The 72089-nt window shown below is 37.7% G+C and overlaps 4 protein-coding genes and 1 pseudogene across 4 annotated transcripts in view; 1 reads left to right on the top strand and 4 right to left on the bottom strand.

The window, feature by feature from the left end:
* LOC147477901 (protein IQ-DOMAIN 12-like) overlaps positions 1-2255 on the bottom strand; it is a 2292-nt gene extending 37 nt beyond the window's left edge. The window contains exons 1-5 of the mRNA XM_086583538.1: positions 2048-2255; positions 1670-1966; positions 1248-1433; positions 925-1065; positions 1-847 (exon numbers count right to left, since the gene is read on the bottom strand). The exon at positions 1-847 is cut by the window's left edge and continues 37 nt beyond it. Coding sequence (XP_086439664.1) covers positions 662-847; positions 925-1065; positions 1248-1433; positions 1670-1966; positions 2048-2122 — 885 coding nt within the window. The 5' untranslated portion in view covers positions 2123-2255 and the 3' untranslated portion in view covers positions 1-661. The remainder of the gene's footprint in view (positions 848-924; positions 1066-1247; positions 1434-1669; positions 1967-2047) is intronic.
* Positions 2256-6618: 4363 nt separating this feature from the next.
* LOC147477900 (ATP synthase subunit beta, mitochondrial-like) lies at positions 6619-7651 on the bottom strand. Its single transcript, XM_086586111.1, has 3 exons — positions 7420-7651; positions 7124-7189; positions 6619-6767 (listed from the first exon to the last, which is right to left on the bottom strand). The coding sequence occupies exons 1-3, from the start codon at positions 7649-7651 to the stop codon at positions 6619-6621; spliced, it is 447 nt and encodes a 148-aa protein (XP_086442237.1).
* A 16267-nt stretch (positions 7652-23918) lies between these two features.
* On the top strand, positions 23919-26631 carry LOC147477899 (protein FATTY ACID EXPORT 1, chloroplastic-like). The gene is made up of 6 exons (XM_086583728.1): positions 23919-24245; positions 24834-25077; positions 25648-25815; positions 26023-26069; positions 26160-26200; positions 26299-26631. The coding sequence occupies exons 1-6, from the start codon at positions 24138-24140 to the stop codon at positions 26390-26392; spliced, it is 702 nt and encodes a 233-aa protein (XP_086439854.1). The 5' UTR covers positions 23919-24137; the 3' UTR covers positions 26393-26631.
* Positions 26632-33186: 6555 nt separating this feature from the next.
* On the bottom strand, positions 33187-34532 carry LOC147477898 (uncharacterized). Its single transcript, XM_086584242.1, has 2 exons — positions 33733-34532; positions 33187-33618 (listed from the first exon to the last, which is right to left on the bottom strand). The coding sequence occupies exons 1-2, from the start codon at positions 34024-34026 to the stop codon at positions 33403-33405; spliced, it is 510 nt and encodes a 169-aa protein (XP_086440368.1). The 5' UTR covers positions 34027-34532; the 3' UTR covers positions 33187-33402.
* Positions 34533-53981: 19449 nt separating this feature from the next.
* LOC147477897 (uncharacterized) lies at positions 53982-58398 on the bottom strand (annotated as a pseudogene).
* Positions 58399-72089: the final 13691 nt, after the last annotated feature.

Here is a 72089-nt window from a genome sequence, read left to right as displayed (position 1 = left end):
TCACGCCAAACCAATGCACTCAAACATTGTACAAAGAGTCATCATCAAACTCCACTCCATGCCTTAGTTACAAGAAGCCAAGATCTCCTTAGGATAAAAAAGATGTTAAATACATATGTTGTTATCTATCAGAAACAAAAAAAACTTGTCTTCAAAAGCTATAAGCTAAGGTATTCACACATTCAATGAAGTCACTCTGTCAACCCGACTTTGTAGAAAATCATTTGAGACCACCATGTTGAACCCGATTCAATATTGAGGATTCTGAATTTATGCTTATATCTTTTGCACTTGGGTGTGAGTTTCTAGGAATCAACAAACCTTTCAAGCTTGGAGATCTTTGTTGAAAACTTGGAGACTTGCCACTCTTAACTATGGTACTAGCATCAGTACTAAAAAGAAGAAAAAATGAGTCTATCCTTATATGGAGAACCATGATCAGAGTAAGTGTCTACCAACCCTTGTCTTTGCTTTGGCAAGCTAATCGATCTTAACCTTGCCTTAACAGATTCCGTTGCCGACATATAATTTGGAAGAACAGGAGAACCCAAGGAATCACTATCCTCAATAGAGCTCCTCCTAGGTCTATCAAATGACCTTCTTGGGGTAGATATTGGAGAGCTACGCCCTGCTAAAAGAAGATCATTGTGCTTTAACTCTCCTAGTCTATGTTCCGTTCTCCCTGTACATTTCTCTGCACTGGGCTTGAAGTTACAAACAAGTTAGAATTGATAGAAATTCTGCATTTCCGTTCTTGGGCTTCCCCACTTTCTTCCAACCAGTGATTCAATCTCCCATTTACTCCGTTGGCTTCAGATTCTTTGGATATTTTAGAATTCCAACTATCCTGCAGAACGAAAAGTAGCTAAATCTTTTGAGAACATAATTAATCTGAAGTAAGGATTTTCAGATGAGGTGATTTACCCGATTGCTGAAGGAGTATTCTTTTACGTGTTCTCTTCTGATCAACCCATTATGCCTGCTCAAAAGTAAGGCATCGAAGTCTTCCTTGGGTGGCAACGTATCAACCAAGCCTGTGTGATTCTTTACTTTTGGCTTCCCAAGCTAAAAGTTTGAACAAAACGTTAGACAGAGTCAGGAAGGCATTATATATATATATTTTTCTCAAGTTTCCAGATCAGGGGGGGGGGGCGATGTTAATTACAAAAGAGGTGGTAATTTACTATAAAAGGAAGTGTGTTCACCCCTGACACCACATAACCTACTCGTTTTTATATTCTGCCCACCTCATTGAAGTTCTTGATCAACTGTTTATCCTCCATGCCTTCTCTTGTTCCACGAAGTTGCGATTGAATTTTTACAAGGGTCTGTAATCCATTGAGTGTGCTGATCACTTGGCGCCTCACCGCTTGGCCTCGAACCATAGCTTGAAGTCTCACCAGTCCTTTCAACGCTCGTAATGCTTTCCTTGCCTGTTAGGTTGGTTTTTCAGGATGAGCTCAGGCCATGCTTTTAATACGATGTAGAATACTAGAATAATTCTAATAGTTGCATCCACACTTCATTAGGCAACCAGGAAATTATGATGTTGAGTTTTTCATACTGATTTTTTGTAATTAGCCTTATTGAACATTGTTAGGCAATTAATTGGGGGACTAAAACAGGACAAGTGAATTCTCAAGTTAAAGAACAGGCTCAAGTGTCTCACCAGATATCCCCTAAAGGAGGTTTGAATTTTTATAGCAGCGGATTCTCTGCTTCCTCTCTTATATGTAAGATACACCATCGGGGTGCTAGTGAGACGAACAACCTCAGCGGCAGCCTTAGCAGATGCCAAAGCAGCTTCAGCAGCAGCTGCCGTTGCAATAGCAACAGTTAATGCATGCTTGCTATGCTCTTTTTCTGCTTCAACTAAGCTCCTGTTCTTAACTAGTGATGAACACGCAAGGGCGGGTACACGTTTCCACTTAAACCTTCCAATAATCCACCTCCTCCTCTTCCCATTCTGTGTCCAGATTTAGGCATTATGTATTTGAATTTATTTTGACATAATATAAGAACAGAAGAAAGTGGTATGTACTCTCACCTTTTCAGGAGTAGCCTTTGCCTCTGAAACAAAGAGCTTCTTTAGCAGATTCACCCAACTTCCCATCTTTGCCATTAAACGAACATCATATCAACAAAAACTGAGAAAAGTAAAATAAAACCAAGCGAACAAACAGTTGGCATATGCAGTAACATCAATCAAGAGTCTAGTATTTATTTGAATTAAATCTCATTGACAAAATACTATTAGACAAGTCCCGGCCCATTCCTTAAAGAATGATATCTAACTGAGTGCACTCAATGTTTACATAGATTCTAAAGTATAAAAAGTGTACACCAACAAAGAAAGAGAAGCTCAAGTTTGCGTATAACTCAGATTTTAACACTTTATGATCTGGAAAAACATCCACAGTGTGCTGGAGCTATGATTGATGGATACCAATCATATTACACTTCTATCTTTCTGCTAAGTTTCTTTCTCTTGTTCTCTCCTTTATTCAACATCATCCTAAATGATCAAAATGTGGGCCTGAGAGCAAGAAGTATAATAGAAAATGAAGGACCCCATTGCTTTTCAAGTATACAGCTTTCCAAAAGTCTTTATAACTTTCTGGGACTTGCTCCTATTTCTTCTCCAACTTTCACTTTCTTAACAGTCGCTAAATTTTCACTTAAGCATAATGTCTGAAATGACATGACAAATAATTGACAATGTGCTGGCAGCGGTTAATGTTAAGGAGTGATTTTTTGCTCCTAGCGTTGGTTCCTCCAAGCGCTCCAAGGGAATTATCAGCCAACCGTTTCATTTTTTCCACAAAAAAAAAAGTAGTTACACTTGGCACAAAATCCTCACAATTCTAAATTTTACTAATTTGTCCCTCAGTCATAACTAGAAAGGAAATAAAAACAAAACAAAAACAAAACAAAAAATAGAAATCAAAATATGAAAAACACTTTGGATGCATTAATAACAAGCTAACAAGAAGATGATATTATTGTGATTAACACGTTTTTGCGGGAAAAAGATGAAAAAGAAAACACGTTTGTTGGTTTATTCCACATTTTTTTTTTTTTTTATGAAAGACAAATTAGTAAAATTGGAAATTTTGAGAATTTTGTGACAGTTGTAATTTCCCTCTTTTTATGAAAAAGATGAGACGTGTATGGCGCTTGGAGCAACCAATCCTGGGAGCAAAAAATCACTCAATGTTAAGTATATAGTGTAATACTGTAATAGTGAGATGTAGGATTTCAATGCGCCTCCAATGCAGGATTTCTATTAAATACTTGAGATCACACTTCACACCCAATGCAATGCAATGTGCCAATGTGTAAACTTCCACATCGCCATAGGGCCCGCTTAGGATTTTCACATCCTTCTATACATTTCGGAACTCCAGTGTTAAATTTTATGTTGTGTATTCATGATCAGACGGGTAAAATACTTTTTATTTTTATTTTTTTTCTCATCATTCTAGAATCCACTTAACAGTCTCATTCAACGGCTGCATACTACTTAAAATTAAAGATATTTGTACACGATTAATGGCTACTATATATATATATATTAATAAATATTCCTACGCAGAGATAGTATTGAGAATGATCGATCATTTAGACATGAACGAACACGGTGCGTGAAAGTGATTTATTTGCTTGTTTTCGTTCCCTTGGAGCAAATTTAAGACTCGCAACTTTGGTAAGATCGCCCACAGCCATTGCATCAGCTGGCAGGAAAGGCCTGTTCATCAGCCCCACCATGCATGAAACATCTCCTAATTGCCCAAGGTGCACACTACACACCAAGTCACCAACCACTAGACTCTAGACCCATTGCATGGTTGGGTGTGAACTGTGAAAGAGACCTCTTGTCGGTGTCTTCATACAATAAAGGAACAAGATATGAGAAAGTGGGAAAAACATGAACTTCTTTAGGCTAAAGAACTTGTAACAAGGGGAAAACAGCTGGTGAAGGCCCGTAAACAGTCCAAATATATGTGGGAGACTAATAAAAAGGAAGTAGGAAAGTATTTCTTTCTTATTCTTATAAAAAGTCAGAAGTCGATCAGAACACATTATAATTTTATACCACTGATACTGAAGTACGACTGCAAAAACAAAGAAGAAGGAAAGTACAGTTCTAGTTGAATATAATATACCAAACAAATTAATATTAGGTAGAAATGCCACAATATTCATTGAGACGAAACAAATAGTTGCTCATTTGGATCGGGTTTTTGTTAGCACCGATACGACATAAACAATGTTAAAGTATAACTAAAGAGGCACTAATACTAGTTCATGTAAAATTGTCGCAACATGCTTTTAAGTCATTGTGCACGCTGTCAGCATGCCATGTTCAACATGGCTAATTGTTGAAATGTATTAATCTTTCATTCATCACCTTTAATTTATACATTTTACCCGCAAAGGAACACAGATTTTTTTTTCACATGGGAGGGTATCAGAAAATATTAATTAGGATGTCTTGTGTTTTTATTACTTCTTGTAGCAGTGGGAACAAAAAAAAAGAAAGGAGATGATGTTTGGGCCGCTATGGCTTTCAAGGGATACTAGTAGCTAAAATTGGCAGTACATAATTGAGGGCCAAATAACTAATCTAAAACCATTTTAATTTCAATTTTATTTCACTCTTTGGAAGTGTTACTTTTGTTTAAGATTCTTTTAATCTAAATAAAAATATGATTTTTAGTTAAGGATATGTTATATTTTGGCAAGAAATTGGTACCAAGGTCTAATTTTAGGAAAAATGAAGTCTAGAGGACCACGATTTTTTTGTGAGTAATTCACAAGTACAAATTTTGAGAAAAATAACTTCGGGAACCAACTATTTCAAAATTAGTAACCCTCAAGTACAAAATAAGTTGGCCCGCTTTTTTATATTTTTTTAAATGCCGGTTATACCTTTCGTGAAAATAACTCTCAAGGACAAATAGTCTAGATTTAAAATAAATATTTTCCCGATTTTACCCTTTCTGTCATTTTACTATGAACAATGAGTGTTCATACTTTCTGCTGGTATATGAACAATGATTGTTCATATCCAAATAGGTGAATGTACCTTATACAATATATTGATGTATGAACATTGAATGTTTCATACCCAATCAATGTTCATATCTCAAAGACTATGAACATTGAATGTTCATATCCAAAGGACCAAGGATTATGAACATCGAATGTTCATACCCAAAGGACTATGAACATTGAATATTCATACCCAATCAATGTTCATATCCAAGGACTATGAACATCGAATGTTCATACCCAATCAATGTTCATACCCAAAAGGCTATGAATATTGAATGTTCATACCCAATCAATGTTCATACTCAAGGACTATGAACAATCAATGTTCATACCTACCAATTGAAAAAAAAAATTAAAAGTACTCATGAACAATGATTGTTCATGTTTGATGTATGAACACTTTTAATGTATGAACAGTGATTTTTCATACTCCCAAATAGGTATAAACAATCCATGTTCATAACTGGATCAATGTTCATACCTATTGGATCATTATTCATAGCTCCAATAGGTATAAACACTCATTGTTCATAGCTAATGTTTGTAATTGGGGGTATGAACAATGAGTGTTCACACCTATTTATGAACAATGTATGAACAATGATTGTTCATACTAAATACACCAGGTCGTTTCATTTGGGCGAAGCCGTTGATTATTTTGCGTCAGGGGTATACTTGACATTTCATCTACCTGATCCGTTTTTTATTTCATGTCAAGGGTATACTTGACCTTTCATCTACCCGGTCCTTGTGAGTTACGGGAAAAAAAAAGTGTCCTTGAGAGTTACGTTTTCGACAGTTTTGTCCTTAAGAGTCACTCCCTGATATTTTGAGGACTTCATATTTGACACCACCAAATTCACTAAGGGCGACCTAACTAAATTGTAGTTAAAACTTACTAAAGCGACCCAAACCCAAAATTCTTTAAAAAAAAAACAAAATAAAAAAACAAAAACAAACAAATATTTTAATTCTACCCAAACTCTTTACATTCAATCATAATGTGTTATTTTTTTTCAAAAAATAAAAAGACCCGTGAAAACCCAATTAATTTTTCATGTAAACATAATAACACCGTAGATCTTAAAAGTAATTTGGATGTCAATCAGTTGAAGATTTTCTTAATTAAATAACAAATAAAAATCCAAAACATATATTTTGTTATTCACTTTAATTTATTTTAGTCGAATAGAAAGGGAAATAATAAGGAGCACACCACAAAGAAAAAAATGATAAGATCGATAAGCTATATCCATACTATCACCTTGTAAGTATAATCTTATATAATACTAGGGTATGCCCGTGCCTACGACCCGCGATCGTCGACATCCTGTGGTGCTACCTACCGACATTTCGAAGAGTTATTCTTGAGGTAAACCGGCATGTCCCCACTACTATTTATAATAATTGGGCTTAAATATCGTGTGTCGCCACGGTGTGCTGTTGAAATATCTAAGCTTTGTTAGAATATGCTAACTATATGAGTTTGGTTTTGAGTTAGTTCGACATATCATTATATACATACTTTGCAGATAGAATGGAGAGATAAGAAGGATGCATTCAAGAAGCGTGTTGGCCGCATAGTGCGAACAAACGACCCGAGTTATCGTTTTGATCAGCTCCATAATAAGCACAGTCTTTCCGACACCAGCACCACCAAATAACCCAATCTTTCCTCCTCTCTGGTATGGTGCAAGCAGGTCCACAACCTGTACAATGCAGCAATAATACACGTTTAGTTGAGACATAATCTTTCCTCCTCTCAAACTCTTGTAACATTAAGTGAAACAGACACTGCGTGCTACTTTTATTCGTAAATTCAGTACAACTGATAATAAACAATATTTACATAAGCACATGAAGCTCTTCATACCTTAATACCGTTACAAGGATTTCTTGCTCGGTAGCCCTTTCAACAAAAGGTGGGGCCTCACGATGGATGGGCAAGATATGATGGGTTTTCGGTGAAAAAGGAAATAACATGTCAAAACAGTGAACAAACCAAAACATATGTACCAAGACAAAACTATGATGAGCAAATGAGCACTGTCTCAAAAATTCTTACTGATATCTCCTCTGTGGTCAATGGGTTCACCAATGATGTTAATAATACGATCAAGAGTAGCCCTGCCTAATGAAACACCAACAACCCACAGATAAGGAAGGGTAATTACCATCAATAATACCACAACCAAAACAGATAAAAATTATCCGCCACATCTTAACCACTGTCGAATACCATGATATGCAGTGGAAAACTAATCTCAATGTTTGAAACAATCCCAAATGAATTTATACAACATTTTCCTTACATTACCTCTCATTAGCAACAAATAACTAAAGTTAATAAATGGGTCATACTTACAGTGATGGGAGAACCAGTATTAAGAAGCCTTTGACCTCTAACAAGACCTTCAGTACCATCCATAGCAATAGTCCTAAAATGTTGAGCCAGTTCCAAAACTAACAGAATCGAATTATCCAAAACTTCTAAAGCAGTCGAAATAGGTGGCAACCCTTCATTAAATCTAACATCAACCACAACACCAATAACTTGACACACACTCCCAATCGCGCCCTTTTGTAAACTCATCCGTTATTTTCCCACCTTTATTATTATTATTATTATTCATTATTGTCACTGGCTCGGCTACAGCCGCTGTTGCTGAAGCCGAGTATTCAAGGTAACGGTTTAAGTCTTGATTGAAAACTACTAATCCAACTTTAATAAGGTTTGAAATCTTGAAGATAATTGGTCTTCCAGCGATGTACATGTGGGTTTATTTAATTTCATAACATTTCTAGATCAATCATCACATGTGTTTCCAAACGACTTTGATATGGAAGTGGGAAAAAAAACAGCTTGAAAAAAAACAGATTAAATGTCGTACAAACCTCAACAAATCACCGATAACCACGCCCAAACAGCTTTGATATAGAAGTGGGAAAAAATCGAAATAGTGCTAAAGATCACGAGAACATGGCTATTATAGTGGGGTACATGGCTTAAAATGGGAAGATGTTTTAGCATTTCTTTTGAAGCAAAGTAGTGCTAAAGATCACAGAACATCATATAATATACAAATGAACAACTAAAGTAGTGCGTATGATAGGTAAGATCTGGTGTGGTTTTATCTAAATGCTCCAGATCTCAGATCTAAACATCTGCAAGTAAGGTCTTCGTTACTCACCAGGGGTTGTGGTTGCTGTGGAAAGAAAAGCACAATGAGGCGTGGATACTGTTCACCGGCGAAGAGTTCAAACCGAGGCGATAATGCGGTTCTCGACAAGATGAGAAAATGGGTGGGAGTGATGGCGGCGGTCAGGGCAGATGTTGGAAGGAAATGATTATTTCTTTTTTTTACCCTAAATTAGAGAAGAAGAGATATCATAGAACTGCTATTAACTTAGAAATGCAGCACACTACCTAGATGAATTTGAAAGTGCCATGTCACAACTTAGAAAAGACAATGGTAACCACTGGATGGAGGCCCTGTGGGCCCCACACCATTGTGTTTTATTAGATAGATATTAGGTTGTTACAAGTTCAACTTTAACTAGATCACATCTAAACACCTTTAAAGCGGCCTGCCCAAGCTATTAAGCCCATGCTTAGCCGCCACTACATAGAGGCGTGGGTGAGCTAGCCTTCCACCGCTCAATTAGTCGAAAGCATATTTTAACACTGGCCCATTTTAGCCATCGAAGCCTCTCTACCGTAAATGTCAGGGCTTTTCATCCAATCGAAAAGCTTTGCTTCTTCGCCTCGAGCCTCCACACCGGTTTTCTTTCCCTCTTTATCCTTCCAATTTTAATTACCGTGTTTGTTCTTTTCCCTCCATTCTTATCCCTCCATATTCTTACAGACAACCCCACACCCTTTCACTATCAATCCAGGAACAGATAAAGAAAAGATTACGTGATATCTTAAGCGGATCTCCTGCTCTCTCTGGCTATCGAAATTGAAGCTCATGGTTTAGCTCCGTCGAGTTTTCTTGCTCCCTCCCTCTGTCTAGGTCTTCTTTACAGAAGAAGCATAAAAAACAACAAGGTCAGACTTCAAATCTTGATTAATTGTTTTTAAACAAGCATTAACTTTTCTCTATTGCTTACAACATGTATTTTCTAAAATTGGGTTTCGAATTAAAAAAACAGGAATTCAAGTGGTTTGCTCATTTTTGTTTTTCCATACACTTGAACTTCAAATCACTCTATCACGGGTTCGCGATGCATCTTGAGCCACTGGAACTCTATAGAAACCTTCAGTTCTCTCATAAGTATGTTTGATTTCGTTAGACATCACTTTTTCCATGAACTAAAATGGGTCACTAGCGTGCTTTGCCAAGTGAATTAATTTATGAACATCCAGATTGTTGGAGTTCGGAGGACACCAGTTTGGTAGGTTATCCGTATTTGTTGGATTTCACTAGAAACTAGAATCAGGAGGTCAATGCTTGCAGATTAAGCTTGACATGACAATTGTGGACAATAATATTTTTCACACAAGTTTTGAATGCTTAGCAATTAACACAGACATTGTATGCCAACAGTAACCAGTAAATATGGTTTGTGGCAAACATTTGGAATGTCCAAATGCGCCTATGTTGTTATATTTAGCTCCATTTCTGCATCATCCAGAACTGGTTCATTACTTTATTGTCAATTTCATTCTCTGCATTAAGTAGTAGACAGGTATTGCTTTCAAGCGGTTTTGTCTAATTGTATTAGAAACATTACTCTTTTCGCTTAGTCTGCTTTTAAGTACAAGACTCAACATTCGATGAAGCGAAGGTAGCAAAAAGAGTTCCACAAAGAAAACTTCATCGACAACTTAAAGTCTTTTTATACTAGCTATACTATCTAAGTGGAGCGTGTATCAAGGTGTTTAGATGTGTACCTCGGACCGATGTCGATTTGTTTTTATGGTTTTTAGGTGTAAAAAGGAAGGGATGATAGTAGAGGATTTCGTCGACTACTCCAGCTCAAATTTCTTGATACAACTTTCATCAATAATTTAGTATTCTTTTTTGTTGAAATGGGCTTGAGGGAATTGGCATCTTTGAAGGTTATTTAATTTTCCCCACATATCTGGTTATGTTATTTTTTTTACATTGAGTTTTATCATTCTCAGATGTACCTTTGTACTTGTACCCCTCTGACGACAATCATTGGGTACCACTATAAAGAGCCCGGCCACTAATGAGGCGGGCTTGCTAGCCCCCATCGTGGCAGCCCCGCTTGTCTACTAATGTGGCATTCGGGCATGCCCTCTATTAAAGCAATGACTTTGCCCACTAATATGACACCCAAGTTATATATAGCAGGTCGAGGAGATATGTCAAGGGATTTTTTCCATATGAAGCTTTAGGAAAGATTTCATACAAAAGGGAAATATCTCGTCAAATAAGGAAAGGGTATTTTTAGCAATAAGATTCCTATAAATACCCAACAATCATTTCAAACAAAGAACTACGTGCATTTTGAGACTTGATTCAGAGAACAATTTGGATCGTGAGGCGCCATTGGTGGTATAGTCTCTCTCACTCCATATCAACCTCTCCAACAAGATCATTAGTGTGTTTTGCGTGAGTTCTCACCCAAACATAATTGGCGCCGATCCGTGGTCCTTATTGACGGGCCCTCTTCCACGTTCCTTCTTCCAAGCACCATTAATGGCAAAAACTACAAGGTCTCAGGCGAACAAGAATGCAAGAACACAACAACAACAAGACGAAAATCCGGAAATACTAATCAATCAGGAGGTGATAGAACAACCGGCTGCAACAGATCTGCAAGATCAGCCTTTTCAACTCCCAGTGCCACGACAACCCAGATCTAGACGTCCGACATCTCAGGCTCCAGTAACTCACCTTCAAGATCTAGATGTTACAAATGCAAACGAAGTAGATCCGGATAACATGGAGATAGGAGATGAAGACATGCCGTTAGAAGTACTGCGTCAGAGGTTCAGAAGAGAGAAGGAGCATAGCAACTACTTGCAGAAGCAGCTGGACAAAGGGAAGCAAGTACAAAGGGATGACGCCGATGCTGCATCTTCCACACCGGCAAGAGCTCCCAGATCCGGTGAAAATCGGAGTGTATCCAACCGACTACAATTTAATTACGGTACATCCCGTCCATTGGAAACGGTCCCTGAGCATCGTCACCCAAGGTCAAACAGACATTCATCTCATTCAAGAAGACGATCCAGATCTCAAAATACCAACAACACTAGGCGTATAAGTGGTCATAACATGACAAGATCATTGAATGTTGATCATAGCGTATCAGAAAGGTGGACAACATTCACCATAAGGCGAAATCTTTGAGCGCCAAGATCGGGACCTCGAGAGGCAATTGCAACATGACCTTAGACATGGCTTGAATGCGACAAACCCGATCTGAGACGGGTTAATGACGGTCAGCCCGAGAATATGGCCACCAAAGAAATGGGTCCCCGGTTCGACAGCCTAGCCCGTTTTATCGGCATAGGTCACCGCAGCCCAAGGAACCCGACCAAATATAGAAGCAAGCAACAACGGGGGCGACAACACCGTGAGATGCAGCGTAGTGAAGTTACTCCTCAAGTCGTAAGTCTAGAAGCCCACGGGTGCACCATTCACGGAACAACAAATCAAAGACATCATCAAGAAAACAATGACTAATGTGGGTGTCAGCGGAAGCCGCGATGGAAAGACCTTTGCAAAGTAAATGAAGATATCGTCGGAGATTTTCTCTAAAAATACAAAATGCGAGCATCGAAAGGATTCAAACAACCCGGACCTTCCCTACGTTCAACGGCGGGGAGGAGACCCAAACGATCATGTTATGGAGTTTAAAAGCGGGGGTAATTCTATGGGCAAAAGATGACCCCCCATTTGTGCAAACTTTTTCCGTCTACGTTAAAAGGAGAAGCTCTACGTTGGCTTTCTAGCTTGCCACTCAATCTATCGCGTCATTTCAGGAATTAGCAAACCAGTTCCACGATCGGTTTAAGCATAATTGGACACGCGTCTAAGGATGTCAACATCTTGCTCAACACCAAGCAGCAAAAGGATGAAGCATTGGCAAAGTTAAGTAATTCGTTTCCGCCAAGTGCAAGCGAGAGGTCACCGATGTCCCCGGCGTAATGATTATTCATGCATTCAAGGAAGGAGTCCATTTCGATAAAAGCGGAATTTACAACTCCCTTATGCGGGACCCCCACAATCAAAATCCGATTTGTTTGCACGAACACAGCCGGTTCATTGCGTGGAGGAAGATGTTAGATCAAAAGCCTCAAGAGACAAAGACTTCCGGAGTAAAGACTCAAAGCGAAGGTAAAGGCAAAACAGAAGCAAAACATATCGGAAGGACCACAACGAAGTTAGAATACAACAAAGGTTAACCACGGTTAGGAGGAAATGAAGCTCACTCCATTAAATGCCAAGTACAATGTGATATATGAAAAGATCAAGGGCTTAACTTACTTTTTCCACCACTACCCCTTGCACGAAAACACTAAGTCTACACGTGACAAAAATCTTTGGTGTCACTTCCACAATGATTTCGGCCATGAAACAGGAGAGTGCAGATCCCTCAAGGGAAAAATACAGAGGCTAGTCGACAAGGGACAATTAGATGAGTTTGTGCTTTCAAAAACGGTGAAACAAAATGTAGCAATGACTGGCCACAATGTCATACATACTAATTTGGTCATGCCAAAATCAATGATGTTTCACGAACAAGGCAAAAGTGTGAACAACGAGCAAAGTTTGGTTTCTTACGGGAATTTTATCACGTCAATAACATTGATTTTGTTGAAGGAATTCGTTCAGAAACCACAGAGCTTGGTCCCCTATGTTTTAGTGATAGAGATCTAATTGGCGTCCATCATCCTCATTATGATGCTGTCGTCATTTCAGCTTTCGTTGGATTATGGCGAGTTCAGCGCATCATGATAGATACTGGAAGCTCTGTCAGCGTCATTTTTGCAGGTTGCTACAAGAACATGCAGCTGTCAGAAAATTTAATTACTACAGAAAGTACTCCAATCATTGGGTTTGACGGAACCGCAACAACTCCAGTAGGAAGAGTCTCTCTACCAGTCACGCTCATGGACAAGTCTATTGACATTGAATTCCTCCTGATGAATTGCAAGTCCCCGTACAATGCAATCCTAGGAAGAGGCTGGCTCCACAAAGATGGGCGTGATAGTCTCTACCTTTCACCGAGGCGATAAAATTCCCATCTCGACAAAATTTGTAAGGTCTTGCGGTGACCGGATGGCTTCCCCATTTATCCACGAAAGTCTTGGATGAATATCGTCAGTCGGATATGCGGGGAAATACAATTCTCAGTAATTCGCAAGCAGTGTCTAAATCAGAGTTAGCCACGCACAGTATTTATACTGCTAGTTCACAAAATGAAGGACCGCCGACTATCGACCGCCTCTTAGAAGTTCAAATTGGGAATTTAGGCGGACAAACAACTTTCATTTCGGCAGAACTGATGGAAAATGAACAAAAAGAAATGGTAGCACTCCTCAGAAAAAAGAAAAAGATCTTTGCTTGGTCAGTCGAGCAGATGCCAGGGATCAGCCCAGAAGTTGCATGCCACACACTTGACATGGATCCTACCATCAAGCCAGTTCGGCAGAAGCCTAGGCGCATGGCCCCGGATAGAAAACTCAAAGTCAGAGAGGAAATTGATCGGTTACTCTCAACTCAGTTCATACGACCAGTTTCATATCCGCGGTGGTTGTCTAACGTGGTTGCAGTGCCCAAGAAAGATGGTAAAATGAGAGTGTGCATTGATTTCACGAACCTTAACAAAGCTTGCCCGATTCATCCCTACCCTCTTCCACGAATATCGGAATTGGTAGATGCCACGTCTGGCTACCCACGCTTATCATTTATGGATGCGTATTCGGGATACCACCAGATCCCGCTAGCTGTTAAAGACCAAGAAGCAACTGCATTCATCACTGACCAAGGGATTTTTTGTTACCAAGTTATGCCTTTCGGTTTAAAAAACGCAGGGGCTACGTACCAAAGGATGATCAACACCATATTCGGAGATATGTTGGGCAAGACAATGGAAGCTTACATTGATGACATGGTTGTAAAATCCAAGCACAGTGGCAATCACATCTCTGACTTACAATCAGTTTTTGACAGAATTGACGAATTCAACATGCGGCTAAATCCTTTGAAATGTGCTTCCGGACTGATATCAGGAAAATTTCTAGGGTATTTGATGACTCGTCGAGGCATCGAAGCTAACCCAGAACAGATCCGATCCATTCAATCCATGCCCTCTCCAAAAACAAAAAAGGAGATTCAATGACTCCGTAGGCGTTTAAAGACTAAATCGTTTCATCTCTAAATACTCGGACCGGTGTCATCCTTTCTTTTCGGGCGTTAAAAGACTTCGGCAAAGTGGAATGATGATTGTGAAAATGCCTTTCAATCAATTAAGAACTACCTTGTCGCACCACCAATCTTGGCGGCCAATTTCTGATGGGCAAACTGTTGGAGCTTACTTGGCCGCTCTGATCTGGCGATAAAGTGCGAATTCTGTTCATCGATGGAGAAGACGGTCGTCCAATCTTCTTCATTAGTAAAACATTAACGGGGGCGGAAAGCAGATATTCGAGAATTGAAAAAATTGCTCTAGCCTTGGTTCATGCTGCCAGACGCCTCAAGCCATATTTCCAAGGAAGACTGATCAAAGTGTACACGGAATATCCTCTACTAAAAGTTTTTCGAAGTGCCGGGAATCAAGTAGACTCGCGGAATGGGACATCTACTTAAGTGCTTATAGCATCAATTTTGAACCTCGCATTTCAGAAAAGGGTCATGCACTTGCATCCCTAATGGCAGATTTCCCTATCGACGATTTTGTCCCCGAAGTCAACCAAGACAGCAGTATCTATAGTGAAACGGCTATAGTTGGGGGCGAGGAAGCCCTGCCAAAGCCCCTTCATCCGATTCATGGATTGTTTACACGGATGGCTCACACAACAAATTCGCTCTCGGATTAGGATGTGTTTTATCAAGCCGATAAGTCAACCATTGGCTATTTCGGTTCGTTTTGGGTTCAAGGCCTCCAATAATGTAGCGAGAATATGAAGTCGTCATGTACGCAATGCGCCTGACTTTGGACTTAGGAGTTCGAAAATTACAAATTTTTCGACTCCGCGGTTGGTGGCGGGGCAATTCTCGGGCTCTTTTGAAGCCGAGGCGATAAAATGGCAAACATACCTAGACCTAATTCACAGACTTGCTCACCGGTTTGAAACCATCCAGATTATACAAAAGCCCGGAATGATGTTCGACATGCGGGCGGCTTTAGCATATCTATCCGCAGCGAGTAGACATTGATGGACCAAGACAAGTTAACGTTGATTTCCGGGCAAGACCCGAGCATTGACTTGTCCTTAGAACAACTCACGGACATCTACATCAACGGCGTGTTGCTTTTTCAATATGGATAGGGAACATCTACCATCGGACATTAATATTGTCAATGCGAGGAAAAGGAAGTATGATATTCCCTACAAGACAAGCCCGGTGAAGGCGAAGACGCTTCGGAAAGATGGAAACATGACTCTTCAAGAAAATGATGCGGACTCGCTTTCTATACCGAAAGTAACGATCAAGGTGACGACGAAATTACGAAGATCCCGACAACTTCACTTACCCAAATATCGGGGCGGACATCGGCGATTGGCGCCACACCGGTCATTGCATTTCTACGATAATGGCATAGTCCCCTGCAGAGCCCAAGATCGCAGATAACGTCAAAAGAGACTCATGGAAGTTTATACTCGTATCTTCATCCACAGGAACTCTGCAATTGTATAGGAAAGGTAATTCATTGTCTCCTATGCTGAGGTGTCTCACAACACAGGAAGGAACAGCCGTGCTACAAGAAATTCATGCAGGGGATATCGCGGAAATCATTCGAATTTGGTGAAGTTTGGCTCATAAGGCAATGACGCAAGGATATTGGTGGCCTCATATGCAATTGGATGCGAAAAACATTTCCCAGACATGTATTCCTTGTCAGAAACACTATCATTTGGGTACTCTTCCAGCCACTGAGCTACACCCAATTTTCTCACCATGGCCATTTGCAAAATGGGGTTTAGACATCATTGGGCCCCTACCTAGAGCTCCAGGGAATGTTCGCTTTCTCCTCATAGCTACAGATTACTTTACCAAGTGGGCAGAAGTACAACCTTTGGTGCACATACAAGCTTCGGACGTCAGACGGTTCCTATGGAAGGATATAATTTGCCGATTTGGTATCGTGAGCTAATATCGGACAATGGAAAGCAATTTGATGCAGAAGAAAGAAATACGGGCTTTGTGCTAGTCTCCATATTCAAAGACAATTTTTACGCACCCTATCACCCCAAAGCAAATGGGGGCCAAAGGCGACAAATAAATCCATCTTAGCAATCCTCAAACGTCGACTTAGCAAGGCTAAAGGCAAGTGGACAAAGGGAGTTACCAGCCGTTCTATGCATTATATAGAACAACTCAAAGCTTCGGCAGGGAATGTCACCATTTAACTTTGGCGTATGGAGTAAGGCGGTATTACCCACGGAAATTTTTTGAGGCGACGACCGCGACCTGCCTTAAATGATGGCCATAATGGACGAATTAGTAGCTCATTCAAAGGCCAATCTAGATGAAGTCTTGTGAGGAAAGTATTGCTCGTCTCCTCCATTACCAAGCCGCAATGAAGAAGCAATATGACAAGAAGCTTCGGCTTTGAAAGTTTTTCATCCAGCGACCGGGTCTTGTGTAGACAATCAAAGATCATCGAGGCGGGGAAGCTAGGCTTAAAACTGGGAAGGACCTCTTATCATTGACCCATCGCCTCTAAAGCATATTTTCTTCGCACAATTTCGGAAACCCTCTCCGAAACCATGGAATGCGCTCCATCTTAGGCGTTTTTATCGTTAAATTGGTTTCCCATTAGTACAAATTGGTAGCTTGAGTGGCAGCTCCTTAGTGTTTGTCCATGAGACGGACTAGCTATGTTGTTTCAAATTTGAAATCATCAATAAAATTTCATTCTTCCATATTTGACTTCCATTCAGCAAGACACGCGGTGTATATAAATTCCTCAAAAGCAATGTACAGACAAAACACTCTAGTTCGGTCCACCACCACCTTAGTTTAGGTGAGGTTGGTATTTAACCTACACAAATTCAAAGTAGGTGGAGTTTTCGTTTTGCAAAACCTTACTCCCGCATCAAAAAGTCGTGGAGTTTGGCGTTTGCAAAACCTTACTCCACGCATCAAAAGTCGTGGAGTTTGAGTTTGCAAAACCTTACTCCGCATCAAAAGTCGTGGAGTTTGCGTTTGCAAAACCTTACTCCCGCGATCAAAAGTCGTGGAGTTTGCGTTTGCAAAACCTTACTCCACGCATCAAAAGTCGTGGAGTTTGCGTTTGCAAAACCTTACTCCGCATCAAAAGTCGTGGTTTTCGCGTTTGCAAAACCTTACTCCACGCATCAAAAGTCGCGTGGAGTTGGCGTTTGCAAAACCTTACTCCGCGCATCAAAAGTTATTGGAGTTTGTGTTTGCAAAACCTTACTCCCGCATCACAAAGTCGTGGAGTTTGCGTGCGCAACACCTTACTCCACGCATCAAGAAGTCGCGGGACTTGCATATGCAATATCTTGACCCACGCACCAGAAAATCGTGGGGTTAGCATTTACAATACCTTACCCCACTCATCACAAATCACATAGAAATCAAGCGGGAATGACTATATAAATGCAAACCCGGTTTATCGTGTCTATCAACAAAATGAAATTTCTGTTTCCCAAATTTTACATTATCACCTAGGTGTTCTTGATTATAAAAGAGGTTGTGCACGATCGACACTTAATTCAAAGCATTCTAAGTTAAGTACCTTAACTAAGTTATTCGCGTGGCATCGCGAGAAATTGTGACCACCTTTGTTTCATTCTTTTATAGTAATATGATGTCTATTCTTCGCCGTAAGGAGCAATTCCATCCGGCAAAGAGGGGGGTGTATGTACCCGTGTACTTGTACCCCTACTGAGCGACAATCATTGGGTACCACTATAAGAGCCGGCCACTAATGAGGCGGGCTTGCTAGCCCGCCATCTTGTGGCAGCCCCGCTTGTCTACTAATGTGGCATTCGGGCATGCCCTCTATTAAAGCAATGACCTTTGCCCACTAATATGACACCCAAGTTATATATAGCAGGTCCGGAGATATGTCAAGGGATTTTTTCCATATGAAGCTTTAGGAAAGATTTCATACAAAGAGGGAAATATCTCGTCAAATAAGGAAAGGGTATTTTTAGCAATAAGATTCCTATAAATACCCAACAATCATTTCAAACAAAGAACTACGTGCATTTTTGAGACTTGATTCCAGAGAACAATTTGGATACGTAGGCAGCCATTGGTGGTACAGTCTCTCTCACTCCATATCAACCTCTCCAACAAGATCATTAGTGTGTTTGCGTGAGTTCTCACCCAAACACATTCTAAATTAGTAAATTTCCTATGAGTACACGTATGTCTTATTGGACATCCTTATGGTTTTATTTGCCCCAATGTATCCTTATTGTTGTGAAAGAATACTGAAGACATCTTTCGGGAAAAATAACTGCATAAGAATTAGGAAAAGAGAAAGAAAAAAAGAAGATTTGGAAATTTTCAAAGAGGAAAGACTGATTGTCTGATTGTAGTGACTATAGGAAAGTGTGCCAAACTAAATGATAACAACTCTTAAACTGTGTGACAAATTTGTTGATTCTTGGAATTGTTAATCAATCTATTTCGTTACCCTAAGAGCCTCAGAAATCTATATAGAATCTGTGACCATATTAGATTATAAATTTATAGTACTTATCTCTGTCCAAGTTGGAACCAAATGAAGACACAAACAAAGCTACACTATTCCCGTTTGAAATCCAATTGACACAAAAAAGAATAAAAAAAATAAGTGAAGTTTATATCATCTTTTTCTATTGGCATTTAAGCCTTGGGGGGTCAAATGTGGAGGCTAGCAAAGGTAGAATCTTGAAGACAGTTGATGATATGGACTGTGGGAATGGGAAGGAAGCTAAAAAGGGCAGTGGACAGAAGGTGCCAAAGGTTTTTAAGTATATAAAGGTGAAGAGGCAATGTTGGATGGAGTGTTTGTGTAGCGAAGTATTGTGAAGATGAAAAGAAGGATGTAGTGCTAGATTTGGGGTATTTTCGGACTGCTGATGAAGGAAGGGGTTTTGGGAGATGATGATTATTTGTGGAGTGGTAGGCGAAAAAGGTCAGTCATGGGTGGGGTGGGGGGTGGGTGGGTGAGTGGGAGGGTGTCATTCTGTTTTTTTGAGAGAGTGCAAACATGGTGGTGGTTCTTGGGATTCTCTCTCTTCTTCTATTTTTTGCATTTTAAGCCTCTTAGTGCATTTCATCTTATTGAGTCTATATGACTATATATGTATTGGTGTATGGGGTTAAGTGTTGTGTGGTTCTGGGGAGCTAATATTTGTTAGTTCTTGAGTTGAGTGTGGATGTAATTTCCTAGATTATATCAGTATAGTATATTTTATGAATAAAAAATAAAAAATAAAATAAAATGACGTTAAGCCTTGTGGAATGCCTCATTTCCTTGATCTCATTCAGACTACATAAAACCTCATCCAAAGGATTCTTGCTGTTGTGCTGAAATTTTGCTGCCATATGTAACATTATTACATTTGTACTTTTCATTTTGTGGAAAACCGATTTGGAAACTTATCTTTTTGAACTTTTGTTTCCCAGGTTGAGGATGTTGTTGTACTTAATTGCTCTTGCCCAACATCGACGTCCAAATATTGTTCGACAATCCTTCTTAGGTTTGTCCTATTGCTTACGTGTTTGGAACCATTTTCTTTCAGTGCCTGTTTGGTTAGAAAACTTTCTTTCTCCGACTAGAGGCTTCTGTACACTTGGGGCGGATCTAGGATTTAACGTAAGGAAGTTCTAGGGTGAAGAAAAGGCTTCTTTTTCCCTACCCCTTTAGGCCTTGTAAGTTTGTAGTATATGGATTTTTCTTTTAATCTTATCTAGGGTGCAGCCTGGGGTAGCCCCCTCATAGTTCTGGCCATTATTTGGTGCATACACACATTTGGAATCTCTGTTATGCCAGTTCCCATCTAATTGACACGTCATTGTGCCTTGGAAAACATTTACATAGCTCTACTTATTTTCATCCCATTTTATCGTGACACCAGTATTTGTTACGTTGTTTGGCACATCTCTACACGTGTAACCACATATTGGCGTGCTGCTTTTGCCTCAGATCCATAGCAATATGCTTGTATATATAGAAAAATGAGGGGTCGAGTGAATAGTGAATGTGTGTGGACGTAGGGGCATTTTGATCATTTCGTTCACTTAACAAAACTTCCCAACAATTCTCGATTTTTCTTCTCTCTCGATCTCCCCATTTTCGCTCTCTTCAAGCTTCAAACTCACCCACCCTTTCTCTCCGCTGCCTCTCCGATTTGATTGTATATTTTAAATCTGTGATCTGTGGCGAAGAAGTATTTCTCCTGAAAACGGTATAAGACCATATCGTAAATAAGAAATCAATCAAGACTCTGGAATTCAGGAGTGGCAATCTGTTGATGGACCGAGAAAATGCTAAGGAGCTAAACCCCAAAGAGGTACCTTGAAGTTAATTATCAAGATCATTAGCTTTCCAACACACCATCCTTCTTCAAAGTTGGTTTTTGACGAAGAAAAGGCAATGGATTAGTGTCTGACTTATATGAATTTAATGAGTTATTTTACACAATGTTCTTAATTATTGTTCAAGACTGTTAATTAAGAGGCCGAGATTGAATATTTTGTTGAACAGGTGAAGCGCAGAAGAAATTACGTTACAAGATGTATAAAAGTGTAGAGCCATGTCAAGGGAAATGCCTGTTACTTTGTTATATTTTGAGTGGAAGCGGGAGATGCTCTGAGAAATGAACGACTCCATATCCTCACAGCAATTGAGAGGTGAATTTCACATCCCCATATCTTTTCGTATATCTTTTTATTCCCAATCCTTATATTCATTTCCTATAATTTTGAAGTGGCATACTAAATTGTACTCATGACGTGATCAATCTGGTTAGAGAATTTGAACCTTATAAATTTTAAAAATTTTATATTGATAAAGAACACAAGCAAACTATAGTATAGTGATCACATGAATATATCAAATAATGATCGCGGTATGCATCGAGATTCACCAAAGTGATTGGAGAATATCCCATGCGAAAGGTCCTAAAAGCTCTTGAGCAATGCAAATGCATATCCAAGTTCAAAGACATTCAAGGGCTGCTAGCTCAACACTAATTTCCCCGGTATGTGCTTTGGCTCTTTAACTAATAGCAAAAAAGTATCTGCGCCGTCATCCTTCACCTTATGCATCTCTAAAATATCTAATAGATTAATCATAGATAACTTTTCGAGTATAAAATAAGCACCAATCACGTCTCTCCTATCAGAATTTGGTGTAGTAGGTCCACGTTCATGCATGAGACTTGCTATGCTATTTTTTAGATATTATATGCAAACTTTTTACCTGTGAATGCATAGTTCTATTAAGAAGCGAGATAATACATTAATCACAATGTAGCTTTCTTATTTGGTTTGTATCGAACAAACATGATGGTGGTATCTTGGTATGAATAGTGTATGTAGTTTGAATTGACGATAATAGGCTCGGATAATTGGCACAAAATCATGGAGATCGAAGTCACGATTACAAAGGTACTGTGTATATATTAAGTTTTCTTCTTTTTTTGCTTGATATCTGCTTTATTAGAGATAAGGTGAAATTTTTTGTTTGTTTTTTCATTTATTCTTACTTGCATTGATTTTCCGTGATAATGTATCTTTAGTAAGGCTTATTGTGTGTGTATCCTCATGCACATGTGGTTGTGTAAGTGCGTCGATTAGGGCATGCCTTACTGATATAACGTATCTATAAGTTTAGGTTTGACCTTAGAAGGAAAAAAAAAAAAAAAATTTATTACGGTCTTGATGTTTTGATATAGGTTGACTCTTTTAAAGTTTGTTATGTGAAATTGGTTTATTATTTGGTTAACACTCACTATTTCATTTGCACTTCTTACTTCTTAACTTACGTTAGTTTGTTTTGTAAAAAAAAAAAAAAAAAAAAAAAAAACTTACGTAGTTTGCTGAGTGTGATAGTACTCATTACATTGTTTGCAGGTATAAAGGTGGATCTGCAGTACCTAGAAAACTGATTTCCCAGGGAAATCTTAAAAAGACTTTCACTGATAATATATATCCCCTTCGCTTTCAACTAATTGATGCTAGAGATGTTGGATAGTATATGTTATCCGGATAAGTAAAAAGGGTATTTCTCCTGCACTTAAGTTTCTTTTTCTACATCGTTCAGACATCGAAGTGAAACTTATGCGAGGCACCAAGTTTTTACTAAATTACTTTACATCTAGCTGAGTGCAACAACTTAAATTTAAACTTTGTAAAGGGTAAAGGGTTGTCCCTGCATTTATTACGTTTAGCAATTGATTCGAAGCTTATTTAAATGTTTCTAGGTAGATTTTAAAAGTTTGTCTTGCAGGCTTATGTAGACGAGCTCTACGACCAGGTCAGAGTGTTTTGTGGGCTGGGAGAGGAAAGTGTATGTTTTGTTGGGTTACATTTTATCTTTCACGTACTACTGCAAACTTTTATTTGGTGTTTTTGACTAATAATGTAAAGAAGGAAAAATTAAAAAAAATGTTGTGTTTTCTTTTGTATTTTCTCTAGGTTCGTATTTGGGATTGTTTTAAATAAAAAGATACATTTAGTTTTGGATGTTGCACACAAGGCCCTTGAGGAAGCTCAATTGCAGATGGACCAGGATGTAAGTTGTCGAAAGGGTCAGTAAAAAATGGTATTTTCCATTTCAATTATATGCATTCATGTATTTCCTATCATTTAATTGATTTGCATTGTGTGATTTAATTGTTAGTATTTGATTCTAACTCCATTTGTAGCTGTTGTGGTGAATAATAATACTCAAAGAGTTGTTTGAGAAACTGGATTTATAAAAAAGGCAGTCCACTGCAGCAGCAAAACGAAGCTCTTGGAGCTAGAAGTGGGTGATATAAGAGTCAAATGCCTGAATATCAAGTGTGTTAAAAAGGAAATTCACTCAGCATCACCAACCAAATGAACTGAAGCAAAATGATATACTCTGGGCATGGAGACCAATTTTGAACTTTTCTTTCAAATATCTTGAGCCCCATCTCATGTGATATAGTCCTAAATATGTATTAAGCTAACTACTAACTGGAGTATATGAGTGCATGGTTTCAAGTTTTATTTAATTTCGTCCCTTAACATGTTGATGATTGTTGACAATTATTCATCACATTGTAACTGTGATTTCCACTTGAAATTTGTGTGCACGAGTTTGGTTGACACACGCATAGCATTATACGAGATATTTGTAAGTTGGTACATATATATTTGTGTAATTATACACAACATTTATGAGATCCCTCATGTTTCATGATTTTTAGCACTATACGAGTAACATGCGAGAATTATTTTGTTGAAATTTAGATTTATGTATGTATATTGTTAACATTTTTCTACCCTTACTGTTTTTTGCAAATTAAATTTTGACAATTTTCATTTTGGATCTACAGTATTTTGCTTATTTATCGGACAAAATCTTGGAAAAACAACTGGTGTAGTACTGAATCAATTTGACGCCCACGTGCACATTTGGTAGTATATATTATAAGGACTCTTTCAATTCGATCAAGTAAAAGTCTCATAAATGTAGCAACTAATACCCTTATAATTTTCTTCTACATCGCAACATGCAATTAAATGGGTAATGACCGACAATTACATCTCGACATTTTATAGTATGTTGACCATTTGGACTTTGACCATGATAGCTAAGTCAAACTACCGAACCTCAATAGACGGTTGATCAAAAGTTGAAAACTACTTCTTCTTCTTCTTCTTTTCTTCACATTTCTCGTTAAACGCACCCCATTTATTTACACCCACAACATGGCAACTACAACACTATCTCAAATTTCATGTTTTTCTTCACTCAATAAAGAGAAAAGAGTCCGTCTTGGAAAATCTTCATTGGTTACTGTACCATGTCGTTTTAAGGTATGGGCTTCTTTTATTTTATAGTTTCAAGCTTTTTATTTAATATATTGAGCTAGTTTGTACTTTATATGAAGATTTATGGCGGGCAATTGGTTTTTTTTTTGGGATTGGTTGAGGAAAGATTCAATTTTGGAAGATTTAAGGTTATAAAGCATTAGTACATAAATGAATATTTTATTATATTGAGCTTAATGATGAAATAAGTAGTGGGTGTGATTGGGAAATTGATTACTATTAAGGATTACGTAGGCTCAAATGTTGGATAGAGCTCTGTGAAGAATGTATTACTTTGTGAATCGGTAGTGATGATGAAACATATTTGAAATCCACGCTCCGTTATCATATGTTGCTTAGTACTTGAATATCTATTTTGAGCTCAAAATGAAGAACTAGGATGGACGACAAAGTTATTTACTATAAACAAAAGAGGAATGTTAAGAGAGAGCGAGAGAGGAAAGAAAGACTTTATGCACTTGTAATTTGAAAATGCAACTCTTGTCTTTTCATTAATCAACATGTTATAAAGATTTTATTTATATTTAGGAACTACTTTTCTTTTATTTTCCTTTTTTCTTTTTCTTTTTTCAGTTTTCAGTTTGTATGCGCCTTGACGGGAGTGACACACAATCTCCCACCTCGGGAGCAGATACCACTTTGAGATATGGAACTGATGCTTCAAAATTACATGTAGAAGGGGCAGCTAAATCATACCCTGTTAATGAAAAACCTGTTGCTGAAAATCTAGGGATGGACGAGAATGGACCTGAACAAGGTGTTGCATCTCACAATAGGACAGCAAAGATCCATGATTTCTGTTTAGGGATCCCCTTTGGTTAGTTCTCTTCTTTGTAATTTTTAAATTCCTAGCAGATGTCAAGTGAATGCCTTTCAGGACAATCAAAATTGGAGAATCGATCATGAAATATGGTGTATTCTTTGAGCAATTTTTCTGTTAGCTTTTTACTTGTAACCTAAATCTTTGTTAAGACATCAAAAGAGGCATATGTTCAAGTAGTCCTGATGTTGGAGTGTTTGTTCATCTCAGTGTCACTATATTATTGTACTGCATATATTCTTGCTTGGTTAAATGAAGCTTACTTTGTTGATGTGGTATTTTTATGATTTCTTATCCAATAGAAAATTGTATCTTATCAAAGAAAAAGGAAGAAAAGAGGGTCAAAACCCCAACATACAGATGCAAATTCTTTAGTAGCAAAAGTTCAAATTAGCCAAGAGAAAAGAGAAGGCCCCTGGATACCTTATACCCTGATTTTCTAATCTAATTGACTTACAGAAATTGTAATTTCTGTGCTTCATCAACTATAACTTATTTGTGCTACTAAAGCATCTATTGTAATAGCTTTGGTGTTTCCTTTAAACATTGGGTTTTGTTCTTTCATAGGTGGGCTTGTTTTGAGTGGAGGACTTGTTGGCTCTATATTGTCCAGAAATCTCACAACTCTTGGCATTGGCATGCTTTTTGGAGGTGGTTTACTGGCACTGAGCATATCCAGCTTAAAGGTTTGGAAGGATGGGAAATCCAGCTTTCCATTCATGTTGGGCCAAGCAGGTACTTAAAAATCTAGTGGACTTTAGTATTTGAATGTTACTGAAGACCTTTTAGTCCATTTTTTGAACTCAATAGTACCATTTAAAATGGCTCATATTAGAATACAGTTAGATGTTTAGAACAACACCTTAATTCCGTTATGTGCTTATCTTTGTTTCTTAATCTATATACAGCAATAGAACTCATCTCTTTTTCTTGACTTTGCAGTACTCTCTGCAGCATTTTTCTGGAAACATCTTCAAAATTACTCTTTGGTAAGTGATCGCTGTTATAAATTATTTTTTACTCGTCAATAAGCGATTTTCTTTGCTTTGAATGTTGCCTGATATCAATCGTGGTTGCAGACAAAGAAAGTCTTTCCGTCAGGGTTTTATGTTGTTATAAGGTACGCCTATATTCTTCTGTAATGTTTTTTGTTCGCCAAAATTGCTTGAGTTAAAACATCTGCTCATTTATATGAACTCACTTTCCAATGAATGGCAGTGCGGCAATGTTATGTTTCTATACCTATGTTGTGGCATCTGGAGGAAACCCACCACCAAAAAAGTTGAAGGTGGCTACTAATCCGTCCTCATAACTCAACATTCAAGCTTATATACTTTGGAAGAAGGAAAAAAGACGAAAGAAAAAAGGAAAAACTGAGAGTTGGACCAACTAGGGTTACTTTCTTTCTGTTCTATACGACTAGTCATGTGAAGAGTTTGTGTCAGTATTTATGCAGTGAGTTTGTTCTTTTTGAGTTTTCTGCTGAGCGAAAAATGAAGTTTTGTCATCATATACTGCGAGAATAAATATTTGCAATAGATTAAGCTAAAATACCGCTTGTTGTACTTTGGTTATTGTGAATCAGCAGCGTCCACATTTAATCAGAGCATTGTCTGCATCTCTGTTCAGTTGAGCAGTATCAAGTTTCACTTTTACGATACAATTATTGTGTTCTTGGCACTTTGAGCTATCGTATTTAACACCACTGTATCTGCATCAGCTCTGTAGTTGTCGATCTCATTGTTGTCAGGAAAATTGGATGTTTCATTTGGTTTGCATGTGGTGTCATGGTTTGGAGTGACAGACACCAGTCTTTATTGGTCTGTTGACGTAAAGGCTTATTTTGGATTTCGATCATGATTGTTTGTGAGGGCGATCTTGAGTTTTAAACATAATGGGAATCATCATACAAAATATTACTTCTATTCAGAATTGTTATTTGTTAACCTTACCAGAAAAATCTGTTCATTTCTAAAGTTTTCAGTTTCTATTGGTATGTTAGTTTTTATGGGCTCAAAATCAACCTCGCCAAACGTTACTTCCATGTTGTTTAGAAAACCCTCTAACTAGATATCTTTTTTAAGCGTTTTAAACCCTGGTCAATCGCTATACTGAACATATCAGCTACTTACCATTTTTTTTATGTTACCTAACAATTTGTACCCAACTTATTGAATGTGAAGAAATACATAAAAAAAAATGAAGCTCGGACTCTGTAAAAAGAGAGGAGAGAAGAATTCGTGTAGGAAACAGGTGGGCGGTTTCGATATTAAAGTTTGTAAGGACAGAGATCTAACTGACTAATGGACATTAGCATTGATAGTCTAAAACAAAGGGAAAGCCTGTCGATGACATTAGCATTATGCTCTAGTACGTATGCAATATTGCTACAGGAAATAAGCACGAGAAGTGTATAAATTATCAACACAAAAACAGCTGTGATTATCCTGTACGGAGTGACAAGCTTTATGCATGTTGTGATGTGTGTGGCTTGTGCACGTGAGAGAGAGAGAAGCATCAAATGTAAATAAAAAAATAAAAATAAAAAGTACACTTTTCTAGCTTTACCTCTTCCCCCATTTATGTACTCCCTCTCCTTCCTCCTCCTCCAAGATCACATCACATCCAAATCAACTGTTATTTTTTTGGTCAATGCAAGTAAAAAGACTTCATTGCTCTTTTAATAGTTTTCAGGCCAATTAGCTTTATCTCCTCAGTTTTTTAATCTAGAGGTTTAGCTTTACCCCCCTAGTTCTTTCATCTAGAGAGGTTACCCCCCCCCAAGACCACAACACATCGACAAATGAAAAGACTCTAATGCCCTTTTCTAGGTATAATTACATAAATACCCTGTGACTTTATCGAAGACAAAATTGGAATTCAAATCATCTAGGACACATGTCATGATCTTGTGAACTCTATCCGATGGCCATACACCATCACTACCATCACTGTAGCATTATTTTCTCCAAGCCATACACCACTACCATATAAAAATACTTCATTGCCTTTTCACGGTTGGTTTTATGCTAGCATACATGTATAGAGCGTGACCTACACTCGTCTCCAGCACAAACAGAGTGCGACCCGCGCCCCGTGTTTCTCAAGCCACCGATTGTTTTATTTTTATTTTTTATAACCTCTATAAAAACAATTGTAATCTATTTAGAATTAAATCAAGTAAATATACAACTGAATTGAATTGAATCCTCTGGTTCTACATGTAGAAAGTTGTATATTGATTTTCATGTATAGAGCGACTGCTTTCGGATAAAAGCTTTGTATAGAAGCGACCGCACCTCGGGCCCCGAGATTTCGATAGCTAGAGCGACCCGTGCTTTCGCCTCCAAGACAAAAACAGAGCCACGACCAGCCCGTGTTTCTCAAGCCACCGATTGTTTTGTTTCTATTTTTTGTAACCTCTATAAAAACAATTGTAATCTCTTTAGAATTCAATCAAGTAAATATACAACTAAATTGAATTGAATTCTCTAGTTCTACATGGTATCAGAGCCAAACCATTGAAATCCGCTGCGTATTACAACCTTGAATCCTTGAATCCTTGAATCTCAAACCCAAATTTTTTCTAAAACCTAAATCTCAAACCCAAATTTTTCATTTTTTTTCCTACAATGGCTGAATCTGACAATAATTTTTCAAACGTCATTCATCACCACTACACCCCACAAGACCACTCTGCGTTCCCAAAAGCACTTTCATTAGATGAGTCCAACTATACCATATGGGCTCCTCCAAATGCGGATCGTATTGGAGCAAGGGGAAAGATTGGTTTTTGGACCGGCAAAGGTTGAACCGGATATGAATTAGCCCGAATATGAAGTTTGGGGCAATGATAATGAAAAGGTGAAAAGTTGGCTTATTGATTCTATGGAGATTTCTCTTATGAATCGATATATTTAGATCTTCCTACTTGCAAAGAGACATTTGGGAGGTGTGGAAGACCTTCTATGATGACTCGATGAAACTCGAATTTTTGAATTGAATATGAAGTGCTTTGAAGCGAAGCAGAATGGGAGACTTATTCTTTCCTATTACAACGAATTGGTGGCCATGTTCCAAGAGATTGATCAAAGGGTGACATCGAATAGCAATGTTACAGCTATAGTTCATGAGACGTCCACAATGTCCAGATTGCGGGTTCATATGTTTTTGCGTGGACTGGATTCGGAGTATGATCAGGTGCGTGGAGAGATTCTTCGCAAGGAGCCTAAATTTTCCTTGGAGCAAAGCTATGCTTACATTCGCAAGGTCAATCGGAGAAAAAGCTATGGGGTACTTTGTATCCACTAAATCCTCTGTCTTGGCCATTCATGGCAAGACCAATACGTACTCCACCCGATTTCTCTGGTCCTTCATGCCACCCTAAAGGTAAATCCAATCCTTATGCAGATAAAAAATGCAGTGTTTGTGGAGAATTGGGTCATAGTAAGGAGAGATGTTATAAAGTGATTGGCTACCCTGATTGGTGGGACTTCGCAAAGAGACCACGAAAGAATATAAGCAAGGATGCCATTACTAATGATGTCCATGGACATCCAGACCATGTTTCGGCTAATGTAACTCAATCAGGTATGAATGATAAGGTTATTTCGAATAGTACATGGATAATTGATTCAGGTGCATCTGACCATATGCCAAATGACCCTAATCTTGTGGAAAGTCTTAGAGTGTCACCTCAAACCGCTATTTCTACTGCAGATGGTACTCTAACTCCGGTTAGCGGAGAAGGTTCTATTATGTTATCTAAAACCCTCACTCTTGAATCTGTCTTAGTTGTTCCATCCCTTGCTTATAACCTATTGTCTGTTTGTCAAATCATTCTAGCACTTGCATGTACTGTGACGTTCTATCCATCCTTTTGTGTTTTTCAAGACTTTCTGACTCGACAAGTCCTTGGTTATGGTGTTAGAAGGGGGAAACTGTACTATCTGGATTTGACAGAAACTGGAGAGAAACAAAAGAATTCTTTGGGGCAAGCTAATCAGGTCAATAGGATCGAGAATGCAAAAGAAGTTGTGTGGTTATGGCATCGTAGGTTAGGTCATCTTTCGTTTAGTTATCTTAAGAGGTTGCAACCTCAGTTATTTTCAGTTGTTAGTGATTCTGAGTTTCATTATGACATTTGTGAACTGGCCAAAAGCCACCATATTTCTTATTCACCAAGTATTAATAGATGTCCTGTTCCTTTTATGAAAATTCACTCTGATGTTTGGGGTCCTGCCAAAGTTTCTTCTTTTCGGAGTTCGTTATTATGTGACCTTTATTGATGATTGCACTCGCATGACTTGGGTGTCATTACCGAAACACATAAGTGATGTATATGGGATGTTTACTGTTTTTTACAAAATGGTGGCGACACAGTATCAAAAATCTATCAGGGTCTTTCAGTCTGATAATGGTGGCGAATTTGTGAATGGCCTCATGTCTGAATTTTTCCAGTCAATTGAAATTTGTCATCAAACCTCCAATTCGTTACTGACAACAAAATGGTTTAGTAGAACGGAAGAATAGGCAGTTGTTGGAAGTTGTTCGTACTTGCTTGTTTGGCATGAATGTACCTCGATCCTATTGGGGTGAAGTAGTGAAATCGGCAGCCTATGTTATAAACCGTACTCTCTCACGGGTAATTGAGTTCCAGAATCCTTACCAGAAACTCCATACACTTTTGTCCATCCCATCTATGCCTAACTTGGAGCCTCGGGTGTTTGAATGTACAGCTTATGTCCATATCCCACAACCAGAACGAAGTAAACTTGATCCTCGTATGAAGAAGTGCATTTTTGTGGGTTATGCAGAGTTTCAGAAATGGTATAGGTGTTATGATCACATTACTGACAAGATGCATATATCTCTTGATGTCTCATTCCATGAATCCGACCCGTATTACTCAGGGGGAGTTTTCCAGTCTTCCATTCAGGGGGAGAGTGACGGTGAAGGGAATCCTGATGTCTTTGGGGAATTAGAACACTTGGAGGAATGATTTGAAGTTCCTGAAGCAGAAATTGATCCTGTAGCAATAGAGACAGAAGCACATGATTCGGATGTATCTGAAACTGTAGCACACGAGCAAGATGTATATGAAACGGTAGTACACGACATTTCCCCTTCTACATCAATAACTGAAGATCTCGATCAGCATGATCCACCTCAGGTACCTCCTATAACCGTTAATGAATCTGTTGGGTTAGAAAGTCTTGAACCTAGACAATCACAAAGAGCTAGTAAGGGAGTTCCTAAGAAACAATATGAACCAGACATCAAAGCCAATGCCAAATATCCTATAGCTAACTCTATGTCTAACCATAGCCTTTCTGAGTCACATGCACTTGTCATAAATCAATTATCTACGTATCTATTCCTAGTAATAATGCGGGATGCTTTGAAAGATCCAAAATGGAAGAAAGCAATGAATGAAGAATTGGAAGCCCTTCAAAAAAGAATGTAACATGTGAGGCGGTTGATATGCCTATTGGAATGAAGATTGTTGGATGCCCTTTGGGTGTTTCTTGTGAATCTTAATGCAGATGGAACTATTAATAGATATAAAGGCGAGATTGGTTGCTAAAGGGATACAAATAGCAGTTATGGAATTGATTATGAGGAGACTTTCGCTTTTGTGGCAAAAAATCAATCTGATTCGAATTTTAATTTAAACTGCGACAAATAAAGATTGGCCCTTGCACCCGGCTTGATGTGAAGAATGCATTCCTAAATGGGAATTTAGAGGAAGAAGTATACATGGATATGCCTCGGTGTGAAGAACCATCCCAAAGATGTTGGGAAGGTGTGTAAACCGAAGAAGGCTTTATATGGGCTCAAAGCAGTCTCCAAGAGCTTGGTTTGGAAGACTTACGGTCAATGAGAGGTTTTGGGTACAAAACAGAGCAATTCGACCATACCTTGTATATCAAACACAAGGATGGTAAGATTCTGACTCTAATTGTGTATGTTGATGGCATGATCGTTACGGGGGATGATCGAAGGAAATAAATGAATTGCAGAAGTATTTGTCAAAAGAATTTGAAATGAAGGATCTAGGACAACTAAAGTATTTTCTGGGTATTGAAGTTACAAGGTCTAAAAAAGGGATTTCACTCTAACAGAGGAAGTATGTCCTAGATTTGCTTGCTGAAACAGGAATGTTGGATTGCAAACCAATGGAGACACCCATTGAGATGAATCATGGATTCGCAATTCATCCTGATCAAGTTCCTACTGATAAAAGAAGGTATCAGCGTCTTGTAGGAAGGTTAATTTATCTCTCTCATACTAGACCTGATATTGCTTATGCAGTGATTGTGGTTAGTCAGTTTATGCATTGTCTTAGCAAAGAACATATGGATGCAGTCTCTCGTATCTTGAAGTATTTGAAGAATGCACTTGACAAAGGTTTACTGTTTGGTAAGTATGATGTATTGGATATTGTCGGATACATAGATGCAGATTGGGCTGGTGATAAAATTGATAGGCGTTCTACATTAGGATATTTCACTTTTGTCGGTGGAAATCTTGTAACTTGGCGTAGTAAGAAGCAGAAAGTTGTTGCCAGATCGAGTGCATAAGCTGTATTTTGAGGTCTGGCACAGGGAGTATGTGAATTGTTATGGATCCGTACTGTCTTGATGGAATTGGGATTCTAGCTTCAAAAGCCTATGAATTTACATTGTGATAATCAAGCTGCCATTCAAATTGCACATAACCCAATTCAGGATGATTGAACAAAGCATGTGGAGGTTGATCGTCATTTTATTAAAGAAAATCTTGACAGGAAGGTTATTCGTTTTTCGTTCGTAACCTTAGACGAGCAATTAGCTGATGTTCTTACCAAAGGTGTATCCCACAAGGTGTTTGACAGCTCAGTTGACAAGTTGGGCATGATTGACATCTATGTACCAACTTGAGGGGGAGTGTAGAAAGCTGTATATTGATTTTCATGTATAGAGCACGGCCTGCGCTCAGATAAAGTTTGTATAGAGCGCGACCAGCGCCTCAGGCCTTCGGGATTTCCAGTAGCTAGAGCGCGACCCGCGCCCCGTGTTTCTCAAGCCACCGATTGTTTTGTTTCTATTTTTTGTAACCTCTATAAAAACAATTGTAATCTCTTTATAATTCAATCAAGTAAATATACAACTAAATTGAATCCTCTAGCGTGTTTCTCAAGTCCGACACGACATGATTTTCTTCCCACATCTTGCTAATTTCAGCAATCAGTTGAGTGGTCACGTGTTGGGATCCAGTGGCAACAGAGCTCTGCTTATCTTCAACACCTTTGTCCTTAATTTCAGCTGCCATAGAATGTATTCAGCATCTACATGGCTGCCGTTGAGGTAAACAGGTTGGCCATTCAATGTCCCATCTGTTCTCTGTTCTAGCCCTGCAACCTGGAGCCTCAGAGACTGTAGCAATGGTCCCATTGTCCGGAAAAATCTCAATGGATGTCCCAGGCGTGAGTTCTAGCTTCAAATCTTTAGTTTCATCTCCATTGGCTGCTCCTTTTAAACATGATATTCCGCTACCCTGCAACAATTCAGCTTGGTTGAGGTTATCATGTCCTCCTTTGAGGGGTGTTTGCGTCTTGTCTTTTGGCAATGCATCTAATGACTGAGAAGGAAGTTGAATCACCTGACTGACCTCATTTGCCTGTTCTCCATGGTGTATGTGAGGAGAGTGTACAATTCTACTCACTGCTTGCCGCAAAGCCTGAGGAATTTGGTTCATGTCAAATGGAGCCCCCTTTGACGACATAGTGGGACTAGACTGAACTGGAGAGGAAGATAATTCTGCAACTTTAGATACCTGGTCTACAGATGCCACTGCCTTCAATGGAAGAGACTCAGGAACCTTCACTACTTGTTCAGTCTTTTGATCATATTGTTGAGGCAGAACCATGCAAATGATGACCTGATAGGTCCACAGGAATTTCATTTCTTTTGATCATCTTAACATTTGATGCCACGTCATTTGCCTCGGAAATAGGAACCACAAACCCTGGCTCAAAAACAACTCCCCTCAGAAAAGTACTGGTATCACCAACCTTAACCGTGATGAGATATCCAGCTTCAAATGATCCATCAAGGACACCAGAAACTGCCTGACTCACCATCGCATAATCTCCATTTGAGGTTGAACTTATATTCTTGGGAGGGTTTTTCTTTGCTGTGTCAGGTTTAGGAGTTACAACATGAGATTTTTCTACACGCCTCAGATTTTCGTCCTTCCGAGGACGCCCCGTTTCCGTTTTACAGGCAGGTTTTGCACCAAAGCAGGATCGGTCACTGGATTCTCTTCGCTCATTCTCAAGAAGGAAAAAATATTTCGAATAACCAATCTTTACAGTCTTTTTCCCTGCAAAGAAAGTTTAGAATGTGACACCCGCAAAACCCCCTATCAAATCATTGAGTGAAAAAAGTGAACTAATGGGAAATAGAAGGTGTGTCCTAGCAAGTGTGTTTTTCATTGTGTTTATTAAGTGTACGCAACAAGGAGGCAATTTATTGTGACAGCCAATGCACACAATTCTCATCGTCCAGGTTTCAGCTTGTGTGCATTCTAATGCATAATCAACGACGTGTGTATCGAGCTGTCACGAAAAATTATTTGTAGGAAACTGTGAAGGTAGTATAGAGGAATCCTTAGTGATCATAAAGTGATTGAGGCAGGCACACATAATTAAATGACCTCCTTGGGGTAGATATTGGAGAGCTACGCCCTGCCAAAAGATCATTGTGCTTTAACTCTCCTAGTCTATGTTCCGTTCTCCCCTGTAAGTTACTAACAAGTTAGAATTGATAGAAATTCTGCATTTCCGTTCTTGGGCTTCCCCACTTTCTTCCGACCAGTGATTCAATCTCCCATTTACTCCGTTGGCTTCACATTCTTTGGATATCTTAGAATTCCAACTATCCTGCAGAACGAAAAGTCACTAAATCTTTGAGAACATAATTAATTAATCTGGAGTAAGGATTTTCAGATGAGGTCATTTACCCGATTGCTGAAGGAGTATTCTTTTACGTGTTCTCTTCTGATCAACCCATTATGCCTGCTCAAAAGTAAGACATCGATGTCTTCCTTGGGTCAGTGGCAACGTATCAACCAAGCCTGTGTGACTCTTAACTTTCGGCTTCCCAAGCTAAAAGTTTGAACAAAAGGTTAGACAGAGTCAGGAAGGCGTTATATTTTTTTGTTTCTCAAGTTTTCAGATCAAGGGGGGAAATGTTAATTAGAAAAGAGGTGGTAATTTACTATAGAAGGAAGTGTGTTCATCCCTGACACCACATAACTATTAGAGTAATAGACTGTATTGAAGAAAGCTTGGAGAGCAAGGAACCAGAATCAGTTATTGACTTCAGTCAATGCCAGCAAGGAAGTTACAATCGAAGCTTCCTTTATACCAAACTTGTAACGAACTGATTAGGTGTGTAATGATGAGTATAAAATCAGATGATTGTAATGAGATAAAAAATTCATGGTCATTGAAGTTTTCTTTCTTTTGCCAATAACCTACCCTTTTTTCTATTCTGCCCAACTCATTGAAGTTCTTGATCAACTGTTTATCCTTCATGCCTTCTCTTGTTCCACGATGTTGCGATTGAATTTTTACAAGGGTCTGTAATCCATTGAGTGTGCACCTCACCGCTTGGCCTCGAACCATAGCTTGAAGTCTCACCAGTCCTTTCAACGCTCGTAATGCTTTCCTTGCCTGTTAGGTTGGTTTTTCAGGATGAGCTCAGACCATGCTTTTAATAGGATGTAGAATACTAGAATAATTCTAATAGTTGTCGAATGTTGGTCAATGTGTTAGCTTAAGTGTGTTAGGCTTGAAGCCTATCGTTATTGTTGTGTCTTTGTGTTCCTCCTTTTAATGATCTACTCTTAGAGTGGCTTTGTACGGTTTAACTATTTACAATATAACAGTGGGGGTCTGCCCTAACCCAAGCTTAATTTTTCAAAAAAAAAAAATCTAATAGTTGCATCCACACTTCATTAGGCAACCAGGAAATTATGATGTTGAGTTTTTCATACTGATTTTTTGTAACTAGCCTTATTGAACATTGTTAGTCAATTAATTGGGGGACTAAAACAGGACAAGTGAATTCTCAAGTTAAAGAACAGGCTCAAGTGTCTCACCAGATATCCCCTAAAGGAGGTTCGAATTTTTATAGCAGCGGATTCTCTGCTTCCTCTCTTACATGTAGGATACACCATCGGGGTGCTAGTGAGACGAACAACCTCAACGGTAGCTTGAGCAGATGCCAAAGCAGCTTCAGCAGCACCTGCCATTGCAATAGCAACAGTTAATGCATGCTTGCTATGTAAGGAATTTATATTTTCTTTCCTTCCCCTAAATATAGTCATTATAGGAAATCTAATATTTTAGGATATATGCTAAATATTGGTTTCTATCTTGCACAAAATTGTGCAATATCCTCTGCCTTGATGTACGGCTGAAATTAAGGAAATCCTAATTGGTAGAATCGGTCATCTCTCCACCTATAAATAAAAGCTTTTGTTCATCACAAAAACTTCACTTCACAAAATTCAACACATTAAGATTTGTAGGCAAGGAGAGAGAAACAAATCTATTTTCTGGCGATTAAAGCATTCAATCAATAACAACATCAGACAGCAGGATCGACAAGCTCTCTGCATCAGGATATCTGGAGATAACATTTAAATTGTTTTTGATTAATCCTTCATGTGATTATTATATAGTTCACGATCTTAGAATTCATGTTAAGAAATATCTAACATGTGGTATCAGAGCTTTGTTTTAGAACACATAATAGTCCATTAGTTAGGATTACTCTGTTTTGCAGCAATTTATCGATCCAACTATTATGGTTTGCATAAATGGTTTATGTTTAATTTATTCCGCAATTTTAATTAATGCACGACTGTTTGATCGTGAGAAATCAATATAATAGTTAAATATATTTGTTATATTTACTGTGTTGGTCTTATTCGCCTTCACGGATTTGCAATGATAACAAATAGCTTTTTCGTTCACATCATGTATTTATTTGGCATGGGATGATGTATTTATTTGGCATGGGCAAGAAGGCTAAGGCATCGTCTGGATATTCCATCTGTCAATCGACTAGCTTAATTATATAATTCTTTTTGATGTAGTCAACTATGTCCCGTTTAGAAGTTCGAACATCACAATTATGCCCTTTATGTTACTAGAATAATTAGAAATGTGCAAACAAAAAACCTACAGTCATGCTTCAAATTTTGTTGAGTCATTCTTTGTGGAGCCGCGAATTATCTTGGAGTTGGTAACTCTTTGATGCCACATTACAAATTTTAAGCGAATGGTATCCATCACAAATGAGTTGCGTACATATATACTACCTAATTGAAACTTGAAAGACAGTCTCTGTTTGTTGTTTGTTCACAGAAATAGAACTTTAGGTGCTTAAAATGGTCAAGCTGTTAAAGTAGATCATCTAAGTTGGCATATAGAATGGTCTAAGTTGACTCATACTCCTCATCATGTTCATTTTTTATTTTATTTTTTTTGGAGTACGGTTAGGTTTCACCACAGTGACCCTAACTATTAAATACTGGTTTTGGCCCTACTAGTACCATCATGATGTTTAAACTATATATTGTTCAAACGCATGAAGCTTTTAATCGCCCACAGGCGGATTATATTCATACGTCCAAACAATAATTAATAAGTGTTTTGTTCGCACGTAGACCAAGGATATCCATAGATCTTAATTAGGAGAAACATCACTTAATTTTTTATCACCTTGAATATGACGACCTTAGATGGTATAATGTGTAGAAATTATGGTGACTACCCACAGGAGCACCTAAATTTTATGTCGTATATATTCATACACGTGTTGTTTTAATTCAAAGCCTTATTGTATCTCTATTTGCAGTTATCATACCTACCAATCTAAATTCGCATGCTACCTCTGTCACTAAGCTCAATGGAACCAACTTCTTAGAATGGAAAGAGCAAGTTGAGTTCACATTGGGGGTACTTGAACTGGATATGGCTCTTCTTAATGATAAGCCACCTCTACTTACTACCGAAAGTACTGCTGAGGAAAAGAATCTCCTTAATACTTGGGAGAGGTCTAACAGACTAAGCATTATGTTTTTGCGAATGACTATTGCTACCAACATCAAAACATCCCTTCCTAAATCTGAGAATGCTAAGGACAACATGCAGTCCATTCAAGATAGGTTTAAGACTGCAGACAAATCCCTTGCTGGGAAACTAATGGCAGATCTTACAACCATGAAGTTTGATGGCACTCGCTCAATGCATGAGCATGTCATTGAGATGACCAACCTTGCAGCAAAACTAAAGAATTTGGGACTATCAGTGGATGAGGCTTTTCTCGTCCAATTTATCCTGAATAGTTTACCTCCTCAATACGGGCCTTTTCAAATTCATTACAACACTATTACGAACAAGTGGACAATGAATGAATTGGCTAACAAACTAGTTCAAGAGGAGGCCAGGCTGAATCAACAAGGTATTAAAGTAGCTCATCTCATTCACAGAGCTGGACACAAACCTGGGAGAAAGCATAATTCAGGCCATAAAAGGGCACCACCCAGATCTAATGAGGCTAATCAAAACCCCAAGAAGACAAAGAAGGAAGATGTATGCAAATTTTGCAAGAAACCTGGACACTTTTAGGCAGACTGCACTAAACGCAAAGAATGGTTCGAAAAGAAAGGTAACCCCATGGGTTTCATAAGTTATTTCGAATCAAATCTTACTTATGCTTCTTCTGATACTTGGTGGATTGACACCGGTGCTAATGTTCATGTTTCCAACTCAATACAGGGATTCATTACGATCCAAACCACAAACCCAAGCGAGAACTTCCTCTTCATGGGAAATAAAGACAAAGCTCCAGTTGAAGCTATTGGAACCTTTCGTCTTGTTTTAGATAGCGGTTATCAGTTAGACTTATGTCAAACTCTTTATGTTCCGTCTATTTCCCGTAATTTGGTTTCAGTAAGTGCACTTGATAAAGTTTATTCGTTTGAAGTAGGAAATGGTATTTTCAGATTATTCAAAAATTCTAGTCGAATTGGTTCTGGAATTTTGATTGAAGGTCTATACAAGTTTCATCTTGATAATCAAATTGTTGAAACCCATCTTACCCTGCATTCTAAGGAAACAAAACGAGAGTCATCTTCAAATGACTCTTATTTCTTGTGGCATAAAAGACTGGGTCACATATCCAGTGAAAGAATCAAACGATTAGTAAAAGATGGTGTCCTTCCGGAGCTAAATTTTACTAATATTAAAGTATGTGTGGATTGTATTAAAGGAAAAACAACAAAACACACAAAGAAAGGAGCCACAAGAAGTACCCAGCTTCTTGAAATAATTCATACAGATATTTGCGGACCTTTTGATGTTCCAACCTTTGGGAGAGAAAAGTATTTCATTACCTTTATTGATGATTACTCACGTTACTGTTATCTATACTTGTTGCATGACAAATCTCAGTCTGTAGATGTTGTACAAGTGTTCATTACTGAAATCGAACGGCAACTAGACAGAAAAGTGAAAATCATAAGGTCTGATAGAGGTGGTGAGTTTTATGGAAGGTATGACGAAACAGGACAACATCCTGGACCTTTTGCAAAACTACTCCAAAAGCTTGGAATTGTTGCCCAATACACAACGCCTGGTTCCCCATGGCAGAATGGTGTACTAAAAGGCAAAATCGTACATATATGGAAATGGTTAGATCCATGATGAGTCATGCTAACTTACCTATATCCTTGTGGATGGATGCTCTACGCACAGCTGTTTATATCTTGAACAGGGTTCCCAGTAAGGTAGTTCCAAAAACACTTTTTGAACTATGGAAAGGATGGAAACCTAGTTTAAGACATCTCCAAGTATGGGGTTGTCCAGCTGAGGCTAGAATCTACAATCCACATGAAAAGAAATTGGACTTTAAAACGATTAGTGGTTATTTTATAGGTTACCCAGAAAAGTCCAAAGGATTTAGGTTCTACTGTCCTAACCATAGTACGAGAATTGTTGAAACCAATAATGCCAAATTCTTTGAGAATGGCAAAATTAGTGGGAGTAATAAAACTCAAGATGTGATCATTCAGGAAATAAGGGTACCTATTATTTTTCCTTCTATTCCGAAAGATATTGGAAACCCTCCCGTTGTTGAACCTTTTCACAATGAGGAAAACCCAATAAATGATCAACAACTCCATAATGATATTATCGCCAACCAACACATGGATGAAGCACCAGAGGAACCAACATTAAGAAGGTCTCAAAGAGAAAAGAGATCCGCTATTTCCAATGATTACATGCTTTACCAAGTTAAATCTGAAGAATGGACAATTAAAGACCCGGTTTCTTATTCACAAGCCATTAAGGATGTTAATTCTAGTAAATGGATTGATGCCATGAAAGATGAACTGAATTCTATGGATGAAAATAAAGTATGGAAAGTTGTTGATCAATTGCCTCCAGGACACAAACCAGTTGGCAGTAAATGGGTCTTCAAGACCAAACGCGACTGTAAAGACAATATTGAACTATATAAAGCTAGACTTGTTGCCAAAGGTTTCAATCAGAAAGAAGGCATTGATTATACTGAGTCATTTTCCCCTGTGTCCAGGAAGGATTCTCTTAGAATCATCATGGCATTAGTAGCTCACTATGACCTCGAGTTACATCAAATGGATGTGAAAACCGCCTTTCTTAATGGAAACTTAGACCAAGAAGTCTACATGAGTCAACCTGAAGGCTTCAAAATTGAAGGTCAGGAAGACATGGTCTGCAAACTTAAGAAATCAATATATGGACTGAAACAAGCTTCGAGGCAGTGGTATCTAAAGTTTCATGAAATCATTATGCAATTTGATTTCAAAGAAAACATAGTTGACCCTTGCATATATCTCAAGATCAGTGGGAGTAAGTTTATATTTTTGGTTCTGTATGTTGATGACATATTACTGGCTAGTAGCGACCTTGGTTTATTACATGCTACAAAGGATTATCTCTTTGAGAACTTTGAAATGAAAGATATGGGTGAGGCTTCTTATGTGATAGGAATAGAAATATTCCGTGATAGGTCACTTGGTATTTTGGGATTGTCTCAGAAAGCATATATTGACAAAGTTCTAGAGCGATTTGGCATGATGACATGTTCCTCTAGCCCTGTTCCACTGCATAAAGGAGACAAGCTTGATCTTGAGCAGTGTCCACAGAACCTTTTGGAACGTAAAGAAATGGAAAAATATCCTTATACTTCTCTTGTAGGGAGTTTGATGTATGCACAGGTCTGTACAAGACCTGACATTAGTCATGTTGTTGGCATGCTGGGTAGATTTCAAAGTAACCCAGGAATTGCTCATTGGAAAGCTGCAAAGAAAGTGCTGCGATACCTCAAGGGAACAAGAAATTATACGCTCACATACAAAAAATCAAATCACCTACAGGTGATTGGTTATTCAGATTCAGATTTTGCTGGATGTCCTAACACTAGACTTTGCACTCTTAGCTATGTGTATTTCTTATGTGGAGGTGCAATATCATGGAAAAGCCAGAAATTTGAGTTGCTTTACACATCCACCATGATGGCTGAATACGTGGCATGTTATGAGGCTACAATTCAGGGAACATGGTTGCACAATTTTGTCTCTCAATTCGACGCTTTGAGTTTCATCTCTAAGCCATTAACACTCTATTGTGACAATGAACCTGCAACCTTCTTCTCCAAGCATGACAGGATATCTAAGGGAGCCAAACACATGGACCTTAAATATCTATCACTGAAGCAAGATGTTAAATTAAAGAAAATTGTCATTGAGTCTATACGTACAGATTACATGGTCGCAGACATATTCACGAAAGGACTACCTCCAAACACATTTCAGGGACATACTGAAAGCATGGGTCTTGAAGATAGTTCTTAGTTAATATTTTCTGCTTTTATTTCTGTACTTGTATTTGACATTTATTGAGCTCTTAAAGCAATTCTACATATGCTATTTCTGTTTTCCACTGTGCACACATTTACGTTTGGATGAATGATAACAGAAATAGTCTTTAAACAAAGACATTATGAGACCATTACGTAAATCTCCTATTACGGTCTAACTATGAAAGTTGTAAATGACATAGTACATGGAAGTAAGCATGTTACAAAATAATGTGTACACGCCATGACTCCCATTGACAACCGAATTAGCCACGACACTTATGATAACCAACTAAAGAAGTGTTTAGCATATAATGCGCGCCTTATGATTCCTAAAATGAAATCACTGATAGATTTTCCTATCGACCAAGTGGGAGACTGTAAGGAATTTATATTTTCTTTCCTTCCCCTAAATATGGTCATTATAGGAAATCCAATATTTTAGGATATATGCTAAATATTGGTTTCTATCTTGTACAAGATTAGCTTTTGTTCATCACAAAAACTTCACTTCACAAAATTCAACACATTAAGATTTGTAGACAAGGAGAGAGAAACATATGTATTTTCTGGCGATTAAAACATTCAATCAATAACAACATCAGACAGCAGGATCGACAAGCTCTCTGCATCAGGATGTCTGGAGATAACATTTAAATTGTTTTTGATTAATCCTACATATGATTATTATGTAGTTCACGATCTTAGAATTCATGTTAAGAAATATCTAACCTGCTATGTTCTTTTTCTGCTTCAACTAAACTCCTGTCCTTAACTAGTGATGAACAAGCAAGGGCGGGTACACGTTTCCACTTAAGCCTTCCAATAATCCGCCTCCTCCTCTTTCCATTCTGTGTCCAGATTTAGGCATTATGTATTTGAATTTATTTTGACATAATATAAGAACAGAAGAAAGTGGTATGTACTCTCACCTTTTCAGGAGTAGCCTTTGCCTCTGAAACAAAGAGCTTCTTTAGCAGATTCACCCAACTTCCCATCTTTGCCATTAAACGAACATCATATCAACAAAAACTGAGAAAAGTAAAATAAAACCAAGCGAACAAACAGTTGGCATATGCAGTAACATCAATCAAGAGTCTAGTATTTATTTGAATTAAATCTCATTGACAAAATACTATTAGACAAGTCCCGGCAATTGTCTTTATATATGATATATTGAGCTAGTTTGTACTTTATATGAAGATTTATGGTGGGCAATTGGTATTTTTCGGATTGGTTTAGAAATGATTTTTTAATTACATTGAGCTTAATTTGATATTATGTGGAAATTTATGATGAAATATGCAGTGGGTTTGATTGGGAAATGGAATGTAGTGATTGGGTTGGCGGGTTTTCACATAGGTTCTAGCATGAATGAGATTGATTACTATTTTTTTCATTAATACTGTTACGGATTACATAGGTTCAAATGTTCAATAGAGCTCTATGTCATTGTGAGATTAGGCACTTGATCCAATTATGCCCCGAAGCACTATTCTTAAGGCTCCTTTGCACAAGTGCAATTGAATCCTAGCGTTCTAATTTCAATAAATGCATTTTGTTCCATCATTCATGGTGTGTTTACATAATTGTTGTGGGGTGCATGGTCAAGAGATAGAGTGTAGCTATTGGAACCGACTACATGTAGAAGGGGCAGCTAAATCATACCCTGTTAATGAAGAACCAGTTACTGAAAATCTGGGGATTGACGAGAGTGGACCTAAACAAGAAGGTGTTGCATCTCACAAAAGGACAGCAAAGATCCATGATTTCTGTTTAGGGATCCCCTTTGGTTAGTTCTCTTCTTTGTAATTTAATGTTTAAATTCCTAGCAGATGTCAAGTGAATGCTTTTTAGGACAATCAAAATTGGGAAATCGATAATGAAATATGCTGTATTCTTTGAGCAATTTTTCTGTTACCTTTTTTTATCATTACCTAAATCTTTGTTAAGACATCAAAAGAGGCATATGTTCAAGATAATTTTGATGTTGGAGAGCTTGTTCATCTCAGTGTCACTATATTATTGCACCGCATATATTCTTGCTCGGTTAAATGAAGCTTAATTTGTTGATGTAGTATGTTCCATTTCTTATCCAATATAAAATTGTATGTTATCAAAGAAAAAGGAAGAAAAGAGGGTCAAAACCCCAATATACGGATCCAAATTCTTTAGTAGCAAAAGTTCAAAATATCCAAGAGAAAAGAGAAGGCCCCTGGATATCTTATACTCTGATTTTATAATCTAATTGATTTCATCAACTATAAGTGTGTTTGTTATGATGGAAACATTATAGAATGAAAAGTAAAATAAGAGTGGTTCACCTTTTCCATAGCTTTTAAGGCGTTTGTTTATCTATGGAAAGAAAATGGGTTTTTCTATATGGAAACAAAATCATGGAAATGGAAAAGGTTTTGTATTCTTAGCTAATCCCTGAAAATTTTGTAGAAAGGAAAGGAAATAGATAGCTAGGGACTTACTACTATCACACCCAACAATATAATTATTCATTTCCATAGCTTTTGCAAACAAACATGATTATTCTTTTTCCCAGTTTTTATTTTCCTTTCTCCAGTTTACCAAACACATACCATTTTAAATTATTTCCTTTCCATTCCATTCTATAGTGGACCACCCATATTATTTCCTTTCCTTTCCATGAGTTAAAATTTAACAAACACACTCTATATTTGATTTGTGCCGCTAAAGCATCTATTGTAATAGCCTTGGTGTTTCCTTTAAAGGTTAGGTTTTATATTCTCATAGGTGGGGTTGTTTTGAGTGGAGGACTGCTGTCTCTATATTGTCCTGAAATCTCACAACTCTTGGCATTGGCATGCTTTTTGGAGGTGGTTTACTGTCACTGAGCATATCTAGCTTAAAGGTTTGGAAGGATGGGAAATCCAGCTTCCCATTCATGTTGGGCCAAGCACGTACTTAAAAATCTAGTGGACTTTAGTATTTGAATGTTACTGAGACCTTTTAGTCCATTTTTTGAACTCAATAGTACCATTTAAAATGGCACATATTAGAATACAGTTAGATGTTTAGAGCAACTCCTTAATTCCTTTATGTGCTTATCTTTGTTTCTTATTCTATATACAACAATAGAACTCATCTCTTTTTCTTAACTTTGCAGTGCTCTCTATAGCATTTATCTGGAAACATCTTCAAAATTACTCTTTGGTAAGTGATCGAATAAGTGATCACTGTTATAAATTATTTTTTACTCATCAATAAGCGATTTTCTTTGTTTTGAATGTTGCCTGATATCTGTTAGGAATATACAACTTAATTGTACTTACTCTTTACTAATTACCAAACTATACAAACATTTTGTCTTGTAAGTGTCTTGTACTTCTTAATTAAATCCGAGTCTAGTGTAGATACACTATGTCTTTAAGACAGATTTTCCCCCTCACGGTTGATGGGAAACTACCTCCCAAGATAGAATGGATTTCCTTCTATAGAAAGCTAGCACTTCAATTCTATAGAATCAGCGAACACAACATAGTATTTGACTAAGACCAGAGGGAGAAGAGAAAGATCAGAACTCTGTGTGATCTGGTGTGTCTTTCTCTCCAAATTCATCCACTATTTATAGGTGAGTAGTGCCTCTTCGAAACAACAAACTGACTCTTGGGAAAAAGTAAGCAACTCTTTGAAAAGTCACATGTTTCGAAAAGACACATCATTTCGGCATAAAGCACTGTTTCGAACCAGTGCCTATTTCGAAAGGTCACACCTTTTTGGCATGATACACTGTTTTGAACCAGTGCACATTTCGAAAGGTTGCACTTTTTCGACATAATGCACTATTTCGAACAAGTGCATCATTTTGAAAAGATTTTTCTCACTTTACGTACTGTTTTAAGAAAAACTCATTTCATCTCAAGTGGAAACAAACTACTCATTCATATTTTAATGGATTTGTGCAAATTTATTTTTCTAACAATATCGATCGTGGTTGCAGACAAAGAAAGTCTTTCCGTCGGGGTTTTATGATGTTATAAAGTACGCATATATTCTTTTGTAATATATGTTTTCTATTCACCAAGATTGCTCATGAGTTACAACATCTGCTCATTTATATGAACTCACTTCCAATGAATGACAATGATGTAATGTTATGTTTCTATTCGTATGTTGTAGCATCTGGAAGAAACCCACCACCGAAAAATTCAAAGCTGGCTGCTAACCCGTCCTCGTAACTCCACACTCAAACTTATGTTGTACTTCGGCAGAAGGAAAAAAAAATGTGAAAAAAGGACCAAGTGAGAGCTCTAGGTCCTGACTTTATTTTGTGCGGACTGGTCCTGACTAGAGCATTTCTGTATATATATATATATAGTCCGGCTTCTAAAAGGACCTTAAATAAGTACCAAATCTAAAACAACCCACAACTTCACCTGCAAAATTATTTAAAACCTAATTTTTTGTGGATATGATCTACAAAAATTCAACTCGTTTGATATCCTCTAACTTAGATAAAAATTGTTGTCCACTTTTAAAAAAATATCTAACGGTCCAGAAATGTCTAGTTTTTGCAATCATCTTTTACCAATGTTAAAAATTGTCAAACAAGTTGATTTTTGTAGATATATTCTTTCTAGTTAGTAGATCATATCCACAAAAAATTAGGTTTTAAATCATTTTGTAGGTGAAGTTGTGGGTTGTTTTATATTTGGTACTTAAGTTTGGTACTTATTTAAGGTTCTTTTAGGAGCCGAGCTATATATATACCGGGTCGGCTACGTCGACATACTATTCTAACATACTATCTTGACATACTCAGGCAACCGTTCTAACATGAGATATGCTTCTTAGAAACCAAAAAAACAAAAAACAAAACTGACATTTTCTTTTCATGAAAAATTAAGCCCTTTTTCTTCTTCATCTACACCTTTCTGGTCATCACTATACTCGAAAAAATAGAAGGAAAAAACTTTTTTTTTTTTTTTTTTTTTTTCCAGTTCTATGGCATAGCTAGTAATTCGCCGTTTAATTCACGAATTATTCACGTATTGTAAGGATTCCCGTATAAAACGAACAAGACGGCGAATATTTGAAAGAATTATAATGTCCGAATTATTGAAATTAAAAAACACGGGACTTTTATTGTAAAAGTTGGAAATTGGAAATGGAAACTCTCGTACTTTAATACTTGGAAAAACTCAATCGACTAAAAAAGTAAAGATTAAGAACCCCTAAATGCTTAGACTAAATAATAAGAAAAGCATGTGTGTAACGCCCGTATTTAATATACGTATTTATTTATTTATTTATTTATTTATTTATTTATTTATTTAATATTTGATTGGATTGGATTTGGGATGTGTGGGCCTGGTTTCTGGGTCCGAGTCTGTATTGGGTTTGGGTTTCAAACCCAAGTATATAATCACATTGTTCTAGAGAATAGGGTTCTTAGAGAATAAAAAAAATAATAAAAATGGAGGCGGCTCGTTTGCTAGAGCGTGGGAGCGCGACGGTTCGGACAATGAGGGATTCGTCGGGTTTTAATTAAGGTGAGTAGATTAGTTTTATATTTCACGGTCTAATTCTACTATCCAATGTTTTCTGTGTATTCTTTGGTCGTTATTATTATTGTTAATGTCGTTGTTAAACTAGTTACTTACATATTGTTTGTTGGTCTTTGGATGTCGTGTCCTTGTGATTTGGGTTACTTTTAGTTGTCAAAGAAAAAACTTGCTACACGCCTACACGGCTATCTGCGAACAAACCGTCCATTGTTCCAAACCCTTGAAGTTACTATCTCTTACTCCTTAGCCATTCTAGTGTTACGCCATTTATCCGCTTTCGATCATGTGTTAGATACCATGTGAATATGGAGGAGAATCTAGTAATCCAACGGATGTGTCACCGGTCGGACCTTTGTGTGGCTGTGTTACTTGCTGAAAACTAACTATGTAATGTGGTGTGAGCTCGAGATTTAAGGTTTTCACTTACAAATTGATTTAGGAATCAATGCGTACTCAAGTCAGGCTTTGGTAAAACTGAATTGGTGGCTGGTGGCCGGACTTGAGCAACTGGAGGTAGCTGTGGAGGGTCGATACAATTTAAATTGGAAGTTGTCTTGGTTGGTTGAGAATTGATTGTAAGGGATGGGACTGAGTGTTGTGAAGTGGGGGAGCTCTTGTAGAAGCCATTAATGGCCGCCAGAGATTTACAGATCTAGGTTGATGAAGAGTTTGATTTAATGCTTATAGGTTTTTGACTTTTATTAAAGTTGTAGGGGTTTTCTTAAGGAGAAAAATCGATTGGGTTAAAAAGGAGGAGTGTGGAGGACCGGCGGTGGTCGGTGGTGGAGGAAATTTCTTGGTGAGCTGATGAAGAAGGAAGAGGACGACCTGTTCCTCTTAGTTGGGCCTTGGGCTTTGGTTGGTTTTTTTGGGCCGGCTATTTTGGTTTTGGTTTGGGCCGGTTTAGATTAAGTTGGTTGGGCCAAAAACTAACTAGTTTTCCTTGGGCCTAAACCTTTTGTTTGGTTGGGCCGGATTCTAGTTTAGTTTTCTTGGGCCAGTTTCTATGATTTTGTTTTTGGGCCGAATCCAATTGAGTTTTGGGCCAGTTTAGTTTAAAGTTTTTGGGCCAATTTCTATTTCTTGTTGGGGCCTGCTTTAATTGTGTTTCGGTTGGGCTGGATTCTTTTCTTTTAATTGTGGTTGGGCCTTTTCCAATTAGTTTGTTTTTTATGGGGCCAGTTGTAATTTTTGTATTCATGAGCCGGTTTTCTTTTATTTTGTGGGCTGGGTCATTTTGGTTTTAAGTGGATTTGTTCCCTTTAGATATTTCTAGTTGGGTCCGAACCATGACCTTCGCCATGAGCCCATGCACCTTTGACCTTAGCAATGAACCATGGCTTTGACCATGAACCTGTTGAACATGGAAATGACAGTTTGACTGTGACAATGATTTGTTGACTTTGACTTTGACCATTGACCGTTGACTGTGGAATGTTATTTTTCCAGTTTTTCACATATTTAAGAATATGGACAAATGTAGTAATAAAATATTGTCGGAAATTGTATAATTTTGTTTGTCTTTATCTAATTAAGATTTGACGTGAGTAGTGTGTAAAACCTATAATATATAGGCACGTAACAAGAGGGGAATTCTGATAACAAGACTTAGATATATATGTTTTTATGAGTATTCAATTATATACGGACTTAGATTCATGGACTTTAGATTTTTGGAGATTTGATTGTGGACTGTGGACTGTGGACTGTTTAATTGTGCTACGTTTTCTGTTGTAAATTGTATGGACAAATCAAATGCTAAAATGCTGTGGAAGCTTGTATAAATTTGGTTGTCATTATCTAATTAAGATTTGACGTTGAAATTGTGACATTATATAATATGTTGGGATATATATATTAAATGCAATAGTTGTGGAGAAATAAATGTATAAACCCTCAATTATTTTATCTGTGAGATGCTAGTAGAGTATTTGTGGATATTTCCACGGGGAGTGTGGCGTGTAGTGCAATAATATATTGGCGTGAAAAAATGAAAGTGGTTATGAGATATAATTGAGATATTTCTAAATATTGTGGCTTAATGCAATAAGGTATTTGACCTGCACGTGATATAGTGGAATTATTATGAGTCATAAATGTATGTCACCTGAATAAATTACGTAACGAAAATATCCTAGAACCTAGCTACCACAACTCATGTGATTTACCCTGTGTGAGCATATGTGATATGATTGGCTCCTGTATAGGGTGTATATATAAGATGTTGATTGACCCATGTGTTGGGCAATCGTAGCCGAATAGTGGCTTAATTATTCCGTTCGCAAAATTAGAACGAGATGCGCGATATTTTATGCCGAATAATGGCAGTACTTACATAATGACTTTCGTGTGAGGGTTACCTGATGTGCGACTTCCCGCTCAAGGTTACGCACGGAGTGGTTCATTATGTAAGGGGAGGCATGTGGATATACATGTTCGGCGTTGGGAAGCGATTGTGGTAGCCAGGGAAACTAGGTAAGACATAGATACGACGTGATTTTAGGGACACACAAAGAAAGCCTTAATTAATATAATTATGGTAATATGTTGTTTAATAATATATCTTTAGATAGATGATTGTATATGGTTTTGCAGACGGGTGGGTCAAACTAATTACTTGTGCAGAGACGACCCACTCTGTAATTAAGCATGAAATGAGGTAAGTATAGAATATGCTTGGCTGGTTATTAGCTTGGTTAGAACCTAAGGCGCCTCGTAGATGAACTAAATGCCTTTTTATTATGCGTATGGTTTGTTGTGTGGTTAGTAGGAAGTTAAAGCGCCTCAGTGGAGGAACTACCTGCCTTATTTATTGTAGCTAAGAATGTCGTATTAGTTGTTGGAAGTTAAGGCGCCTCGGTGGAGGAACTAACTGCCTTATGGATTGTGTATATATATGTATAAGTATATGTTTTATTTTAGAGCTACTCACACCAAAGATTTTTATAATCAATGACCCGATTTGCATATTTGCTTTATCGGGTGTGTTCATTAAATGAACATAGTTGATAAGTCTTGACAGGTTTAGTGTTGAAGAAGATAGGTTCTTTGCTTGTGGTTTTGCGTTAGCGTCACATTTCAAGATAGACTTTGTTTTCCTTTGAGGTGATGATATAGATTTTCGGTTGAGATAAGGTTATTTGCATTTTCATTTGTTAATTTTGTAATGAAGAGGACTTTTGTTTAAGTTAAAATTTTTATTGGTTTTAATTATCCACATATTTAAACTGTTTATGGGTTTTTGGAAGTGGAGAGTGCGTCACACCTCGGAGATCGAAGAGTCGGGAACAAATAATGTTTTTTCCGAATTCTGTCGAAATTCGGGGTGTGACAATGTGTCTAGTTCTTGAAGGCTTTAAGCCATAGCTAGAAAATAGATTCCACCATTTTTTAGTTCTTGAAGCCATAGCTTTGAAAATCAAAACTCAAAAGCAATCTTGTTTACCGGGAATGGATGTGTTGGTTGTACGTTTTTAATTTTGTTTCTGTTAGTAATAGTAACTAGAACAAAAAATTTGACATTTGTATTATTTTTTTATGAATAAAATTGTAAAAATAAAAATAAAAGCATTATATCAAAGTTTTAAATATAAAATATATAGCCGAATTTTAAAGGAATGCATTCGTATTATACCCGTTTAAAACACGTATATCGTATTTTTGTCGTTAGAGTTTTATTGGACTGAATATTTAAAAGTATTATTGTTAAACATTTTGAATCTTAGGCGAATAATTTCAGTATCGAACTTTTGTCGTCCACGAATTTACTAGCTATCACTTCTACTAAATAATAAATAATGGAAAAACTAAAATAAATAATACTATTGTTTGCAGCAACTAAATAATGTTATTCTTTGCAACTAGCTAGCTTTTGTGCCTTTGTGTGCTTGCCGCATCCAAAATCCCGTCAACATTTTTAAGGTTGACACAATCATCAAGTTTTGGAATTTAAAACTTGAAGCTTCAATTGTAGCGAACACTTGCACTAAGAGTCCTTCGATTTGGTCGGGACATATAAAAAGGGGAGTCAACTATAAATGTATTTTTTTCATTCAGAAGCTTTCTTTGGCACTGATTAGTCCATATTACGAAATTCATGGTCCATGTTTCTTAAAGATGATTATCACACTAACAAAAGCAGAGGCAAACGCGTACACCACACAGTTAGCATCACAGTTTTTAGTGAGCTAAGCTTCTTACTTTAACTTGGAATTTGAGACTGCATGCCAAGAGGTGAGGCCCTCTGTTTCCTTGAACAAACTTGGTACATACGAGGAACGTAACAAGTAATTCGGAAGTACCATTGTAGCCTCCAATCAGATACATGTGTAGAGGGATGGATTATAGAGTTTGTATGAAGCCAATGGACAACATGTGGAAAACCAAATGCCGTTGTGGATTAGAATCTGATAATTACAGCTCCTTCCAACGGAAATGGCCACTTTAACTTGTATATGATCTAGGATTATGATTTCCAATGTGTTTGTTTTTTTGTTTTTTGTTTTTTTTTTAAAAACTAATTATCCTGATTTCCAATGTGAGTAAACACATTGATGGTAAACACTCCAAAGAGAAGAACGACTTGCTTATGAATGTGGCACTGTTCCTTTGGTGCCAAACAGGAAGTTCCATTGTGTTACACATCTTGCTATTACAAACTATAATACTTCAAAATGTGCTAATGACCTGACCTTGTACCATCGGTAATGTGAAGGAAACCAACTAGAAATGAAAACTTATACCATAAACTCCTGTTTCAGCAAGATTTGTCAAAACACACCAGTTGAGAGTCGGAAGTAATGTTTTTGGAGATGGTGAAGGAGATGGTTGTTGGGGAAAGATGAGACTGGACTTCAGTGCGAAGTTGCCTACGTACCCAAATGTATTGCTTGGGATCAAGTCTCGATTGCGTAGTTCTGGAAAAATGACGAAGGTTGGATTTTATAGGTAGGATTGGTGATAGTTACTTCCTCGTTCTCCAATATTCCAATCGTGGGATGAAGTTGGAGAACTGGCGGGAGAACTGTCCAACCGTGGGATGAAGTTAGAGAACTGGCAGGAAAACTGTCAAATCGTGAGATGAAGTTAGAGAACTGGCAGGAGAACTGTCCAATCATGGGATGAAGTTGGAGAACTGGCGGGAGAACTGTCACACGATATGAAGTTGATGGAAGTGAATCTTGAATGTAGACGAAATTGTGGAAGTTGTGGACGAAGTTGTGGAAGTTGTTTGACTCGCAAAATATGTGCGCAATTGATATTGATTTTACGTGTAGGTAAGTAGGCTTTGAGCATAGGCTTTGAACATGGGCTCTGAGCGTGAGCTTTTTGTAGATAAGCTCTGAGCATGGGCCTTTTTTGTAGATAAGCTCTGAGCGTGGGCTTTTTTGTAACATAGACTCTGAGCGTGAGCTTTATATTGAATTGGGCTTTTATTGGGTCACATTTGTGGGGGCCGGAACATCGCCCTCTCTTTATTACATGGGCAAGGCCCGTGTGGCAAAGAAGTAATAATATTTATGGTACTTGGTAGGTTAGTAAATCGGTAAAAATAAAAATGATTGTAGTTGAAGGCAAATAGAAATTTCTTTCTTGATATAATTTATATAGAGTTCGTATAAATTTGGAATTTGATATTATTGAATTGATTGTATAATGGTGAAAATATATAATGGTAGTTTGGTAAATATAATTGTGTTATAATGGTTAAAAGATGAAAAGCTATAGACTTATAGCCCACGGGCTTTTTGAAGGTTGTTATGGAGTCAAACCTAAATATATGGGTTGATTTTTAGGGGTCAGTATAATGGGCTTGATCTACGCTTTTAGATATAATGGACCGGGTAACTAAAAAACAGATAATAAGGATTGTTAAACCAATATTTTGGTCTAATTTGAAAGTAGGAATGGCAAAGAAGTTCTCAACAGCGGCTACATAACTGGATTGCAAGTGGCTGAAAATGAAAGAAAGAAAAGAGTCAGTAATCAAAAGTAGCTAGTGCGACAAAGAGGACCCGGCTATATAGTTTATGTCAGTTATGAAGCTCTTTGTTTCCACGATTTATCTCCAAAGCCTTGGAGAATGCAGCAGCTGCTTGGTCAAAATCTTTAAGTACATTTCACGCTGCACCTGCCCTGTAATATCCCATGGGCCATTCAGGCTTCAGATTAATTCAAGCGTTGGTATCCGCTAAAGCAACTTCTTCTTTTAGAAGGGCATAACAAAGGCTCCTATTGGAGTATACATTTGCATCACTGGGGTCCAGAGTTGTGGCCATAGAGTACCATTTTGTTGCCAAGAGATATTTCTTCTTCCGGAAAGCAGTTTCTCCTTGAGATTTTGCCTCATTAAAATTTTCTTTAGCTTTGACCTTTCTCTTTTCCGTTACTTTTTTTTACTCTAATGCCTTGATATTCCACCAATGCTCCAGTATGAATATGTAGGAATAGGTGATGTAACAGGATAAAGAATCTGGACATCTTGGTGGTTTTCATTAATAACTGCAATCTTTAGTGGTGTAAACCCTTCATGATTGTACACATTTGGATCAACTCCTGCTTTCAGCAAGCACTTGATCATTTTAGTTTCGACTTGAGTTGCTGCAACAACTATAGGCACTACGCCACATGTACCAACGTTAAGGTCTGCACCAGCCTCAATCAAAAGGTTCACTGAAGGCAATGAATTTTCAGTAACAGCTGCTGACAGGGTACTAATATGTTGCTCACAGTAAAAATTTGGCAGCTGATGACAGGGTACTAAAATTTGAAAAAATAGCAGATTGTTCGAACTTTTTCAGGATTGCTGTCACACCCCGAATTTCGACAGAATTCGGAAAAAATATTATTTGTTCTCGACTATTCGATCTTCAAGGTGTGATGCACTCTCAACTCCCAAAAACCCATAAATAGTTTAAATATGCGGATAATTAAAAACCAATAAAAATTTTAGAATTAAACAAAAGTCCTCTTCATTACAAAAATTTACAAATAAGCTTAGATTACAAATCTCTTTTCATTAACTCTTTATTTAAAATTACAAATGAAAATACAAATAACATTGTCTCAGCTGAAAATCTATATCACCTCAAGGGAAAACAAAACTTATCTTGAAATGCGACGCTTAACGCAAAACCACAACCAAAGAACCAACCTTCTTCAACACTAAACTTGTCAAGACTTATCAACTATGTTCATTTAATGAACACACCCGATAAACAAACATGAATCGGGTCAAAGATTATAAACAATCTTTGATGTGAGTAACCCTAAAATTCAAATTATACTTATACAAATATATACACAATCCATAAGGCAGTTAGTTCCTTCACCGAGGCGCCTTAACTTTCAACGACTAATACAACATCTTTAAGTACAATAATTAAGGCAGGTAGTTCCTCCACTGAGGCGCCTTAACTTCCCACTAACCACACAACAAACTATACGCATAATAAATAAGGCATGTAGTTCCTCCATCGAGGTGCCTTAGGTTCTAACTAAACAAATAACCAGCCGAGCATATTCTATACTCACCGCATTTCATGCTCAATTACAGAGTGGGTCGTCTCTGCACAAGTAATTAGTTTGACTCACCCTTCTACAAAACTATTTACAATAATATATTTAAAGATATATCATTAACCAACATATTACTATAATTATATTATTTAAGGCTTTCTTTGCGTGTCCCTAAAATCACGTCGTATCTATGTCTTACCTAGTTTCCCTGGCTACCACAATCACTTCCCAACCGAACATGTACATCCACATGCCTCCCTCACATAATGAACCACTCCGATGCGTAACTATCCCGGGATGCGCACACCCGTGTAACCCTCACACGAAAGTCATTATGTAAGTACTGCCACTATTCGGCATAAAATATCGCGCATCTCGTTCTAATTTTGCGAAAGGAATAATCAAGCCACCATTCGGCTACGCCAGAAGGGCCAATCACATTGCTTATGCCAGAAGAGCCATTCAGATTCACTGAAACACCCGAAGGGCCAATCATATCACATACGCCCATCACAAGGGCCAAATCACATGAGTTGTGGTAGCTAGATTTTAGGTTTTTCGTTACATAATTTATTCAAGTGTCATACATTTATATCTCGGAATAATTCTTATTCTATCCCATGCCAGTATACTTAATTGTACTGAAGCTCAACGTGTCTCGTTATAATACAATCCCTATTATCACGTGCCAATACTATTCATTGTACGATATCTAAATATCTCTATATCAAATCTCGAAACTTATTATTTCACGTGCCCATTATATATTGCACTACACTATATGGAATATCTCAAACCTTCATACATACTACAATTCATTTAACTAGCAACTCATAATAGTAATCAATCCTGTAACGTATTCGTTCAATATATTTATGTGAACTAAAGTCACCATCAAAGGCACGCATTATTATTCGAGTCCAAATCACAAGTCAAGTCAAAATGATCAACCATCAAAAAGCCCAAAACTAAAGTCCATGAATCTGAGTCCATGTGTAGTTTAATTCTCATAAAAACGAATATATCTAAGTCCTATAAGAATTCCCCTCTTGTTACGTGCCAGTATTTATATTCTTTACACACTACTCACGCCAAATCTTAATTAGATAATGACAAACAAAGTTATACAATTTTCGACAATATTTTATTACTACGTCTGTCCATATTCTTAAATATGTGAAAATCTGGAAAAAGTCAACATTCCACAGTCAACGGTCAACGATCAAAGTCAAACTGTCATTTCCATGTTCAACAAGTTCAGGGTCATAGCCATGGTTCACGGCTAAGGGCAAAGGTGCATGGCTCATGGCCTCATGACTAAAGTCATGGTTAAGGCCATGGTTCGGACCCAACTAGCCAAGCCTATGACTCAACCAAAGGTTCAAATAATGTTAGCCGGATCCAACATAAAAACCAAACTAGAAACCGGCCCAACAATATATTTAGCCCAACTAGAAATATCTAGAGGGAACAAATCCACTTAAAAACAATAATGGCCCAGCCCATAAAAATAAAAGAGAACCGGTCCATGTACACAAAAATTAGAACAGGCCCAACCAAAAATAGAACCGGCCCAACTCAAAAGATTAATATCGGCCCAAAACAGAAAATTAGATTTCGGCCCAACTAACAAAACTAAAAAGGTTTGGCCCAAAGCCCAAAAACTAAAACCGGCCCAAGGCCCAACCGGTCATCTTCCTCAGCTTCACCCACCAACAAATCGGCCACCACCACCTCCACACACCACCCTACACAAACCCACCGATTTTAATCCTCATAGAAACCCCTACAACTTTAACAAAACCAAAAACTCTAATTAATACACTCGAAAATCACTCTCCCTGATCTCGACCTCTATTCACCACCGTCCGACGGCTTCCCACAGCCCCACTCGACAGCCCTCACACACCCTACACTACCCCACTTTAACCCACCATCAATCAACCAACAAAACCAACCAAACCTCAAACTATAAACACAACTATATACAAGTTCAATCCATAATGTACAGGGGCTTTAGCCGCCATTAACAGGCCCAAACAAGGTTCGACAGTTCAACGTCGATTTCGAAGTTTCGAGTTTAATCTAATAATAACGACCACGCCAAAAAAAATAACCAAAGAATGAGCAGTAACAATGGGCGGAAACATTTGACAGACAAAAATGTTTGTATACACGTAAAACTAAAATATAGGTTCGATGAAAAAAAAGCAACATAACTACTCACCTTAATTAATAGCTCGACGAATCCCTCCTAATCCGAATCGTCGCGCTCCAACGCTCTAGCCAACGAGCTTTTATCTCCGCCTCCATTTTTTTTTTATCTCAAAACCCTATTCTCTAGAAAAACATGATTATATACTTGGGTTTGAAACATAAGCCTAACACAGACTCGGGCCCAGAAATCAGGCCCACATATCCCAAATCCAATCCAGCGAATTTTAAATAAGTATATAAATAAATTAATAAATAAATAAATACGTATTTTAAATACGGGCGTTACAATTGCCAACTCATTCAGCGGCATACAGAGGCAAAGGATTAAATTGGAAGCTCAATATATTGTGACTTCGTTCACCTCAAAGGATCGGCAAAAACCAAAAGGTTTCTACCCATCAACTTGATCGGCACTTGCTTTGGGCGGTTCGAGTGATCGGCAATAGTATCGAAGCAACAGCTCAAAGAGATCGAGCGGCATGTCTAACACTTTGGGTCGGCAATTCAATTCTTTGAATTCAAACTTTCGTCCTAAATATTGATCAGCGGCAATTCAATTCTTTCTAAATATCATTTGGATCAGCGGCATTCCAGAAAACACACATCCAACGGCATTTCAATTCGAAGGGATTATGACAAATTTGCATACTCTTTTCAGCATTCCCATTTATTATGATCGGTAGAGGGTGGCGTAGGATCGGGAGAACCATAAAAATTATTGCACTTGTGCGACAACAGAGAAGGCTTCTTGTCGTGTGCATTGAGTACTCATCATAGTTGGGATCCAGAAAATTGCAATCAGTTGAAACCATTGCTATAAATCTAGGATTATGCAGATCCCTTCTAGAGATTACCCAGTTGCCCCTGAAATTCATTGGAACACCGCCGTAGTGGAACAATTTAGGAGGTGTTGTATAGCCTCGATTAAATTGCTAGTGGCATATCTCACATATGGTGTCACCCTTCTCATTTTACCACTTCTGCACGCATCTTCGATGAGCATACTTCAAGCTACCAAAGCATGAACAAGGAGTTTCCATTTTGAAATCTGCATCTTCATCTTGGCAAATCTGACACTCCATTTTTACTCGGGATCCATCTCCAAAATCCATTTTATGAAAAAAGAACTACGTTTTTTTTTCCAGCTTCAATGGCTGATGGTGTTACATGTTGAGACCGGCTTCTCTCTATATGAGATAGGAAATAATAATTCACAATGCTTTGTACGAGTTCTTTCCTTTCACCAGAAATCCTATCAACTTGATCAGCACTTCTTCCAGCAGCAAAACCCTATCAACTTGATCAGCACTTCTTCCAGCAGCAATAAAGTAGTGTAGATAGCAATCCAAAATCTAACGACAATGAAAATCCGATTATGAAAATTTGATATAGCATTGTTCAAGGATGGGAAATTCAAATGGATTGGCCGTTCAGGAATCAGCTGTTTTTTTTTTTTTTTTTTTGGTAAAAAGGTTTAGCTTGGTCGGCACTATACTATATCTCGGATGATCACCATGTTAGCACGATATGGGCATGTTGAATTAGTTGATCAGCTGATTATGAAGGTTAAAAGAGATTCCTCAAAAACATTCCTAATATAGAGATTGATATTGGTTTTGTTGAGATTGAGAGTGTAAACCAATATACATTCCTAATATACATTGATTTTGGATATACATTGGATTCCATGCCGCTGGTTTTGATATTGGATTTTGTTGATCGCCTTTACTTAAAAGGATCAGCAAAAAAGAAATGAAAAAGATACCATATCTTTGGCCCACGCTTCTCATTATGTGGAGATCAAATGACAACATATCAAACCCTTCAATTCAATTCTTTAGGATCGGCAGTACCAGCGGCAATTCAAACCAGAGGCATACAACGTAGATTGAACTTATTCAGCGGCAATTACAGAAACAACTCTTAAAGAAAAGCATGGGCTATAACAACAGTGGCATACATGAAATCTTTCCGAACCGAAATCCCTTAATCATTAAATATTGGGTTCTTGGAATAAATTTTTTTATAACTTGCAAAGAAGAGCAATGGGTTATAACAGCAGCGGCATACAACATAGATTGAACTTATTCAGCGGCAATTCAAACCAGCGGCATACAACATAGATTGAACTTATACAGCTGGTTTTGAAGCAGATTGTTCGAACTTATTCAGCGACAATTCAAAGGGATCACAGTACCAGCGGAAATTAAATTCGAAGGGATCGGCAATAACTTGATAGGCCTTGTCCATCTTGAGTCATTTAGATCAAGAAGAATTGTTGGTTGGAAAGCAATATTAGAATGATCGGTATAGGATCTTATAAGAGAAGGATTGGTAACTGTGGTGGGTTTGAGAGAGATAGCAAATCGTTTCTAATTGATTTGGCTATGGTAATCTTTCCTAATATTAGGAATGTAGAGATTAGGAATGTATATTGGTTTTGTTGAGATTGATTGGCAGCTTACAGACTCATCGACAAGTTCTCGATCAATTATACAAACTGGGCTATAGGTATATAGAGATTGATCGGCAATGATACAAACTAATTGAATTGGATTAATTGATTGGATTGCACTTTATAGGCAATTTGATCGAGAACTGGATTTTGGTTGTTGATTTATTGAAACACAAACTGGATAGATCGGCGAAATGAAATTTGGGGTGTCACCGCCCCCAAAGTGTAATGATAACATAATGGAATTTGGAGTGTCACCGCCCCCATAATGTAATGATAACGTAATGAAATTTGGGGTGTCGCCGCGCCCAAAGTGTAATGATAACATAATGGAATTTGGGGTGTCGCCGCCCCCATAATGTAATGATAACGTAATGAAATTTGGGGTGTCGCCGCCCCCAAAGTATAATGATAACGTAATGGAATTTGGGGTGTCACCGCCCCCAAAGTGTAATGATAACGTAATGGAATTTTGGGTGTCGCCGCCCCCAAAGTGTAATGATAACGTAATGAAATTTGGAGTGTCGCCGCCCCAATAATTTAATGATAACATAATGAAATTTAGGGTGTTGCCGCCCCAATAGTGTAACGATAACGTAATGAAATTTTGGGGTGTCGCAGCCCCCATAGTACAATGATTAAAATACTTTGAATAAAATGCTAATTTAAATGTATGCATGTATGAAGATTAGATAAATTATAAATGTAAAATGATATTTAAGATGCCCCTATGTATATATGGTCATTCATTTTGACTATGTGCGACTCTGTCCCACTTTTGAATGTCGTCATTCCTCATAAATTGCAATATTTTTTTGCAGTGAATCAATATAACTTTGAGGTAGAAGAATTTTAAGTATCATCATTCTTTGAGCAGTGGTAAAACACTTCTTGTTGTATGGCTGATCCATTCTTTATTTAGGCTATAAACAGAAGAATATTGATATCATCATATTGGACTGATCAGCATGTCAATGAGCCATAGGCTTGGCATGTTATCAATTGTGCGAGTTCCTTGACGAGACCAATCACTTCTTGTTGTATACCAATTCATTATTCGGTGAGGCAACAAATAGAAGGCTATCGACATCATCATATATATGGATGGATCAGCATGTCAATGAGCCCTAAGGTTTGGGCTACTATCGACTGTGCGAGTTCCATGACAAGTGAACCACTCCTTGTTATATGTCGATCCATTTTTCAGTGTGGCAAAAAATAGAAAGTTATTGACATCATCATATGAACATATCAGCATGTCGATGAGCCCTAAGGTTTAGGCTACTATCGACTGTGCGAGTTTCATTATGAAGTCAACCACTCCTTGTTACATGTCGATCCATTCTTCAGTGAGGCAACAAATAGAAAGTTATTGACATCATCATATGGACATATCAGCATGTCGATGAGCCCTAAGATTTGGGCTACTATCGACTGTGTGAGTTCCATTATGAAGTCAACCACTCCTTGTTATATGCCAATTTCTCGTAGTTACTGAAGTTTCATCTCTATCATCAAGCTACTCAAAATGATTGATATATATGCTCAATATAGATTCTGATCTACTCAATCTAAGATGATCAGAATAAAAATAAGATCTAATCAATATTCTTTTTGCTTACCGACCAATTAAGTTGAATAAACTTTTTCGAAGTAAAATTTGTTAGAGTGTCGAAATTGAAAAATCAATTAAGACAAAAATCTTCTTGCCGACTATTTGGATCGGGCAAAGTGAAAACCAATTTTAGATCGACATTTTTTTTTTTTTTTTTTTTTTGTTAAGGTAGGCAAAATCAGATATTGCAAATTGTCAATGAAGAGGAGAGCCAACTATGGAGATCGGTTCTTCCATATATAAGGCAAACATCTAGAGAATATAGACGGAAGGTTGGAATCCAATCACTCTTTTCGTGGTCCTATGTAAGTGAGTCACCTTATATAAAGCTACTACCATCAATTGACATGTTATGTGGAGTATGCCTTAGTCAACTTGAGAGCTCAAGGTTGGCACTACTACTTGCAAAGAGACCCTCCAGAGACGTTGAACTACTAATGCGTGGTAATTGAAATCGGCATCCTGGCAATAGACTGCATGTCAACCCTCCATTTGATGTCTGTCATGCCTACCTACTATATATATAGTGGTCCAGATGTCTAGATAATTTCTTTTAGGAGAGAGCCGACCTCTTATAGCCTTTCGGCTATGATCGGCTACACCAACATTATTGTTTTTCATATCTTCGATGAGTCCAGAAAATTTCTTCTAGGAGAGAGCCGACCTCTTATAGCCTTTCGGCTATGATTGGCTACACCAAGATTATTTTTCTTCATATCTTCAATGAGTTGTCAACCACTCCGTTGAGTGATTGGCTGCAAAGTTAACGTGCAAAGTTAGCAGACGATTTTCTTCACGTTTAGGCTTGTTATCTCATAAAACAATTTCCACTCATCGAAGAAGTTGATGCTGAATCTTCTTCGAGAAGTTGACGCAGCTGTTTCTTCAGATTGTTATTCTTGCGCTCCAATTGTCGGAGACGACGGTCGACCTGAGTTGATGGATCGGATACATAAATACCCACTCTCTCAGTCGCAGATGGCCGAGGACCATCGGACTTGAAAAGTGAATTCCCAGCAGAAGGTGAGTGCTGAACTTGTGCAGTAAGAAGGAAACTTTCGCCGTTGTTATTGTTTTTTGAGAAGTCATTGACGTAACTTTTGTTTTGTGGTTGAGGGTAGGAGCACAGACGGCGCCAAATATGTTTCAGCAAGATTTGCCAAAACACACCAGTTGAGGGTCGGAGTAATATTTTTGGAGATGGTGAAGGAGATGGTTGTTGGGGAAAGATGAAACTGGACTTTAGTGTGAAGTTGCCTACGTACCCAAATATATTGCTTGGGATCAAGTCTCGATTGCGTAGTTCTGGAAAAATAACGAAGGTTGGATTTTATAGGTAGGAGTGGTGATAGTTACTTCCTCGTTCTCCAATATTTCAATCGTAGGATGAAATTGGAGAACTGGCGGGAGAATTGTCCAATCGTGAGATGAAGTTGGAGAACTGGCGGGAGAACTGTCCAATCGTGAGATGAAGTTGGAGAACTGGCGGGAGAACTGTCCAATCGTGGGATGAAGTTAGAGAACTGGCGGGAGAACTGTCCAATCATGGGATGAAGTTAGAGAACTGGCGGGAGAACTGTCACACGATATGAAGTTGATGGAAGTGAATCTTGAATGTAGACGAAGTTGTGGAAGTTGTTTGACTCGCAAAACATGTGCGCAATTGATATTGATTTTACGTATAGGTAAGTAGGCTTTGAGCATAGGCTTTGAACATGGGCTCTGAGCGTGAGCTTTTTGTAGATAAGCTCTGAGCATGGACTTTTTTTGTAGATAAGCTCTGAGCGTGGGCATTTTGTAGATAGGTTATGAACATGGGCTCTGAGCGTGGGCTTTTTTGTAACATAGATTTTGAGCGTGGGCTTTATATTGAATTGGGCTTTTATTGGGCCATATTTGTGGGGCCGGAACAACTCCGTAGATGGTTATACTGTTGTGCTCATGATACAAAGAAAGTAGCTAATACAAGTGCTTATCGACCGATCATACTGAGGTGCGAGTAAAAACATTTGTCTCTCTTCACCCAAATCTCCATGTACGTTCCACATTCAATCAATGGTCATCTTCCGTCCACTCTCAATTCTTCATCTTACCAACTGAAACCATCATCTTCCCCTTTTCTTGTCATTTCTTCGTCCCTCACTCTCCTTCATCTCTCGCACCTCTCCTCCTCCTTACAGTTGCTCTTCACCACTTCGCAGTAATCTATCTAGTTATGTAAACATACATTGCACATACACGCACACGCACATTACAATTAGTAGACAAGCTGAAATTCTTCTTTGTTGCGCTTATCACAATATATCTTACGTCTCAAATTATGCAACATAATGTATTAAACACTTCATTTTAAACACACTTCTAAACTACGCTATATAACGAAACATAAGAAGAAACACACTAGCATTAAAACTTACTTCCTAAAATCTTAGCAGGTGCATTAAAAACGCTCCCTCTACAAAACAAAACAAAAACACAACACATTCCATGATTCCAACCTCATTTACCAGAACCTCGCGACGTACCATCGAGTAATGAAGACCTTAACGACACAGATAAATCATTTTCTTTAACCCAAGGTGCATTTAAATGAGCAGTTAAGTTTCTAGAAGCTTTAGACAATAGTTTGTTCTTTGAAGATTTTGGAATTTGAGATGGTTTTGTAAACCCATGCATTTCATTTGTTTGGTATTTGAGCTCCCTCAAACATATTATTATTATTAGGGTTATATTGACATACCCCCCACCAGTAGTTGCAATTAGAATTACCCCCCAAAATAATTGAAATTAGGATTTCCCCCCCAATTTGACAGTCAATAGGAGTCAATTAACAGTTTCCGTCAGTTGACTGGTCAAGGATCATAAATTGTCCTAAATACCCTTTGTCTGTCGAAATTACGAAATTAGCCATTGACACTGTTCAAAGCCCACAACTCAAAGCCCAAAATCGAAATTAGACACTGTTCAAAATCGAAATTTTATTGTGAAAACTCAAACTCATACTAATCGAAAGAATTTTATGCATAAGGAGGTCACCCCTGGAAGGAATCTCATTTAAGAGGAACTGCCTTAGCAAATGACTCGATCAAAGAAACAAACAGGGTTGCTGATGGCCTGAGCCCAAAACCCTGCATTTCCATGTACACCTTCATTGACGTATCCAACCTCCCAGCTTTCCCCATTGAATCAACAAGTGATGAAAAAATGGGAAAGTTCGGTCTAAACCCCTTCTCTTTCATCTCTTGGAAAAACTTTAAAGCAGAATCTAAACGTCCCGACTTCGCCAAGCATGGTATCATCAACTCATAGGTCGACACATCCAAAGAACAATGAGCCTCTTCCATCGTCTCATATATCTCAAACGCCTTATAAGGCAGACCCTTGTTAAGGAAAAGCGTTATGAGTGAATTATACGTTGGAGTATCAATCTGACATCCCGAATCCCGAATTTTCTTAAAACAACAAAACGAAACCTCCAATTTCTCAGCTCTAGCTAAATGCTGAATCACCCGACTATGTGCAGACATAAACGACATCCTGTCATTGTTACTACATTCCTTAATCATTTCCTCAAACAACGACTGAATTCCATCATAGTCTCTAATAAGATTCAACCTATCAAACAATAACACATAAATATCATCATTCGGTACATACCACGATTGTCTTTTAGCCCATCGAAACAAACTCAAAGAACCATCAGTTTCTCCAATTTCCTTGAATGCCTGATTCACATGAGACATATTAGGCACAAAATGAAGCTTATCCAATTGAGTCTCCATTTCAGGTCCCCATTTCCATCTCTTAACAATCTCAACTACTTTCGAAACAGCAGAAGCATTCGAAAACGGCTTTTTCACTCCCCCAACCATAATATGATCATCTACACCCGGTTCCACAGACCTAACACCCTTCCCTTAAATATCACACCCCTGATTCATCCAAATACACTATTTCCTCAGTAAATTCAGCTGAAACCTTATCACCATTATCTCCACAAGAGAAATTTCTTGTTAAACCACTTTTCCTATACTTGGTGTAACCAAATTGCTTAAAAATATGTTCTTTATGCAAAAATCATGATGTGAAGTGTTATTAAGAGAAGGGGTTTTAGGGTGAGGGCTTTGTAGTAAAATGAAGAGATTGTTTACTCTATTGCTTGCCTGTTTGAGGTTTTTAGGACGGAAATGAATGGTTCTAAGCATTGTCTGAAGTGTGAAGTGTGAATTGAAATTTGAAAATTGAAAGAATTAGTATAGGGTTTAAGGATTAACCTCCTTTTTGCTGGAAGGGAGACTGGTTTTCAAAACTTGCAACAAGTGTTCAAAATCTCAATTTCGATTTTGGGAGACTGGTTTTGAACAGTGTCTAATTTCGATTTTGGGCTTTGAGTTGTGGGCTTTGAACAGTGTCAATGGCTAATTTCGTAATTTCCACAGACAAAGGGTATTTAAGACAATTCATGATCCTTGACCAGTCAACTGACGGAAACTGTTAGTTGACTCCTATTGACTGTCAAATTGGAGGGGAAATCTTAATTTCAATTATTTTGGGGGGTAATCCTAATTGCAACTACTGGTGGGGGGTATGTCAATATAACCCTTATTATTATTAGTTCCCACTATATCGGTCGGTTGTAATAGCCTTTGCAATTTTGGCATGACGACTAGTTTTAGACTTTTAGTATCCAAGTATCCGACCGAGTAGTAGTACGTACTGTAGTAGTAGACTAGTAGTAAGGAATTTACAGCCAAAATAGAGATTACTATGGATCCATAAACACAACGAAAATGGGTTCGAACTGGATTCCGAATCTGGAACCTTCCACTTTCGATGTTAAAGTACCCCGGCAGAGAGTCCTGTTTTTATTTTTATATTTTTTCTTTTTCAACATTTGAGAGTAAAAATACATGAAAGACAAATAAAATAGGTGCTATGTGTGGAACTGTTGGAGTTGCATCAGTGCATTTAGTTTTTCGGTGTTAAAAAAAATTGGTGTCTTGTTCTTTTGAAGTTAGAAAAGTGGTGTGAGTGGCTCATCAAAAAGGACATAGATCAAGAAGTGGTACATAGTAGACTTGGAAATTGTAAATTAGAGCATCACCAATGGAGCCTGGATACGGGCCTTTACCTTCAAATATGATGGACCTTTAAAAAAAAAAACCTCCAACACAGCCCCTAAATCGGCCTCCAATTTTATCATCCTGTATGTCTTCATTCTTATAGATTTTTTGAAGGAGCCCAAACCAGAATTTCTACACATTACTCAACTTAAAAACTCACATGACTTCGGTTGACTCAAATTTCTATTATTCTCACCGTTTCCAAATGAGAAACAAGAATCTCGATTGGAACACAAAACTATTTGGAGGTTTAACTCACATTTAATGCTTCTCATTCATCCAACGCTGCACTTCAAAAAATCTGACATGGACTGGGTTTTAGGGGCATGCGTTGGTGATGCCCTTAGTCGGTTGGATGAAAGACAATATTGAAAAGATCCAAGAGTATCTCCTTGAACAAGATTACAAGTCTTTAAAAGCTTTCGGATTGAATGTACAAAGTGATCATCAGTTCATAGGAGCTGAGATACCCCGGACAAATCAACTATCTAGGACTTTCATATCTTGTTTGGAACTTACATACATAATAAATGCAATACTTGCATGACTCACACGGCAACTTTATGGAGAAGTAGTAGTTTAGGGGCTTTAGGGCAAAGAACCGAAGACATGGTTCAATTTTTTGATATGGAAGACAATCAATTCAAAAACTTCTTGAAGTTGGAAACACTTTTGCACTCACATAAAATATAGATTTATTACAATTTGGGATTTCCCTCACTATATGGGAAATTAGGGTCTCTTTCTAAATACACGGTCAACTTGGATTGACCGTTAACTTGCAAGTCCAAAGAACTAAAAATGACACAACCTGCCTTCATTGTTTTCGTCCATGAAGCTTTTCTAATCTATCTATATAATAATAGTAACTTTCTAATACTACTAAAAGTCACAAACTAGACTTCTAGACACTTCTAAATTAAGTTTAAAGAATAAAAATGAAAATAGCTTGTTTTTAGTAAAACTTGGATTTACTAAAAACAATTAGACAATAAACATATGCTATATGTTCTACATCATTCTCCATTTTCTTTAAAACTCGCCATTGAGTTATGTATAGGAATAACAATTATATATTCGATTGGAGCAAGGCGAAGTAGACACAATAGCTTGATTCTTCCATCTTTTCTTTTGACAATCTGACGCAAAATTCTAGAGGCAAACACGAACATCAATCAATTTTTCACAAAACTTCAAGTATGAGTCTTCACAAATAAATTTATTTAGGAAATTGTAATATACCATATTCTCCTTTTTAACAATTAACTCGTCCTCAAGTTTTTGCTCAAGATTAGAAACATTGACAACTTTTTTAGCAACAAATGACATTATCTCATGCAAATCAACATCATCTCCTAAAACTTTAGCAACATTAACCTCCTCTTGAATATTTTTCTCCTCCTCAAGATAAATATCTACAGTTTGTTCGTTCTCCACAATTTGATTTGATATTGGACCAATTGTAAGCATTTGACTTCCATCTTTCTAGAGAGTAGAGGACATACACTATACAATCACAAACTTCAAGAGTGGATGCAGAAAATATTTTTTCACATGTTGGTGCAAATGGAGATGACTTCTTAGTAACAGTAGCTCGACTTTCAGAAATTACTCTTTTACTCATGTCAGAAATCCATTGTCTTTGTTCCTCTTATCATCTTCTTTCTTTTTCTTGTTGCAATCTACAGTGATTATCTTGTTCTCTCGTTGCAATCGACAATAATTCTCTTCAGCAATCTATTGAACATACATCTGTTCTTCAGCAACTCTTTGTTCGTACATCTGTTCTTCAACAACTAATTGTGCGTAAAGTTGTTATTGTCTAATATTCTCTTGATGACAAAATTCATAATCTTGAAGTGCTTTAGAACATTTTCTATGAGCAATTTGTAATCGAGACAACTTGTAAGAACATATAATCAGAATAATATTGTTGATACCATAAACGATCATAGTAATCATGGTGAAAAGATTTATAATACTCAAAATCAATATCTCAAAGATAATTTGTAGCTCACATATTTTTGTTTCGATAGCACAAATTCGAGCATTAAGTTGTTGTGGATTTAATTGAGAAATTTTCATACTTTGTTTTTTTTCAAAATTCAAAATAGTGTTTGTCTGATAGGCTAGACGAAAATTGAAGTATCTATCTCTAGCAAATTCCAAATGAGACACCATCAGTTGTATTGGAACGTAGATTCGATAAGCTTCGTAATGATATATAGCACATAATCTAAATCCCAATATTGCGATCTGTAAAAAGCTCAAAGAAGATGATGTCTTTTCTAGTCTATTTTTCAGTATTTTTTTTTGAGTGGTGGTGGTAGTTTAATGAAAATAATGGTGGGTAAGGATCGTTGGTAGTAGGGTGATAGGGGTGAAAGATGAAAAACATGGATGGTAGGAAATTAAACCTGTAGATGTAAATGTTGCACTATAGGTGGTGTGTTGGAATTGATTGAAAATTCCTACCTTTGTCTTCTTGTTGTAATCTTCAATGAAGAAATATTGTACCAACACTATGGGTGATGAAACACAAATCCGTCAATAAAAATATTCAATCTAAAGATACTCTGAACAGAGGAAAACCAGTATTTACGTTTTAGGAACGTTCTTCAACTTCGAACTGGATAACTTAACCATAGAATATCGTCAGAATCTGATACCAATTGACGTAACGGAAGTGAAAATAAAAGTTCAATAGAATATTAAAGAGATAAATTGAAACATAAGTTTATTGATAATATTGAATGATTGATTACAATTTTCATCCATGAAGGTCTTTATATATAAAACTTCACCAAATCATCTTAGAAACCTATTAAAACATTAAGAAATATTTTCCTAATCTATCTATATAATAATAGTAACCTTTTAAGACTACTATAAATCACAAACTAGACTTCTAAACACTTCTGTAAAGTCCTGAATTATTATTAAGGGTATTTTTGTAAATTTCATATCAAATCTAGGGTCGTTTATGTAAATTGGTCGTCGGGTTTATATTTCAAACGTACGTAACTTAATGAAACTTAACTCCGACTCATAAGTCACGTTAGGTAAGCGACCCATATGCGAAAATTTGACAAAAATGCCGGTTAGCGGTTTCCTGCGTTCCAAGCAGGCACGAGTTAACAGCTTACATGCATGAGTGGGCTATCGTTATAGCCTGCGGTGGGATAAAATGTAGGAGATTAAATTAAATTTGGATGGGCGGAAAAATAATTACTTAATGAAGTCAAATTCGTTAGTGGTTAGGAGTCTAAGTATGACGTTAGGCCTAATTTAGTCATGGTGGGCTTGGGCCTTAATTAAACATAGCAAGTAAAGACGAAAAATAGAACAAATCGCACGAGACAAAAAATCGCACCAATTTCTTTTCTTCTTCCCCAATTTTGCAACACTTAAACCCTAGGAGAGAGAAGCCTCAAATTCTCCCAAATTCAGTGATCCAAACCCAAAATTCAAACACCCAATCCTTAGTAGCACTCAAATCAAGTGTGAAGCTTCGAAAATTCTTAGAGTTGCGTCGTGTTTCCGCGAAAGGTTAGTGAATTTCGCCTACAGTAAATAGATTGAACTCGATTTCAATGTAGTTGGTTGTATTGATGAAGTATAATTGAAATGGGGTGGGTTTAATGTCGGCAGTAGCTTGTTTGGAGAAGGAGAGCTTGCGAAATTGGTGGAGGAGAAGCTAGAGTGAGCGAAAATTGGTGGAATCGAAAGCTAAGGAGCGATTTTTGCCGACTTGGTAAGAATATTTGGTTATTCACTTCAATTTCGAGAGATTCATGTCGATTTATAACTGTTTAAGATTTGATTGAGTAATGATCGAGGGATACGGAACACCCACCGATTTTATTAATAGAATTAATGTGAATTGAGAGGTGTAGAATTCGTCTTAGTTGGAATTTGGAATGGATAGGAGTGGTGTGGCCATAAGGTCCTACAGTGGCTGTAAACGAACTACCGAGCATGTCAGAGTATTAGTACCAGAAATGGCATGTAGCTCTGTTAACGGTAGTTAGATGAAAATTTACCCGAAACCAAATTCTTAACGTCGAGATTCTTCTCGACTTTCGTAGATAAGAATTTCCTCGTTAGTTTGATAAACTCTAACGACCGACGTATACATCTGATGTTATAAGAGTGATCTCGACTGGATTTGGTTAAATGGGCTTGATTTGGTTAAGTGGGCTTGATTCGGTTAAGTGGGCTGGAGGAGAACGGAGCTTGCTAAGGTAGGAACTTACATACCAATATATAGCATGCTTATTGTCATGCATGATTTGATTGTTTTAAATTTGAGAAAAACAGTTTGCGTATCAACCATGCATGTATATGTGATATCCATGTTTTGCATTGTATTCATTGATATAAACTATATATATGGATAGCTTTCGTGTGAAAGGGTTTTTGTGAAATCGGGGTAGCGGGGATTTATTTTCTTGTTAAAAGAGCAAAACTGGTTTTGGGAAGGGTTCTCGTCTCTTGTCTCAGTAAGGAGACAGAGAGATGGATTTTGTAATGCGGGTAAGGATTACCCGGTTGTTTGTAACTAGGTGTGAGGTTCTGGATTGTTCCCGGAATGGTTGTTGTTGTTTACGATGATTCGTTGTTTGGGAATCATCGGTTGTTATTTACTATGACTGGCCCGTTTGGGAGTCATATGTTGTTTTTATTTGATGGTGGGAAATCCAGGAACTCATACCTACAGAATCAACGATTTAAAAGGAAAACTAAATATGTAATTATAGTATTTTAAAAAAATAACCGTAATCGACAGTATATATATATATATTACTATGCTTATCATGAGGGATTTGGAAAAGAATTGGTGAATTCTATAAAGAAGGACTGTTTGTCGCATTTCGGATCTGGCGGTCAGCTTCTAGGATTCTAACTGTGGTGTACACCTTTCGAGGTGGTGGGCAACCTTTAAAGGGATGCATCACAGGATGTAGTCCGGGAATTCCTTTTCTACTTTTCCAGATAACCATGTTGTACGTGTCATGCTGTATGGTGATTAGCTTGTGTGAGGTTACATGCTACCTCGATGAGGTTTAGACGCTAGGAGTGAGAGTTTAGTCCACTCCTGGATGTGTGTCAGGATCCTGAGCAGTCTGCAGTCGTCGAACGGTTGACCACCGTAAGTTAGGGGACAGCCCGTATGGGGGTCGTGGTCACAGGGCCCATCTGAGACCTAAAAGCTTTGGGGATTTTGTGTGTACGAACACAACAACGGCATTTTAGCTCCCTGCCGGTAAAATCAGGAAAACAACGGTGCATGGTTCACACCGAAAAAATCTTGAACCGAGATTTGCCTCGCGGATCGGGCCGAAGTAATTACCGCACCCTCACCATTCTAATAGGATGCAGCGGCCACAATAGTTGTATGATGATTGTGAAAACTATATTTTGAATATTAACGAAGCATGTCGAAATGATTTATGCTAGTTAGTGATGTATGTATATAGTCACGATATTTTGATTCGTATTATGGAAACCCTGCATGTTTTAAATGTTTTTATAAGTAGACTATTTATTGGTTATGTGCGTTTCTACTGGGCATAGTTG

Source organism: Coptis chinensis, chromosome 9 (genome assembly GCF_015680905.1).
Source record: "Coptis chinensis isolate HL-2020 chromosome 9, ASM1568090v1, whole genome shotgun sequence".
NCBI classification, from domain to species: Eukaryota; Viridiplantae; Streptophyta; class Magnoliopsida; order Ranunculales; family Ranunculaceae; genus Coptis; species Coptis chinensis.
This window is presented reverse-complemented; position numbering and strand designations above follow the sequence as displayed.

Bases quoted from the DNA above. Each gene is read 5' to 3' on its own strand.
- LOC147477898 (XM_086584242.1), bottom strand. From the start codon at position 34,026: ATGAAATTCCTGTGGACCTATCAGGTCATCATTTGCATGGTTCTGCCT. The intron at 33,619-33,732 runs GTCAGTCAGGTG...GAATTGTTGCAG, and splicing joins ATGGAGAACAGGCAAATGAG to GGTAGCGGAATATCATGTTT.
- LOC147477900 (XM_086586111.1), bottom strand. From the start codon at position 7,651: ATGAGTTTACAAAAGGGCGCGATTGGGAGTGTGTGTCAAGTTATTGGT. The intron at 7,190-7,419 runs GTATGACCCATT...GTGTTTCATTAG, and splicing joins TGGTTCTCCCATCACTGTAA to GCAGGGCTACTCTTGATCGT. The intron at 6,768-7,123 runs GTAAGAATTTTT...TGCATTGTACAG, and splicing joins TGACCACAGAGGAGATATCA to GTTGTGGACCTGCTTGCACC.
- LOC147477899 (XM_086583728.1), top strand. From the start codon at position 24,138: ATGGCAACTACAACACTATCTCAAATTTCATGTTTTTCTTCACTCAAT. The intron at 25,078-25,647 runs GTTAGTTCTCTT...GTTCTTTCATAG, and splicing joins CTGTTTAGGGATCCCCTTTG to GTGGGCTTGTTTTGAGTGGA. The intron at 25,816-26,022 runs GTACTTAAAAAT...TTGACTTTGCAG, and splicing joins ATTCATGTTGGGCCAAGCAG to TACTCTCTGCAGCATTTTTC.